Genomic DNA, 71,746 nt, shown 5'->3' on the forward strand with positions numbered 1-71,746 from the left:
CCTGGTATCCAGGTTCCATCAACACCAGATTCCACTGATAAACAGCAACAATAACAACAAAGCTTCCTGGGGTTTTTCAATTTATTAAAGACTCTCTGGGGTGGGGGTGGGGGGTATATTTCTATTGCAGGATGATATTCCAGAATCATATTTCCAAGAAGGAAAGAGATCTCTTGGATACGGTCAGACTTATAGGGGGCAATTCCCTCCTATTGTATATGAAGATCCTTATCAAGTTGCACTACGATACATGGAGAAACACCACATTCTGCAAATATTTCAGGTAAATCTCTCAATCCCTTTCTTTAAGAGTGAGTTTTATAGTAATTACAAGGTAACAAACAAACTTGGACCTGGCTTTTAGAGGTACAGGAATGGGCCTTTGTTATAAAGGGGATATAATCTCATTGAGAAGTCAATAAATGCACTAAGATGTATTTAACCAAAAGTAGTAAATGATAAACACCAAAGAATGTTATTTACCATAATGCGAAGCCCTTCAGAGGGATTAGAGATCAGGCAGGTTAGTTGATATGGAAAAATATGGCCAAGGGTTAGAGTTTGACTCAGACTGGGAAGGAAGGACAAAATATTGGCAATTGAGAGAAAAAAGCTTTTTCAGTCAGGTGTGTAATACTTTCAAAAGATAACCAACCTGTGACCATCTAAAACTCTGCATTGTTTAGGGGGGAAAAGAAGTAGTGAAAAGTTGTTTTTAATTCTTGAAATTACAAATCTTATTTTTTTATTGTTTTTAATGTTTTCATTTATTTCTGAGAGAGAGACAGCATGAGCAGGGGAGGGTCAGAGAGAGAGGGAGACACAGAATCTGAAGCAGGCTCCAGGCTCTGAGCTAGCTGTCAGCACAGAGCCCGATGCGGGGCTTGAACCCATGAACCGTGAGATCATGTCCTGAGCCAAAGTCTGACGCTCAACCGACTGAACCACCCAGACGCCCCAAAATTATAAATCTTATTGACCTCCAGATATGGGGCTGGAGCCTCTTTTAAAGTATGAACTTTCCTTGGCCAATATAGAATTGTAAGAGATTATTACATTTATAACATATTTGGGTTTTGGTGGGCTGTTTTTGTTTTCATTTGCCTGACATGTTTATTTTTATGTTAATATCATTAACCAACAAGGCACATGTGTGTATATTCTAACAGTGTACATGTAGTAACTTTGTGGTTAGAAACGTGGAAAGTAAGAATGACCCACCTCAGGTGAAAACATTTAAACTAGGAAAAAAATCCATTTTAACTGGAAAAGCTTAAGTTTAAAGAAATAGGATGTAGGGGCGCCTGGGTGGCTTAGTCGGTTAAGCGTCCGACTTTCGCTTAGGTCATGATCTCGCGGTTCGTGGGTTCGAGCCCCGCATCGGGCTCTGTGCTGACTGCCAACTCAGAGCCTGGAGCCTGTTTCAGAGTCTGTGACTCCCTCTCTCTGACCCTCCCCTGCTCATGCTGTCTCGATCTCTCTCTCTCTCTCTCCTAGAAATAAATTTAAAAAAATTAAAAAAAATTTTTAATAAAAAAACGATAAAAAAATAAAAAAGAAATAGGATGTAGAAGCAAGAGCACAAATTATGCAATCTGTTAGCCCAAAGCTCCACCTAACTCTGCCATCTTTGTGATTTGAAGAAAATTAATAAACAGCAAATCTCCATTTCCTCATATAAAACAGAGAGGAGTGATTTTACTTCATTAACCCTGCTCTATGCCTTTTCTTTCTTAAAATGTCTTTCTGTGGGGGAGTGCTAATGGCTGGGTTTTCTGGCTTTAATCAAAGAACTACTCATTATTAAACTGAAGGATGAAAGCTATTGAAGAGAGTACGATTCAAATCATTCTATAATTTTCTTCATATGTCAAGGAAAAATAATACTTGTGAATGTAATGTTATTGTAAGAAAAATTAGTTATCAAATATGTGATCAATAGAAACATATGAAATACATCATTGGCATGGTACATTTAATGGATGTTAAATATTTTATACCTGAAACTTGCCCCATTGTTATTCCCTGCAAATGAGAATTCTGCTTACTTTATTTTAATGTTTTGGTTTATTAAACAACAACAAAGTATGGAAGTGAATTTCTAAAGTTTTGTCTATGTTTTCTCATTTATCGTTTCAAACACTAAATATGTTTTTCACCTTTTAGAATCAGAGGACTCACAGGGAACATGCTATGTAAAGATATATAGTGTTTTTAATTTATTCAAAAGGCTTTTCTTTTGAATAAAGATAAGGGATTAATTCACTAATTTCTCAGTCTAGCAAAATCGGAATTCTCAAAACAAAAACTTTCTCCAAAACTGTCTCAGTACCTGTTTGATCTTGGAAGCTAGAAAAGTATCCATTGCTGTTATTACTAAATTATTATTCCTCTAAATTTTACCATCAGGCAAATGCCTGATTTTATCAGTAGTAAGAAAGTAATTTGTCACTTTATAGAGATACATGAAGGCTATGGTGCATACTAGGTCAGTGCATGAGATTGCTTCACATACAACGTGACCACATTACTTTAGTTCACAACCATAATGCCACACCTCATGTTCTCTCTCAGCAGATCACTGAAAACTTAGTCTATGAAAAGCCAGAGGACCCCCTGAGTTTTATGCTGTACAAGGTATGGAATAGGAGAAAAAGAAAACCTTTTAACTCTATTGTAAAATGTAGCACACGTACACATGTATAAAACAAAACACGTACAACTAACTGGATTATCATAAAGGGACCACTTTAATTTTTTTAATATTTATTTTTGAGGGAGAGAGAGAGAGCTCATGCACAAGTGAGGAAGGGGCAGAAAGAGGGAGACACAGAATCTCAAACAGGCTCCAGGAGGCTCCGAGCTGTCAGCACAGAGCCTGATGCAGGCTTTAATCTTGAACCTTGAGATCATGTCCTGAGTCAAAGTTGGATGCTTAACTGACTGAGCCACCCAGGGGCCCCAACGGAGCACTTTTATTTTTTTACTTTATTTTATTTTTTTCTTAAATAGTTCATTGTCCCAACGGAGCACTTTTAAAGCGTTGAATGCTAATGTCTTTTTAGCATTCGCTATTCTGATGGATTAATAGTAATCACTGCAACTTCAAGCTTCTTTTTCCTGATTACTAAGGCAGTTGCATACCTTTTCATTTGTCTATTGGCCATTTTGAAATATTTCTTTTTCTATGGTATTTTTTGTCTTTTTCTTACTCATTTATAACAGGCTCTCATTCCTTCTGACTTCCAACTGGGTTAACCCGACGGGAAAACCTAGAGGAAGATTGGAAGGAGGAAAGAAGGTGAGATCAAGTTTATTTCCCTGGGCTTTTCCTTTATGATCTGTCTTGAGCTGTCTGGAGGTCATTGCTCCTCTCAAGGCATCTTTTTACATGACTCTTCGCTTCTGAATTCCAGTAATGTCCTCTCCTCTTGACCTTCGAGGTTAAGAGGTTAGCTCCACTTTTACTGGCTTTGGATTATTGCGTTATCTCCTGTGACTCCCCTATACCTAATTCTTTTAAATGCCAGTGTATTTTTCACTGCGTACATTATAATTTTTGTAGTTTCATCCCTAGGAGTTTAGCTGGTGTCTTTTCTAGAATGTTGATGTCTCTACTTTACTTTTTTTTTTTTTAATGTTTGTTTATTTTGAGAGAGAGAGAACAGGGGAAAGGGCAGAGAGAGAGAGGGAGACACAGAATCCGAAGCAGGATCCATGCTCTGAGCCATCAACACAGAGCCCGATGTGGGGCTTGAACTCACAAGCCATAAGATCATGACCTAAGCCAAAGTCAGACGCTCAACCCATTGAGCCACCCAGGTGCTCCTCTACTTTACTTTTTAAACAGAGAATGCAGTTATAATAACTTTTAATTTTCCTGCTTCTTTGTATGCCTAGTAATTTTTTATTGAGATATAACTGACACAGGATATTATATTAGTTGTAGGTATATGCCTGGTAATTTTTGATTGATGTAAGATAATTATGAGTTTTGCCTTGGTGGGTGCTAGATTTTGTTGTTGTTGTTGTTGTCTTGTAAATGTTCTGGGACTTTATTTTGGGGCCTAGCTAATTTACTTGGAAATAGCTTGATCTTTTCAGATTTTGCTTTTAGGATTTTTTTTAGAGTGAAGCAGATCAATTTTCAGTCTAGGGCTAATTATTCCCCACTACTGAGGCAAGATTCTTTTGAGTATTCTACCCAATGCCCCACGAATCATGAGGTTTTCCAGTTCAACTGGTGGTAATAGGCACTATTCCTGGTTTGGTTCTTTCCATGGCGTCTGGTAGTTTTCTCATATATGTGCAAGGGATTACTTGAAGGGGACCTTCTACAGATTTATGGAGTTCTTTCTGTACCATTCTCTCCTCTCTGGCACTCTTCCCTGTGAACCATAACTGTCTTAATTTCCCTAGGATCTCAGCTCCATCGTCTCAACTCAAGGGTCTGCAGGGCTCCTGTTGGGTTCTCTTTTCCTACACACTAAGGCCAGGAAATTTTCTGAAAACAGTAAGGTACATGCACATTTATAATTATTATATCTTTCTGATTAATTAACTCTTTTATCATTATGAAATGTCCATCTTTCTCCTTGGTTATATTCTTTGCCTTGAGGTTTATTTATTGAAGTTTATTCTCCCTCATATTAATATAGCCAGTCCAGCCTTACAATTTACTTGGTATATATTTTTTTACCCATTTATTTGCAACCTATCAATGTTTTATATTGAAATTGTGTCTCTTGTAAGTACCACATAGTTGGGTCTTTCTTATCTTATATGATAATCTCTGCTTTTTAACTGAACTATTTAGAACAAGGGTAGGCAAACTATGGGCCAACTGTTTTTAAATGGCCCAAAAGCTAAGAGAGAATTTACCCTTTTAAAGTGGTTGAATTCGGGTGCTGGGGGGCTCAGTCTGTTAAGCGTCCAACTTTGGCTCAGGTCATGGTTTCAGGATTCTGAGTTTGAGCCTCGTGTTGGGCTCTGTGCTAACGGCTCAGAGCCTGGAGGCTGCATCAGATTCTGTCTGTCTGTCTGTCTATCTCTCTCTCTCTCTCTGCTCTTCCCCACTCATGTTCTGTCTCTCTGCGTCTCTCAAAACTGAATAAATGTTAAAAAAAAAAAAAAGACAAAATAAAGTGGTTGAAGGAGGAGGAGGGGGAGGAGGAGAAAAAAAAAAGAGAAGGCAAAGGAAGAAAGAGAAGAAAGTAAGTGAAAGAAGGGGAAAGGGGAGGGGAATTCAGCAGCAGCAACAGATAGTTTGTGTCCTGCAATGCCTAAAATGTGTATTATTCAGCTCTTTTCAGAAAGTTTGCCAACTCCTGGTTTAAACCATTAGTGTTTAACCTAATTATCAGTATGGTTGAATTTAGAGCTCTCATTTTATTATTTTTCTTTTTATCTCTTATTCTTCTGTTCTTCTTTTATTGCCTTCTCTTGGATTATTTGAATAGTTTTAGTATTCTACTTTAATTTAGGTATTGACTTTTAGCTTATACCTATTATTTTTTACTGATCACTCTAGGAGTTACATCTATATCCCTAACTTTTCACAGTTCATTTATTTATTTTGTTTGTTTGTTTGTTTTAAGGAACTTAAGAGGAAAATGTAATCTTTTACATTTATCCAGATAATTGCTATTTCTATTGTTCTTCCTTCATTTGTGAATTTCCATGTTTCTCTCTGAAATTATTTCATTTCAGCCTGAAAAACTTCTTTCAGCCCTTTTTGTATTGCTGCTGGCAGAGAACAGTCTTGGTTTTACTTTATCTGAAAATCTATTACACATTCTTGTAGAAAATTTTTGCTGGATATAGAATTCTGAATTGACTTGTCCAGCTCTTAAAAATGTAGTTTCCTTACTTCCTGGCCTTCATAGTTTTGGAGGAGAAATCCACAATCATCCAAATTGTGATCCCCTGTAGATAGTGTCCCATTTTTTACTGGCTTCCTTCACAATCTTGTCATTATCTTTAGTTTCCAGAAGTTTTATCATGGTATTCATTGGAATTCATGATTTTGGGGGTTAGCGGAGCTGCTTGAATCTTTATTTTAAGGATTTTAAATTTTATTTATTTATTCATCTATTTAGAGAGCGCACAAGCTGGGGAGAGGCAGAGAGAGAAGGAAACAAATGGGTGGCTCAGTTGGTTAAGTGTCCAACTCTTGATTTCATCTGAGGTTATGACTTCATCGTTTGTTAGAGTGAGCCCCACATTGGGCTCTGCCCTGACAGTGCTGAGCCTGCTTGGGATTCTCTCTCTCTCCCACTCTCTATCCCTCCCTGACTCACTCACATGTGATCTCTCAAAAAACACACTTAGAAAACCTAGAATGTACAACCCATTTCAAGTGGAAAAGATTATTTTCCTTCTTCCTTTTTGATTTGGTTGCCTTTTATTTCTTTGCCTTGCCTAATTGCTCAGGCTAGGACTTCCAGTACTATGTTCAAGTGGCAACAATGGGTATTTTTGCCTTGTTCCTGATCTTAGAGGAAAAGCTTTTAGGTTTTCACCACTGAGTATGGTGTTGGCTGTGGGTCTTTCATAGATGGCCTTTATTTTGTTGAGGTAACTTCCTTCTATTCCTATTTTGTTGAGAGTTATTCTCACGAGAGGATGCTAAATTTTGTCAAATGCCTTTTCTGGATCTATTAAGACAATCATGTGATTTTTATCCTTTATTTTGTGAATGTGGTATATCACATTAATTGATTTTAAATCATAGTACATAGCTGTTATTGGCAGGATTCGTTTTTTTAAGTTTATTTTTTTTTAAATGTTTTATTTATTTCTAGGAGAGAGAGAGAGCGAGACAGCGTGAACAGGGGAGGGTCAGAGAGAGAGGGAGTCACAGACTGAAACAGGCTCCAGGATCTGAGCTGGCAGTCAGCACAGAGCCTGACGCGGGGCTCGAACCCACAAACCGCGAGATCATGACCTAAGCGAAAGTCGGACGCTTAACCGACTAAGCCACCCAGGCGCCCCTTAAGTTTATTTATTTTGAGAGAGAGACAGAAAGTATAAGTGGGGGAGGAGCAGAGAGCAGGAGAGAGAGAATCCCAAGCAGGCTCCATGCTGTCGGCTCAGAGCCTGACACAGGGCTCGATCTCATGAAGTGTGAGACCATGAACTGAGCTGAAATCAAGAGTTAGGTGCTTAACTGACTGAGCCACTAGTTACCCCTGCAGGATTTGTTTTTTTAAGTGCTTACTCTTGCGTATGGAAGGCAGATCTTACTTTTTTGTATAAAACATATACATTTAAGGTTTTATCACAGAAGTTTAACTATGTGGTATTTTCACTTATTTAGTTCAAAATAGTTTCTAATTTTCATCATTTTCTTCTTCAACTCATGGGTTTAGAGACATTATTTATATAGATTATTAAATACTGGATTTTCTAATTTCCCATTGGTTAATGATTTCTAAGCCAATTGTGCTTCATTCATATAACAAGATTTCAAATATTTGAAATGTGGTTTTTTTTTTTTTTTGCTTTATGATGCAACATATGGTTAATTGTTAATGAATTATTTGGAATTGAAAAAAACTTATTCTGAAGTTATTAGGAAGTATTTAAAATATATCTATAAGATCAAGTTTGCTAAATATGCTGTTTATGTCTTCCAATATGATTGTCAATTTGCCTGTCTCCTATAGTTCTGTTAAGTTATGCTGTGTGTATGTAGTTAAGGTTATGTTATTAGGTACATATGAATTGGAATTCTTATATCTTTCTTTTAAATTGACCTATTTATCACTAAGAGATATAACATGAACTTTAACTACTTTTCTCAATATTGTTAAAGCTATACCAGATTTATTTCAGTCAATGTTTAAATGATATATATTTTTCCGTCCTTATTACTTTTAACTTGACTGTTGTTAAGTTTTAGATGCCTTATAAATTTTTATCATTATTTAAATCTGACAAACTTTTAATTTAGCTCATATATATTTGTTGTTATTAGAGATATGTGTGAATTTACATCTATTGTCCAACCATATGCTATTTATTGGTTCTACCTGTTCTATTTCTTTTCCTCTACTTTTTGCCTTCCTTTTTTAATTTTTCTATTAGTTTAGAAGTTATACACTCTTAATTTTTTTTGATGTCCCATTAGGATGATTTCAAAATGTAATAGACTTTATATTCTTAGAGTAGTTTTGGGGTTTGCATAAAAATTGAGCAGAAAGCCCAGTGAGTTCCATTCACTCCCTTCTCTTTTCCCAATTTTCTACCTCTAGTTTCCCCTATATTGACACCTTGAATTAGTGTGCTACAGTTCTTACAGTGATGAGCCAATATTGATACATTATTATTTGCTGGAGTCCATGTTTTATGTTAGGATTCTCTCTTTGTGTCATGAATTCTATAGGTTTTGGCAAATGTGTATGATATGTATCTAAAATTACAGTGTCAAACAGAAGAGAGTCACTGTCATAATAATTCTTTTCAATATTTTTAATAGTTCCCCTAGAAATTACAACAGGTATTCTTGACTTATCAAAGTCTAAGTTATTTGTACTTGGTCAGTAGAAGGACTTTTGTATTTTAAATTTCTATATATTTTAATACCACAAGATACAGTAATTCTAAGTTGTCCAAAATTGCAAGTGGAAAAAAATTCTTTTTCATTCTCCTCAGGTACAGGAAATGATAGAAAACAGAGACAAATGTGAAACCTACAAAGAATAAATTTCTCCTCAACATTCTCCTCAGTATCAACACTATGTTCTGTTTCTTGCTCTGAAAAATGATTTTTGAATCGTCATTGGAAGTGAATCTGCCTAAATATGTTCTTAATTTTTAAGTAAAAGTCTATAAGCTATCCACTTCAAAAATTCATGTAATAGTTAGAGATACCTCAGGCTAATCATGCAAAATATATACGTGTAATACTTATCCATGCCTTGATATTTCGATACTCATTCCTCCAAAGCACTGCACGATAACAAGTTCACAAATCCCAAAGAGGACCAAGAAAAGAATATTAGCAATTTACATGTAGTTCTCATAAAGCATACAACTCTATCATGTCTCTGAGCTGTGGATAAAATTTTCAAGCAAAAAATATGTGGAAAATAATTTTTAACAGCACTTTTTTCCTCTCTTAATGAAAGGTGATTGTTGTCATCTCTTTTTTCCTTGTTTCTTAATACCTCCAACATATTTTTACTATTTTCCTCTTTGACCTCATCTGTTATATTCTGCCATTAGTGGATGTGATTTAATCTAATCCTAGAGATACCTCTCTTCTGATTTTTAACCTACAGCAAAATTCAAACATGTTATACTACTATGTACACACCTGTGAGAGGGCAGAATCCCACTTCCTCAATACCTTTATCCTTTGAAGAGTATCCACACTGTATGGAATGTGTAGCCAGTAAAACTGGTATTTAAATGCAAAAAGCCTTTACATAGTCTGTCTGGTATGAGAAGATCTGCCTAGCATTCATAACTGAGATGACCATCTACTACTATTTTTTAAAGCTGAACCTGTTGTTTAATTTCTCTTTTAACATTAAAGCAGAATTGATTCTTTATACTGTTTAACTGCTGACTTGATATAATTATGTGGTTGCATTGCAATGAATTAAATTTCCGTTTGAACAATCAAGTACAAATCCTACTTTTTTTATACCTGCATGTCATTTCTAATAATTATACTAAAAAAATCTCCTAATAACTTCAGAATTTTATTAAACTCCTTTAGTTGCCCACAAAATGTGCATGTGCTTAGACTCCATTAATGTTCTCCCCTCAGATAAGGAAACTGTCTGTTGATTGCGGGCTAGCAAAACCAGGTGAATGTGGATAACCTATGGGGAAAGTTTGAGTGATGTGACTGAGGTTGTAATTCATCAGCTGGTGGAACAAAATAACCCAAAGATTGAAGGGCCAACACTATTACTGGTGATTGAAAAGTTGGATATTATCATTAACTTCTGAAATTAAGTATTAAATTTAGTTCACTGGTTTTCAGCCCAAATACCAGAGAGCTTTGATATATTTCCCAAAGCAGAACACTTCAGACCAGACCATCCCAGTCATCCAGCACTTCTTATTAGCTTTCTCTGTGATATGTTTCACAAGTGTCATTTTGACCTTTTGCGGTGAGGCAGTAGACCAGAGGGGATGAGCTTGGTATGGTCCCTTGGTCCTGTCTAAAAACATTTGATTGAAAGGAGAAAGAAGAAAATGGGAGATTAAGCCTCACTTTCAGTGACTCAGGCTCCCTACTAAAAGAGCTACCTACAGTCGGTCAAGTGTCCGACTTAAGCTCAGGTCATGATCTCACGGTTCGTGAGTTTGAGCCCCACGTCGGGCTCTGTGCTGACAGCTAGCTCAGAGCCTGGAGACTGCTTCAGATTCTGTGTCTCCCTCTCTCTGACCCTCCCCTGCTCAGGCTGTCTCTCTCTCTCAGAAATAAATTTTTAAAAATACATTAAAATTTTTTAAATAAAAAAATAAATAAAAGAGCTACCTAGTGTAGGAAATCAATCAACTAAAAGTATATTCAGTTTTTAGTCCCTAAGTGGTAAGAAGTAATCCCAGGCCCAGAGTAAACACCAAAGGTGAGAATCTGGGTGGAAAGACCTGCAAGCTAGGAAGGGAAGTGGAGTCTTAGAAAAGGCCTTTCCAAGAGTAAAACTAACAGAGGACATGGCTGGCCATGTGGAAGAAAAATGTTAATGGGGAATAAAAGTTTCAGTGTCAAAACAAAAAGATATGATATCCCTTGAAGGAATCCTCCAAGGATGCTTCTGAAGAAGGAGTTACTCCTATAGATATGAGGTGTAAGTGTTCCAAGCTCTAAATGAGATAATATGTAAAAGCACTTAGAACAGTGCCTGGCACTGTTAGCTCTTATTTTAGTGGTATTATTATCAACAGTATTAATATTCCATTTTACCTGAGCAATCCTAATGACTCTTCCTCACTGTATTCCCTACCACCCTGATCTCACAGTAACAGAAAGTAAAGCTACTAGACCAGTTTTCCTAGCCCTATCCCCTCCCCTCTTCGATTTAAAGAATAAATGTGACATCATCCATCATTAGGAAAATGGAAATCGAAACCAAGATGAGATACCACTTCACACTCACTGGGATGGCTGTAATCAAAAAGACAAACAAACAGCAAGTGTTGAGAAAGATGTGGAGAAATTAGAACACTCATACGCAGTTGGGAGAAATGTAAAATGGTGTAGCCACTTTGAAAACAGTCTGGCAATTCTTCAGAAAGTTAAATGTTGTATTATCATGTGACTCAGCAATTCCACACCTAGGTATATACCTAAGACAACTGAAAGTATGCAGCCTATTTTTACACAAATTTGTACATGAGTGTTCCTAACAGCATTCATAATAACCAAAAGGTAGAAGCAAAGCAAAATGTCCAGCAAGTGATCAATGGATTTTAAAAATGTGATAATTGGGCACCTGAGTGGCTCACTTGTTAAGCATCTGACTTAGGCTCAGGTCATGATCTCTCATTTTGTGAGTTCGAGCCCCACATCAGATGAGCTCAAGCCCCGCTTCAGATGAACACGAACTGCTTCAAGTGAGCCCCACTCCCCTCCACCCTCTCTCTCTCACTCCCCCTTCTCTCCACCCCTTATGGGATTCTGTCTCTTTCTCTCTCTCTCTGCCCCTTGCTCACTTGCGCCCTCTATGTCTCTCTCAAAAAATTAAAAATAAAAATGATAAGCAACAGATGAATGGATAAATAAAATATGGTATATTTTACATACATAGTAAATACAATAGAATATTATTCAGCCTTATAAAGAAGGAAATTGTGACATGCTACAATATGGATGAACCTTAAGGACATTATGCTAAGTGACATAAGCAAGTCAAAAAAAGGCAAATATTTTATGATTCCACTTACATAAGTTATCTAAAGTAGTTCACATTTATAGAAAGTAAAATGATGGTTATCAGGGGGGAGGAGAAACTAGGCATAGAGTTGTTTACTAGGCATAGAGTTAACAGTTCTGCAAGATGGAAAAGGTCTGGAGGTCTGTTGCACAACAATGTGAATGAATGTACTTAATACCACTGAACTGTAAATTTAAAAATGGTTATGGTAGTCAACAATATGTTACATGTTTTTACAATTTTAAAAAATGAAAAATGAAAAAAGTGACATGTGCATACAATGGAACATTACTTAGTTATAAAAAGGAATGAAGTACAGATACATGACTATGACTTAGCTGAACCTTGAAAACATTCTGCTAAGTGAAAGAAGCCAGACATAAAAGACCATACATTATATGATCCCATACATGTGTAATATCAAGCATAGGCAAATCCATAGAGATGGAAAGTAGATTAGTGGATGTCAGAGGCAGAGGAGAGAAGGTAATGGGGAGTGAATGCAATGAGTAGGAGGTTTCTTTTGGGGGTGATGAAAATGTTCTGGAATTAGATAGTAGTAATGGTACACACCTCTGTTCTAAAAAGCACCGAATTATACACTTCAAAGGGTGAATTTTGTGGTATGTGAATTATACATCAATAAAACTGTTCTAAGAAGTATCCCCCCTGACTTAGTTAAGTGTCTGGTCTTTGGTTCTTGATTTTGGCTCAGGTCATGATCTCATGGTTTGTGGGTTCGAGCGCCTGGTTGGCTCCATGCTGACAGCACCAGAGCCTACTTGGAATTCTCTCTCCTTCTCTTTCTGCCCCTCCCCCACTCGTGCACACACTCTTTCTCTCTCAAAATAAATAAGTACTCAAAAAACAAAAATCAACTTTCAAAAAAATAATGCTGTTCTAAAAAAAGAATAAATGTGGACATTAATATTTTTAAGTCCACTTTATGACAGAAGTGAGTGAAAAAGAATAGCTATGAAACTCAGAAACATTATAAACAGGAATACCCGAGTCTTCAGGAGAATTAGCCTATTTCTTCCATTCTCTACAAATTCCTTTGTTTTACTGTTTGGTATTTTGCAAATGCTTTATTTTTTTTTTTTAAATTAGCTTCCTATTATTTTGCACACGAGCATATATGTGTGTCTAGCTTTATTGAGACAATTGATGTATAACATTGTGTTAGGCGTACAATGTAATGATTATAGATATATGTGTATACTGTGAAATGATTTCCACAATAAACCCTCCTATCATTTCTTATTCTCTAACTAACTTATTCTCAGTTTTACTCTCTCACTCTCTTCTACCTACCTTCTTTTTCTCTTATGTAATCAATGTGTATATATATGTGTGTGTGTGTGTGCATGTGGGGGGGTGTACACACACACAATTAGGTCTGCTGATGTTTTTGTGATCATGTGTCTAGATATATTTTTGAGTACAGAGGTGTGGACAAGAATGGTTCCAAATATCTGTGTATCTATGCTTGAATCTTCACATCAGTTGTTTGGTTGGGAACATCATAAGGCTAAAACTCAGAGGGAATTGTGTTTTTTATGAGTGCCAAGCAGTACTGGTATGCCAGTGCCTTATCATGCTCTCAAAAGGTTAGTTTTTTTCTTGTACCATTGGCAGAATTTGCAACACACTAACATCAGAGAGCGGTAGTGTGGCCTGTTGTTATGAACACATAGGATTCCAACAGGCAGAGCTAAGTTGTCTGCGTAATTCTGTGTTTTTTTTTTTTTAAAGAAAAAGCATTTCTTCTCAAACTCCATTAAGATTATAGTAAACATTTACAGAAAGAAGCAAATCCATCTTGATACTCAAAGCAGGAGGGAGAGAAACCAGAGATTTTTGTGATTTCTGAAAACAGAAAGCAAATAGGGCAGATAAATCAGAACAGAAGTTCCACCTCAAAACCCACAAAGATGGCTCAGTGGAGGGACAAGATATTTTTCCAGGCAGAGCCTCAGAGATTCTAAATGCAGTATGGGCAGATACGAGGAAAGGGCGTGAGCTGGGAGTAAAAAAGAACTCCTCCCTGATGACCTTTACAGTCTGTTTCAGTCACCTACTACCAGAGCCACACCTGTCATTACCAAAACTGCTCCACAGTGAAATCACTCATATAGTCAAATTACACTTCTTGAAATGACACTGAACCTGGAGAATTCTATGAAGAAGATTTGTGTCTGGGCAGCCGGGTGGCTTAGTTGGTAAAGTGTCCAACCCTTGATCTGGGCTCAGGTCTTGATCTCAGGTTTGTGAGTTCAAGCCTTGCATTGGGCTTCATGCTTGGCATAGAGACTACTTAAAAAAAGAAAAGATTTGTGTCAAAAATTTATATTGAGAAGAAAGTGAGGAGAATTTTCAACCTCAAAAATGTCCAACCACAGATTGATTACAACATATCTATACAATTAATGTTGCTGTAATTTCTGTTTGATTATCTGGATAAGTATAGTTGGATCTATCCCAAATCATATAATACACATATACATACATAACTATATGCATATACATATAAAGAGTTAAGTAGAGAAAGAAACAGACTGACAGAAGTAAAAGAATAGGAAAATATAAAATCTTGAGTCAGAAAGCCTTTTTAAAGCATAATGCCAAAGTGAAAATCATTAATGAAAATATATAATTGACATGAAATATTTTAAATGTATGAAAAAATGGCAGAGCAATATCCTAAGTATATAACAACTTCCCTCAAATCAACTTTTTAACAACTTTTTAAAATTTACTTATTTATTTTTTAATTTCTATCCAAGTTAGTTAGCACGTAGTGCTATAATGATTTCAAGAGTAGATTCCAGCGATTCATCCCCTATGTATCCCAAGTGTCATCACTAATGCCCTTTACTCATTTAACCCATCCCCCCACCTACAATCCCTCCAGCAACCCTCAGTTTGTTCTCTGTATTTGAGTCTCTTATGTTGTGTCCCCCTCCTTGTTTTTATATTATTTTTGTTTTGCTTCCTTATGTTCATCTGTTTTGTATCTTAAATTCCTCATATGAGTGAAATCATATGATACCCACAAATCAATTTTTAAAACCATAAATACTCCCAGTCAAAGAAAAAGGCCAAGAACATGAGTGGGAAATTTATTGAAGAAAACATGTAAATAACCAAAGAAACATAAATTAAAACAAAAATTAGATACCACTTAAATATTTTCTATAGACAAAAAAAATTTTTTTAAATGCTTATTTGAGAGAGAGAGAACAAGTGGGGGAGAGGAAGAAAGATAGGGAGAGAATCTTAAGCAGGCTTCTTGCTGCCATCAGAGAACTGCTTATGGGGTTCAATCCCAGGAACTGCAAAATCATGACCAGAGCCGAAACAAGAGTTGTATGCTTAACGAATAGCTACCCAGATGCCCCTAGGAAAAGAAAAAATTTAAAGATGGCACACCTAACCTGTCTAAAAGTACAGATAAATGGGCTCTTTCTTACACTGTTTGGGGATTATACATTTTACCACCTCTCTGGAATGCAACTGAATCACACTAATTTAAATGATTGATTGATTATATATTTATCAAGAGAGGGAGTGTGCACATGCAAATGCGGGTGAATGAACAGAAAGAGGGAGAGAATCTTCAGCAGTCTCCACACCCACTGTGGAGCGCAACAAGGGGATAGATCTTAGGATAGTGAGATTATGACCTGAGTAGAAATCAAGTCTACTGAGCCACCCAGGCACCCTAAATCCAAACACTTTAAAACAAATATGCCCTTCAGTCAGAAATTGTAATTCTAGGAATTTACACTAAGGAAATAATGAAACATGTTTAAAAATTGATACATAAGAATATTCTCCATGGGACACCTGGGTGGCTCAGTTAAGTGTCTGACTCTTGATTTTGGCTCAGGTCATGATCTCACAGTTTTGGAGTTTGAACTTCATATTGAGCTATATGCTGATAGCACAGAATCTGCTTGGGATTCTCTCTCTCTGCCCATCCCCTGCTCACTCTCTCTCTCTCTCTCTCTCTCAAAGTGAATAAATAAACTAAGAAAAAAGAAGAAGAAGAAGATTATCCATCCACAACATTATTTATAATATTGAAAAATTAAAAATTTGAATGTTCAACCTTTGGGATTCAGTTAAATACATAATAGCATATTCATATGCAAGATATAATACATCCACCAAAATTATGTTATAGAATAATCCCATAGGGAAATGTCTACACGATATTATAAATGAAAATAACTGGTTTAGAAGATTGTAAATAAGTTATGATCCCAATTACATGGAGGAAAATTTAAAGATCAGAAGTACCTTAAGGGGAGGAATTTTGTCTGCTTAATGCCTGCTATAACAGTACCTGATAAATAATAGTACCTCAAATAGTTCCTGAATGAATGATTCTACACCAAAATGCTTACTGTATTTATTACTAGATAAGGAGGTATAGTTATTTTTATTTTCTACAATGGACATGCATTCATTTTGTTACCCAAATAAAATAATGATTTTTATTTTTAGAGCAGAGAATAATTTAGGACAACGTAAAGAAATGCAGATACTTTCATAGAACTGGCACTTTGGCTACACACTTTTGTCTCTTCTCAAGCTCTATTTAATGCAATGGGTTCCCCCCCGCCACCCGCCCCAAGACAAATAGATCTAATTCACCTAAACCTCCCAAATCAGAAACTCATTCATTCATTTTAAACTATTCTAGTTTCAGTGAAGCAGCAAAGGCAGAGGAAGAAAAAAACAACCAATAAATAAACAAGGAAATACCAGCCTGATTATTTTTATGATGGAAACAAAATGTGTTTATATGAGAGGAAGTAACAGGAATGGAGAGGGCAGGCTACGCTAGGAAGAGACATCAGGAAAGGCTTCTCAGAGGAATCAGGAGCAGAGCTGCACATGAAGAATGACAAAGAGGAACCAGTAGGGGACACGGATTTCCACCACAGGGACTGGAAAGCCAATGTGGTTGGAGCACACATAGGATGAAATTAGTACCTAAGAAGTTGGAGAATACATGAGCAACTTATAAGCCATGGTGAGGAGCTTGGATCCTACTCTTGAACACAAAGGGAAGCCACTGAACCATTTTAAGGAGGGGGAACAACAAAGTCTGGTTTACCGTCTTAAACATTCTCAGGACACTTGGGTTTAACAGGGTAGCTTTAAATCGCATCACAGAATTTTCTGAGCCTAATGTCTAGTAAGACAAAACTAAAAAATCAGAAGTATATTTACTTACTAAATATCAAATTGAGAGAGGCTACAATTCACTGTTCTTCAAGAGCTTGGTGGCCAAGGAATGAAAGAGTAGGTTCTAGAAGAAAAGCAGAGAAACAAAGATGTCCTTGTAAGAAAACAAACACCTGGAATTGTTATTATTTTCCTTAAGTCCAGACAATGTTGCTTTATCTTGTAGAACTTCTAACCAGGAAGTAGTGGGAATGAGTGACAGGTAAGGAGAGAAGGGCTGATTCTCCCGATGGATACAGGTTTGGAGCCAGATTCAGAGTTCAGAGCTGGATCTAGCTCTTAAGTTTCCTAACACAGTTGGTTAGGCCCAAGAGGAGAGGGGACTGAGAAGGAACAGCCAGAAAACTAGGGGAAACATGACAAGAATATGGCATAAAGTATTATGGAAACCAGAAGAGAATGGACTTGTCAGCTGTATCAGTAGCTGCTGAGTGACCAAATAAAATGAAGACTAAGTGTCTGCAGGATATGGCAAAACAGAGGTTGTTTGTGACTTGACAAGCAATCTCAATGGAAGAATGGAGGGAAGACAGAATTTGATTAAACGTTTGCAGTTTTTAACAGTTTTAAACAAACCAGTTGATTAGGAAAAAATATAATCTTTCCAGATACGAGAGCAAAGGGAGTGTTTTGCCTTGGGACCTCTTAGACCCATCATGGATGATTGCATCCTCAACAATATCTCTGCAGTAAACACAACAAGTTTCCCAGACTTGCCCCTTAATACTGGATATCAGAAATATTATAGAGACTTTCACTGAAAAATTGGGCTAACTGCTTATTTTATTGGTATATGGTTATTCCATATAACAATTCCATATAATAACCATAACTGGTTATTATACCATACCTGGACTAAAGTCCCCTACAATACAAGAGTCCACAATAACAGCATGTCCCTTTCCTGGGAGAGGGCTACGTTTACTTTAAGAAGTCATCTTTTGATGGTCATATTCTAAAATGTGAACCGAATTAAGCATTTATCATCTACAGGAGCCAAGAATATGAGAATGTCCTAATGTTGAGGAAGAGGACAACTGAGTAAGAGAGAGGACCCATTCAAGTCCAAAAAGCCCGAACCTGTGCTTTTCAGTACAATTTGTAAAGAGAGTCAACACCTTCTGGAGAAAAAGCAGTTTTCAGAGGCACTGGAGAATTGGCAGACATGGGCACTTCGGTCTGTGGGTTTGGCTCAGTTATTTCTAATACAGAAGCTGAGCTCTGAGTAGTGACCTCTTCCATTCCACAAGGAGCCTAGGTGCTCTGGGAGACTTACTTGTGAGCCAGTTTTGCAGACAATGCCTTCTTATGTATCCCATGAACACTGTTCTACTCTCTATTCACCTCATTAGTTAGTAGGAAAAAATCACATTAAGATTTTAATATCGTTTTCAAAGTTACACCAGTTGTTTAAGTACACTCGCATAGTACAGTATAGTAGTTAAGAGTGCAGGTTGATGGGAGTGTTCACCCCTAGATAGCACTGGGAATTATGAGCAAGTTAACCTTCTCAACCCCTGTTTCCCTCATCTATTAAATAGGGGGCCGTAGTAGTATACAGTTCACAGGACCACTGTCAAGGCTAAGTTTTACAGTGCATGGGGCTTTTAGAAGAACTGAAAATATGGCAGACAAATCAGGTTGAGCAATCTTTCTTCCTGAAACTGGTGAGTAGAGCAAAAGCCATTGAGTAACTCACATGCCTAACAAAGAACTTCCAGATATGGGGCCAGTTGCTTTTCCATCCAGTTGACACTGCAGCTCCCTCCCTCCCCCATAACAAAGTGGATTTGAAGTGAGGGGTCTGTTTAGCGAGTGCGCTGATTATGAAGAGAAACATTCCAATCCTTCTTTGTCACAAAGATGAAAGAGAGAAGCCCCGTGAAGGTTGGAAAGCTTGAGAGAGTGGGTAGGACTGACATCCTGCAGCTCAGTGAGACATGGCATTAGTTACCAGGGTCGTTAACTTGCCCTGGCACAACCACGGAAAAGAAAAAACACAGGGCGATGGTACAGTGGGATGGCCAGGCTGAGAGGGGCATGCGTACTCTTCTCTATTTCCAGATCCAGGACATGTACAGAGGATGGAGGAGTTGCAATTATTGTTGGAAGATTAATCTTCTTTTTCCTAGCTGGCCTTTTGTTTCTTGTTATGAGCTTTTGGGTTCACATTATCTATTTTGAAAACAATTCATGTTTATTTTCTCCCCACATAATCCTAGTGATAGAACCTACAATGCCCAGGATATGAATGGAAACATATGTTCTTGTTCGCTTCCTTGCTGCTTTATCACAAAGATTTCCAAAAGAGCATGTTTTTAATAATGTACATGCTTTTCTTTCTGTAATTGCAATAGAGATCCTTTGCAGATAGAGGAACTACCATAAAAAGAAGAAAATAAAAGCCATCCATATCACATCATCCAGATAGAACCCTGTTGATATTTAGTTTACATTCGTCATGTGTATACATATTAATTCACATATGTATCTCCTGGTCTTTTTACTTTTAGCACTTAGAAGAGTGCCTGCCACATCTTCTCACATATTTGAGAGCAAAAGTTCTCAATAAATATTTGTTGAATAAATAAGTGAACATATTTCCACATTATTAAATTTTTTTCTATGACATCATTTTTTTACAATTTCATAGAATTCCATTGTGTGAGTTATCATGCTGTGTGTAACCAGGCCTTGGAGGGCTGAGGAAGAATAAGGCGTGTGATGGACACACAGATGCCCTGTGCAGGCCCCCTCAATGAGGGGGAGTGTGCTGCCTGGCTGCTGGGAGCGCTGGCACTCCCCGCCTCTGCTGCCAGCCCCCTTCAGGGATTGCCTCAGTTACTGAAAGCTGCCTTCCCGGGGCGACCTGTAGCTAAGGACAGGTCACAGAGGGGCCCAGTGCAGAACAGCTGTGACAGACTATCTTCTTCTGGAACTTCCCGTCTAGGGAGATGGGGTTGCCTGAAGCAGTCCCACCTGCATGGCAGCTCATGTTCTCTCTCTACCAATCCCATTTCTTCTCTCTCCCTACCAAGGTTGTTAATCTCAAGGGCATTCCCTAATAAATATACTGCACACTAAAATTGTACCAGAGTCTGCTCCCTGAAGAACCTAACCTGTTACAGAGATGATCCAGCCCCATGAGAACTCCTGAGTCTATTGATTAAAGCACTCAATAAATGCTAACATTACTGCCATTACCCATCCCCAACTACAGGCTAAATAAACTACTGTACACATATACCATGATACGTTAGCAGACGTTCAAAGAAGTGTTGTTGCTGCTATTTATGACACATGGTGGCTCCAAAGGAACAGAAGGGAAGAGGAGGGGAGGGGAAGGGAAGGGAAGGGAAAGGAGGAATTGGATATCATCAGATAATTCCTTGAGCCCTCTCTTTATGCCTGAACTTCTCTAGTCTTGTTTGTTTCCGGATCTCTTGCCCCTTATTAGCCTTTGGACCACCTAGAGTGTGTTACTTGGGCAATCACTCTCCCCCTAAATGTAGCATATGCAAGTTATAGAAACTGAAACTAGTCTTGACCCTGGACAGAGCTACATGTACCAGCATGACCATGAGCAGTCAGGAAAATAGATGGGCCTTAAAAGGCACAAAAGCAGAATTAAGGATTGAATAGAAAAAACAAACCAAATCTAAACAAAAACAAAAGCCCCGAGTAGTGTGCGTCCCAGGAAAGCCCAGACCTAGGAGAAATCCAGAGGAGAGATGAGCTGACTCCTGTCAAGGTGTTTCCATTTGTCAGAATCACACATTCCAAAGTAGCAGAAATCTACTGGCCGAAAACTTCCTGTTACTTCCGGCCTCAGCAAGGCAAGTTCAGGCAGCATCAGGCTCTGCCCATATGAGATGCTTCCTCCCAATCACAGACCACCCTTCCCTGGTGGAGGTTCAGAGAATTGGTGCTGGGTAGAAAAGCACTTCAGGCCAGAGCAGCTTTGCAGAGTGGGCCGGCTCAGCACAAGAAGGAGGAGAAGGAGGAGGAGGAGCAGCGGGCACCGTGGTGAGTAGACTGATCTCACTGTGCAGGGAAGCCAGAGACACCCTCAATGGTTGGGGTGCTTTCCTGGGAGGTGAGCTGGGGTCCCAAAGAGAGCAGAGAAGATAATGTCCTCATGACTAGATCTGTCATTTTTGGTCATTTAGTATTTTGTGGCGATTTTGTTCTCTTTTCCTTTAAATGGTAAAAATTGCTTTCTTAAACCATTTGATATTGTCCAGTTCTCAGAACAGAGGTTAAAATTCTTCTGGGAGTGTTATTCACCCACCTGGATCCCAACCTCAAATTTCCCAATAGGAAGACCAAGAAAAATCCAAGAATCCTGGGAAAACCTGTATCTCCTGATTAAAATTTCAGACTGACCCCAGTTTGGGGACCCCAATTTCTTTGTGAAATCTGAGAAGCAAAAAAAAAAAAAATTACGAAGCGGGTCATGTTCTTTCTTAACAATGTAGCAGAGAGAAAGTTCCCTGGTTCTCTCATCAGAAATCATTTGGTCCTGCCTACTCATAATGGGATATTTGAGACAATTTTCTCATGTTTCTTCTCTGCAAACAGTTCTATTTAATAAATGTGTCCATTGAAATAAGTCAACAAATTAGCTTTATCTACACAATGTTATTTTTATATAATTTATTTTTACTCTTCACCAATTAGTTGATCTACAGGATCCACAGACCCTAATGATATTTTTCATTCTAACAACATTTCTACACATAAAATGAATTAAGTTTCAAATAAGGTTAGTATTATTTTGTTTATAAGTTTAAAACCCCACTTACAACTAGTTTCAAAGACTTTTAATACATTTTGAATATCATTAATTTTAATGTCTTCTTAAAATTAAAGACAATGTTGGGGTGCTGGGTGGCTTAGTCAGTTGAGCGTCCGGCTTCGGCTTAGGTCATGATCTCACGGTTTCTTGGGTTAGAGCCCCACATCGGGTTCTGTGCCGACAGCTAGCTCAGAGCCTGGGGCTTGCTTCAGATTCTGTATCATCTCCCCCTCTCTCTGACCCTCCCCTGTTCACGTGCTCTCTCTCTCTCTCTCTCTTTCTCTCAGAAATAAATTTAAAATACATTAAAAAAATTAAATACAATGTTGATTGTTTCTTGCCTGAACAGAGTTGCTTAGCACAAAAAGAACGTATATATAAAATATACATACATATTTTGGTTTTATATATATTTATATAGTTTTAAAACCTTGTAAAGAAATAGTTTCCCTTTTGATTAGCCCTTCTTGATGAGGAGAAAATTTTCTTATTTTGCTTTCTGCTACAATAGGCTTAAAAATCAACTCACCCATTTTTTTAAAACTACCTGGAAAGAATCATAGACTTGTAAATACCTAGGGGAATTTATACACTATTTAGTCAAGAAAGACAAATGAAATCTCAGAACTTCTTTTTGACCTCTCCTGCCTACATTCTTACTCAGAACAAACACTGATCAGCCCATGCAGGCTGAACACACCCCTGGTGTTCCCTAACTAGGGCAAAGACCAAATTCATGAAGAGGTGCCCTAACCTCACCTCCCCCAAGGAGTCTTCATAGCATTCCTGCCTTGGGGCTGGGCATCCTGCTGGCCTTACCCACACCTGAGGTCCTCATGTGGCTGAGAATGGCTGAGCCATTGCTTCTATCTTATATCTGACTTCAGGTGGGTCGAGGGCTGTGAAGTTATCACGGCAAGCATCAGGAGTCTAGAACAGTGCTGCGCAATAGAATCCTCTGCGATGATGGAAATGTTCTATACAATAGCCACTAACTTCATGTGGTTACTGAACACTTAAAATGTGGCTAGTGCATCCAAATAATTGACTTTTTATTTAATTGACTGAGTTTGAATGAAAACAGCTGCATGCAACTACTAGTTGCCATATTAGAGCAGGTTTAGAGCTTTAAAGCAAGAAAAACCAATGGATGCTGTGAGCCATGGGTGTCACAGCCGAGGGCACAAGTGCCACTTTTCATCATTTCCAGGGACTCATCCTACCCTAAAATTAAGCAGACTAGCAATTGTCCTGTTCTGATCTAAAATCCACACACCCACCTTTATTCTCCCCTGTAAGTCATACAACTGTCTACTCTTGTTCTGGGTTTCAAGGTCAGGACTAAGGTAATAGCACGGTGTTTTCCTTATTTCTTCCTCTCCCATTTCTCTGGGTTTTTCCTTTTTTTTTCTTTTGTTAATCCAAATTTCTCTAGCATGAGCTAGAGTTTGAGGTGTGGTTTGCATGTTCTCTGGTCCAACAAACTTGGGTGAGGAAAAGAGGTAATGAACTTGAAAAAATGATCTCATGCGTGGTGGGAGAGTCTTATTTCTTTTTCTTCTGCTTTGAAAGTGGTTTGTTTAGTGAGCAATGGTTTTTAGACCTATTCAATGTGTCTGGAAACATCAACACTATAGATATGAGTAATTTTTATAAGAAAACATTGTGAATGAGAGCACAAGAAAAATAAAGAAAACTCCAGCCTATTAAAACGTTTGCACTCCTCCAGAGCAAAGAAGCTCCTGGGATGTTGAGCAATTTGTGTAAATCATCATGGTGCCAGGCCACTGGGCAGTTTTCCACAGGGTGGGGCTCACAGAGGCTATTCTTGAACGTGGAAAACACTTTGAGGTGAGCTGCATACTTTCAGTCAGGGGTGATAGTATTTCTAAAGTGGACAGTCACAGGGGGCCTAGGTGGTTCAATTGGTTAAGCATTCGACTTGGGCTCAGGTCATGATCTTGCAGTATGTGAGTTTTAGCCCCGTACTGGGCTCTGTGCTGACAGCTCAGAGCCTGGAGCCTGCTTCAGATTCTGTGTCTCTCTCTCTCTGTCTGTCCCTCCTCCACTTGTGCTTTGTCTCTCTCTGTCTCACAAATAAATAAATGTTAAAAACAATTTAAAAATAGGGGCATTTGGGTGGCTCAGTCAGTTAAATGTCTGACTTCAGCTCGGGTCATGATCTCATGGTAGGGGAGTTTGAGCCCCACACTGGGTCTGTGCAGACAGCTCAGAGCCTGAAGCCTGCTTTGTATTCTGTGTCTCCCTCTCTCTCTGCCCTCCCCTGCTCATGCTCCGTTTCTCTCTCTCTCAGAAATAAATAAACATTGTTTAAAAGTTTAAAAAAATAAAGTGGACTGTCACTACTCAGCTCTCTGCCCTCTACCAATCCCACATTTTAAAACTCAGCTCACCTCATTTGCTTCTTTTCTATCCCTGCTAGGTTAAAAAACAAAGCTATTACCTATGAGGAAAGAGCTGCTGTGGAATAACACAAGAAAGTTTCTATAGACCCCATCCTTGAAATAGCTGATACATACATACTGGGGGCTAAAAAGGGTCCATAGGAGGGGAAGACACATCATAGTGTCAGGACTCAGTCTCTATCCACAGAAGACAGACCCAAGCCCCAAGATCATTAATTACATTAGTCTATTGAGGTCCTACTCTCCTTGCATTTCTCTCTCTCTCTCTCTCTCTCTCTCATCTTCCCTCTCTGTTTGAAAATGAAAGGGTCTGATGAAATGATTTACAATGAGACATTGACATGGACAACTTATGAGACTCAGTGTGCCTCTTTTTTACATGGATGTGCATTCTAGTCTGGAGCAAAGGAATTATTCTCTTGTGGGATTGTGGAAATTAGGATAATTAGTGAGAAGAGTTGAACGGAAGGCAAAGGTAGAAGGCTTTCTTGCTGCTGGCTTTGTTTATATGCCTCCCTTTATGGCTTAACCTGTAAGGGAAAAGAGAAGGGCATTGAAGATTTCTCTCAACTTGAAAGAAACAAAGGGAGGTAGTATCCACCTACCTTAAAAAGAAGAATGATTAGTGACAGACTCAATAAAAGGCTATTAAGAGTCAGGAGATGTGGACTTGAATCTTGACTCTGCAAACAACATATCCATGATCTAGAGCAAGTCACTTGCCCTCCCAGGGCCTCGGGTTGCTCATTTCCACAATGAGAGGACTCTCTACAAAGCCTCTACATCTTCAGCCACATAAGAAATATTTGTTTTAAGGAAATGGCTCACATGTTGTAGGCGCTAGCAAGCCTGAAATCTGTACAGCAGCAGAAAATTCAGGAAAATAGTTGATGTTACCGTCTTGAGTCTGAAATATGCAGACAAGGCTTTTATTTTGCAGTTTTGAGGCAGAATTCCTTCTTCCTCAGGAAACCAGTTTTGCCCTTAAGGACCTTAACCGATTGAAAGAGGCCCATCCATGTTGAGAATAATCTGCTTTATTCAAAGTCTATTGATTTACATGTTAATCAGGTCTGTAAAAATATCTTCACAGCAGTATCCAGACTGGTATATGACCAAACAACTGGGCACCATATCCTAATCAAGTGGACACATAAAATTAACCATAAAAAGTATTTATCATAATACTTTTTTAATCAGGCAGGCAGAAACAAAACTCAAGAAGTTATTAACCTGAGACACACCTTCCACCAGGCCCTAGAGAACACCACAGTTTATGTTCTTTATGCAGAGAGGTGCCTATCTGTCCCACCCTTTTCTTTTCTCTCTATACCTGTCCTCTCTGGAAAGGGCAATAAATTCACTATATATATATATATAAAACTATATATATATATAAAACTATATATATATATAAAACTATATATATATATAAAACTATATATATATGTATGTATATATAAAACTATATATATATATATATATATATATATAACAGGAGGAAACAATCCGCAAGGGGAGCAGACAGAATCCCCCCTAAGTAAATTCTTTATCAGGGGAAATGCAGCCTGGGCAGGGAGGAGAATCTTAAGCATCAGCTCTGGATCACCTCAGTCTGGAGCAGAGGCCCTGGAGCTAGCCAAAGCCAGGGCAATGTAGCCTAGTGTCCGGTGTTAACTGTTCAGGAATGCTGATGGAATACAGAGAGGGTCCCTCCCATGTGGATGTGCTACTTGGTTTCTGACTCTGGCCACACCACAAGCACAACAGTATTTGCCAACCACTTCTGCACCTTTTATCTCAATGATCACAACCCCGTGAAACACACTGTGTTTTACCCATCTTATAAATGAGGAAGTAGACACTGAGTGGCATTGCCCAGGGATACACAGTAAGGATGGGCAAGACTGGGGGTTTGAACCTCAGTATTCTGACCCGAGTCCATTGTGCTCACAGCTAGACCACAGCCACTAGGCTATACTGTGAGGCACCAGAAGCCTACACTTGGTTCCCTGAGTGCCATCTCTCTTGACATTTGTGGCTGCTTGACAGATACAACAACGTTTTATGTTCTAGACACCAACCTAGTCTACAATACAAATGACCAAGGAGAGGCTATGAAATGTTGGCTGTCATATTAACCTGCACATTTGCACCTTTACCTTCCACGAATTTTGGTCCCGAGGGGTGGGTGAGAGAACTGCACGTTTGGGGTACTTCCAAACAAATTTTCTGGAAAAACATGTGGGTGCAGCACTGGGCTTGGGGAAAATGTACAAATATTAGTGTAATGTCAAGGAGCTAAGGAGACAAGAACCTGGAAACGTGAGCGAAGAGAGGCCCACTGATTCTGACCTTTGCAAAGACAGGCTCATCAGAGCAGGAAAATGGACCTGTTCTCTCTGCTTGAGGCTTGACAAGGTAGCGAGTCAGGGGTTGCTTTTTATACTGAAAGTAGCAGCTATGTGACAGGACTTTATAAACTACACAGTGTTATATAAATGATCTGAAGCCAAGCATACCTGTGTTTGGATCTGAACATTTGCATTTTCTAAGCAATGTGGTGTTGGGCAAAGTAAGTTATCTCTCAGGCCTCCCTTTTTTCATCAGCAACATAGCAAGAAAACAGATTCTCACCCTGGATCCTCTAGGAGGAAGGCTCTACTGACACCTTGATTATAAGCCAGTGAGACTCATTTCACACTTTTTTAAGTTTATTTCTTTTATTTTTGAGAGAGAGAGAGAGAGAGAGAAAGAGAGAGAGAATCCCAAACAGGCTCCATGCTCAGCACAGAGCCCCACTGGGCGTGGGTGGGAGTGCCTTAAATCCACAAACTGTGAGATCATGACCTGAGCCAAAACCAAGAGTTGATGGCTCAACCCACTGAGCCACCATTTTCATACTTCTGACCTCCACATCAGATATTACATTTGTGTTGTTTTAAGCCATGAAATTTGTGATAACTTGTTACAGCAGCCATGGGAAACTAGAACAGACTTTGGTTAAAAAAAAATAAAAACCCATCTCTTGGTGTGCCTGGGTTTCTCAGTCACTTAAGCATCCAAATCTTGATATTGGCTCAGGCTATGATCTCACAATATTGAGATCGAGCTCTGCATCAGACTCGAGCATGGAGCTTATTTAGGATTCTCTCTCTCCCTCTCTCTGTGCCCCTCCCTCCTTCCTGCTCTATCTCTCTAAAAAATAAATAAACTTAAAAAAAATACCCATCTCTTGGATGTGTTGAGAGGATAAAGTCCCTAACATGTTCTGAGAACATTGGAAGTCCTCATTAAATAGCAGCTTTCATCATCATTTTGTTATTTTGGAAGACAAGAGCGACTTTCTAAGTTACGGATCACTGATCCCAGAGGCTTGAAGGAGGAGAGAATTCACAGGGGAAATGGAGAAAAATCTAGTGGTCAGCAACTTCAGAATGTCTTACCATCACTATATCCCTGCCTTCCATAAATATAGTTAGGCCGCCTCTCTGTCATTGCCCACGCCTGTCTAGATTTCTTCAGTTAATTCTTCTTTTTACTCAGACTAACCCCTGGTCTGCCTCCTCGTCTTCTCCCACTCTTGTCTGCACGTTTCCACCCTGAATCTGATGGACAATTCTCCCACAGGTGATTCATTCGTCCCTTCCCCCTTTATAAAACTCGGTGTGGCAGGGCCTCTTTGAAAAAGGCTGTCATGGGGTTTCATGAGTCACCGGGGCCAAATACCTTCTTCAGAGTTTCTTCAGTTCCTTTCTGCACCAAGAAAGCCTCTCTTTGGTGGCCTGCCTACTCTCTTCCTTTTAGGCATAGTCCTATTTCCTCCTTTATTTGACTGCATACAGTCATTTTTGCTTTGAACCCATGTTGCTGTAATCACACTTTAAATTCCTTGAAAGAACAAATCACTGCTAATCAACTAAGCAGGCTGATGCTACCCAGCAAATGGATGTATAATCTGTACTGGTTGAAATGGTGCTGCCCTTGGCCTCCAGACTTTTGCCCTTTACTTTCTATACTTGGGTTGTTTGAACTTCTGCCTTTCACTGTCTATTTATTTGTGTCTCTAGATGGTAACTTAACTTGTCAGGAGCAATGTCTGTGCATACCAGTATGCATTTTACAATGTGACTGGTCTGATTACATGAGTAAAGATCTCCTTGGCAGACGGTGCATTAACTCCTTCAGGGAACTCAGGCTCCACTCAGTCTAACGTTTAACAATTACTGGAACAATTGCAGGAAAGAATGAATGCCATTTCTAATAAGCAGAAACTACACATGAAGATCTTATAACAATGGCCCAGTTCTATTCATTCAGCAAACATTGATAGAGTACCCACTATGCACCCAATTCTGAGCCAGAAACACTCATGAATTTTATTTTTTTAATGTTTTTATTTATTTTTGAGAGAGAGAGAGAGCGCACGAGCGCGAACAGGAGAGGGTCAGAGAGAGGGAGACACAGAATCTGAAGACAGGCTCCAGGCTCTGAGCTAGCTGTCAGCACAGAGCCCGACGCAGGGCTAGAACCCACCAACCCTGAGATCATGACCTGAGCTGAAGTTGGACACTTAACCGACTGAGCAACCCAGGCGCCCCGAAACACTCATGAATTTTAATTTCAATTAAAGGAAGGGAAAATGGAGAAGTTGAGATTATTTGGAAGGTTGTTAATACTTACATTAGAGAGTAGTAACAAATGAAGTTAAATTTTAGCAGGGTCTGAGAAGGCTTGCCTCCCACTGATCTCCTATACAAACTGGGACTTCAGCCAAAGTGACTCACTTGCTACCTCATGGCCACCTTGCTTTTCTAGGTTTCTGCTCCCTGACATTTCCTTTCCCTGGAATGTCAGCCATACTGCCCTAATCTCTAATCTACTTACCAAAACCACATATACTCTGCAAGGCTTATGTCTTCCCTACTCAAAACGCCCGTACTCTTAGGGACTTCCTAGATGTATTAAAATTATTTAGGAACATGTCTTAGCTTCCCGACGAGAGTATAAAATCCTAGAAAACAACAATCTCCCTAATATATCTCTTATACCTCAAAACTCAAGGCATATTATTTAATACATTTTGACTTAGAGTATGAATACAGGAAGTGATTAGTTAATTTAATTAACAACATGATAAGAGATCTGAATGGCTTTTCTGAAGGTATTTTAACCACAAAAGCTAAAGTAATTGACCCAAACACTTACCCTCATGTTCCTTCCAGAGAATCCTCAGGGAGGGAGAGGCCCACTTATCTTTAGTGCCATACAAAGCACTAAATCTTGTAAATAGTTTCTGGGAGCCAGTGTGGGCTGAGGGGATGAACTTGGGCTCCAGAGTCACACAGACCAAGCTCTCCGGCCTAGCTCTTCCATTTACTGATTGCATGGCCCCAGGGAACTTAATTACCTAAATTAAAGCTTTAGTTTCCTCATCTGTGAAATGAGCCTCCTCATCTTTTTTCTTTTCTACCTAATTGGGCTATGAGAATTAGATGTGTGTATGTGAAGCACCTGGTAGAGTGGCACACAGCAGGAACTATATGTCAGCCCCTCCTCTCCCCCGGCCCCGCCTCGTGCAACAGGGAACTCTTCATTATGTCTTCAAGATTTTTTTAAATGGTTTTTTCTTTATTTTAAGAGAGAGCACACAAGCAGAGGAGGAGGACAGTGAGGGAGAGAGAGAATCCCACGCAGGTTCCTCCCCACTGTCAGTGCAGATCCCAATGCAGGGCTCAAAATCACAAACAGTGAGATCATGACCTGAGCTGAGATCAAGAGTCAGTTGCTTAACCAACTGAGCCACCCAGACACCCCCAGGGAACTTTTTAAATTGCCAACTATTTTTGAAGGTAACAAAATATTCTCTTTTTTCTTAAGTTTTTTTTTTTTTTTTTTTTTTTCTGAGAGAGAGAGAGAGGTAGCGTGAGCAGGGGAGGGTCAGAGAGAGAGGGAGTTACAGAATCTGAAGCAGCCTCCAGGCTCTGAGCTGGCTTTCAGCACAGAGCCTGATGCAGGGCTCGAACCCACAATCCATGAGATCATGACCTGAGCCGAAGTCGGACGCTTAACCGCCTGATCCACCCATGTGCCCCCAAAATATTCTGATAATAATGATTTTTAACAGCTGCCCATAGTCCATATGTGCACCAGCTACCAACTTTGGCCATGGGTTCCCCTTTGGAGTTTCAGTTTGCCATGACCAAGGGCAGGAAGAGCCATGCCAGGGCACCTGGGAGTGCTTCAGCCCTGCCCAGTCCTCAGCACCCCATGTCTGCCCTTGCTCACATGCAGGACCTCAGCTCATCACTCAGAAGTGTGCAGTCTGTATATGTACACCTTAAAGAACAACTAAAAGTTACTTTCTTTATAAAATTAGAGTTAAAAAAATATATATATAGAGAGAGAGAGAGAGAGAGATTCCTGGGCTTAGTAACCAAATTCCCTCCTGTGCTAAACGAATGCCTGACTTTGGTCTGGATGCTTTGGAACACATGAAGGTGATGCGTGATAGAGTGATGTAGTCATTTTATGAAACTTGGAGCAGCATTTGTCACCGGGTCCTACTCAGCTGGAATGTTCTCCACTGTGTCTTCAGCTTGGGGAAAATCCTGACAATGGCCAAAGAGGACTCCACTGTTCGTTGCTTCCAGGGCCTGCTGATTTTTGGAAATGTGATTGTTGGTGTAAGTAATGAGTATTTTTCAGGAAATTCTGTCTTTTCAGTAATCACAATTTTTGGATTAATCAAAAGTGAGAGTTTAAAGGAAAGCAATCATGTAATTACTGGCTTCCTATCTCTTTTCATTTTAGGAAATGTGTTAGCAAAATACACTAGCTAGAATTTAATTATATAATCATATGTAACTATGTGATATGCCAAAAAAAGAGAATATTTCCCTCCCAACTTTATTTTTTTATTTTTATTTTATGTTTAAATTTAAATCCAAGTTAGTTAGCATATAGTACAACAATGATTTCAAGATAGATTCCTTAATGCCCCTTACCCATTTAGCCCACAACCCCTCCCTCTCAACTTTAAAACACAAGAATCTGAAAGAAACCATGTCAACCACGGTCAGTGTGCAAACATTCCCACCACTCACACACTTTGGTGTTTCTTTCCTATTTCACCTTGATTTGATTTGAGTGGAACAGTGCTATTAAGGCTGTTGGGGACAGATGTTTGCATTTACTTGTCCTTATCACACAGAGACCGGTACCAGGATGGGAGCGTGACTCCGAGGTCAAGCTGTGTGGGCTCAGTGTGCTGAGAGAGCACTTGAGAGTCATCTCCGGCTGTTGCTCCCACCTTGCCTCTAACTCCATGACTCTGGACAAGTCATCAGCTTTCAAGGACAACACCCCTCGTCCATAAAATGCAGGGGGTGGGAAAGAAAACCACCAAGGTCACTTCCAGCCCTAATGCTCAGTGGTTCTCTGACACTGATGACCAAATCCCAGACAAAGATTAGTCTAAATATTATAATACAGAAATTGGGGCAGAGGACAGTGGGAGCAGGGCTGGGAGGTTATATCCATACAAGATGTTGTTTGAGTGGCTTCTGTCCCACGGACTTTAGATGGTCTGAAATTGCCTGAGTCTTTTCCTAAATAGCAGTAAGACAGAGTGACATGTGGGAGGAGGCGCACAACCTACAAATAGGTTGGAAGGAGCTATTTGATTTCCTGGAGATGAGTTTCAGTTAATTGCTTTGAACCTACGCAGAGAGAGAGTTAGCCTCTCTTAGAATCCCCTTCCATACTTTTGCATCCCTTTTCCAACGCTGTTCCACTACCAGCCTGACAGAATGTCCTCTGCCCCCAGATGTGCGGTATTGCCCTGACTGCAGAGTGCATCTTCTTTGTGTCCGACCAACACAGCCTCTACCCACTGCTTGAAGCCACTGACAATGATGACATCTATGGGGCAGCCTGGATTGGCATGTTTGTCGGCATCTGTCTCTTCTGTCTGTCTGTTCTTGGCATAGTAGGCATCATGAAGTCCAACAGGAAAATTCTTCTGGCGGTGAGAACTTAAAGCTCTCTTCAGTTGTCTCCTGGGCCAATTTTGATGGATTGTTTCTTCTTCCCTGAGCATAGTGATTTGGCTTTTAGTGGGGTAAGTGGGAGCAGAGAGAACCAGATGAAGGGAGAGTGGAGGAAACACTTTTCCCGCAGTGAAGCTTGACCATTTTGGGAGCAAGGATGCCCTTCACTGTTGCAAGTCCAGAAGATTCTAGTACAGAGAACCCAAAGGAGAGAAACCTGATGGTCACCCTGTTGAGTATTTCCGGATCAGTGCTTCTCCAACTGGTGTCTGCAGCCAGTGGGTTCAGCCAGGAGCTACGTAGGCCAAAGAGACAGAGTGAGAATTTGATGATTAGAGTTGTTCTCTTGACAATAAGTAGTTTAAAATATTATTTCAGTATTATTCAGTCAGTGATATTTTAGGGTATAAAATACAAAATATGCATGAATTTTTAAGAGAAAGCATGCACTTTTTCATTTTTGAGCCCAGGCTGATGTTTGTATATAATGACCTGCATTTCCTATATTATACATTCACTCGCTTTTCAGGGTCCCTAGGAAACCTTAATGCACAGCACTGTAGAGTGCAGCTTCAGCTCCATCTGCCTGTGGAGGCTCTAACACTGTGCACCCACAGAGAAACTTTGCTCCAAGCCATAGACAGCAAGGTCACTCCCTGCCTTTGTAGATGGAAGCAGATTTGTAGCCAGCAGAGCTAAGAACCCTGGGTATTGGGTCTAGACCTCTATTCTCTGAGCCCGTTCTCAGGACAATGGTTTCTCACACTGTGATGGGGCCCGACCCCCACTCCCCGCCCTGAAATAACTCTCCTACCCAAATGCTGTAGGACCTGAGTTACATCTTTATGGAACAAGCCCAGCAACTTAAAGTGCTTGTTGGTTTACTTTTCCTGTGATCTAAACATTGTCCTGGCACCCGGGGAATGCAGAACTTTTACATTCTCTGATTCCTTTAGCGTGAGTTAGTTACAGGGCAAAAGCACCCACTTTTTCAGGTGGGGAAAAGAATTCAGGGAAAGGGAGAGGAGGGGCAGGTGTCCCCAGAGACAAGCTTCACCTGCACCCTGGTCTCACTTTGGGCCAGCCATGTATGCCTGACACAGCCAGCAGGGAACATTCTTTACCGTGCCCTGCAGAGCAAAGGAGCAGTGTCCCTCCCTTCCAAGGGGCTGGCAGAGAAAACAGCTGAGCCCTGTGCCTCCTTTCTTGATAGTTTCTAAGAGGTTTCTGAGCCTCTCTAAGAAGAACCATCAAAGTTCATTTTTTCTTTTAAAGATTTTATTCTTAAGTAATTTCTATACTTAGCATGGGGCTTGAACTCACAATCCCAAGATCAAGAATCACGTGCTCTGTGGACTGAGCCAGCCAGGTGCCCATAACCAATAAAGCTGTGACAAAGAACAGCAAATGTTATGAGGCCTCTGAAGGTGCTCCTGCTGTTAACTCCCCAGCCTTTATCCAAGCTGAGTGGTTAGGGCCACAGAGAATCCTGCTCAGAGAGCCGCCTCTGCCCAGGGGGAGAGGATGGTTTTCCTTGCCCTCCCCCATGGACTACAGCACCCCTTCCGAAGCCAGAGACCACTAGTGAATGTGCAATGCTGAAGAAAGCAAAGACAGACCCTCACAAATAGTTCCCATCCCTGATTCAGAGGCAACTTGATGTTCAGATATTTTCTGGTAACACATAGGGGCAGTGTGGTGGGGAGGCATCACGTGAATGCGTGTGTGCACATGTGCGAGTGTGGACACATACACACGACAGCAATACCACACGGCGAGGTCTGTTCCACTCATGTGGCCCATACTTGGAAGGGTGGGTGTTGAGAGAAGAATGCCAGTGAAGGGCTGTGTGCCTGGAGGCCACCTGCTCCTCTCTGGAGAGGCTGGGCCCTTGTCAGGAGGGACAGTGGATGGATATTAAACATGACCTGGTCATCTTTTTCTGAACTCTGTAATTCCAAATTTCCAATAAACCATAAAGAAAATTTCTCTTAATGAGGGGGATTTTTGAAGCTCTATATAGTTTCTGATCCACCGAGATTCTCTAGCCAGCCATTGAACATACACATACATGCACACACACACACACACACACACACACACACACACACCAGTTCATTCTCTTGTATTTGTTTTTCTCAGTTAAAGTAGAAATATAGGATATACTGGACTGAGAAAGCTCTGTATTCAATAGCCATTTGTTGTCTGGGAATAAGGAGAGAATTGAGTTGATAAGCACGTAGCACCCAGTCTTGGCCAAGCAGCTGATCAACGAAGGTTTGTTGAATAATTTCATTATTGACTAGATGGCTATCCTTTGATGACTATGCTGAAAGTATAACAATTATTATTTTTTTAATTCTCTCCTTGGAGATACATGTAATTCCTTTTTTTATTTGTTTCCCTTCCAGTATTTCATTCTGATGTTTATAGTATATGGCTTTGAAGTGGCATCTTGTATCACAGCAGCAACACAACGAGACTTTGTGAGTACAGTCACAAAAAGCACAGAGCAAAAATGACCACATGAATCACCATTATCATCGTAACAATATAAGAACTGACATGTATTAAGCCCTTGAACTGTACCAGACACTCCAATATGTGCATTAATTTTAAATATGTAATTATTCAGGGCTCCTGGGTGGCTCAGTCAGTTAAACATCTGACTTTGGCTCGGGTCATGATCTCACGGTTTGTGAGTTCGAGCCCCACATCAGGCTCTGGGCTGGGCTGACAGCTCGGAGCCTGGAGCCTGCTTTGGATTCTGTGTCTCCCTCTCTCTCTGTCTCTCTCTCTGCCCCTCCCCTGCTCTCACTCTGTCTCTCTGTCTCAAAAATAAATGAGGGGCGCCTGGGTGGCTTAGTCGGTTAAGCGTCCGACTTTCGCTTAGGTCATGATCTCGCGGTTCATGGGTTCGAGCCCCACGTCGGGCTCTGTGCTGACTGCCGGCTCGGAGCCTGGAGCCTGTTTCAATCTGTGATTCCCTCTCTCTCTGACCCTCCCCTGCTCACGCTGTCTCTCTCTCTCTCCTAGAAATAAATTAAAAAAAAAACGTTAAAAAAAAAAAAGGGGGAGATTTGATAATGTGAACCAAGACAGTGGAAGAAAAATGTTCTCTTNTCTCTCTCTCTCTCTCCTAGAAATAAATAAAACATTTAAAAATAATAATAATAAATAAATGAATATTTTAAAAAATTAAATATATAACTACTTAATCCTCATAAGAACTCTATGAAATAGGTATTATCAACCGTGGTCATTTTATAGATTAAAAAAGTGAGACTTAAAAAGGCGAAGTAACCTGTCCAAGTCACGTAGCTGGCAAGTGAAAGAGAAGAATCTTGAGTCCAGGCAGAGAGACTCCAGGCCCCAAGCGTGTACTGTTGGGCTCCTCCCCACTCTGCAGTAGCCACTGGTCCTCCAGCTGGATGAACAATAATCCACCGCATCAAAGATGCCCTCTCAATTCAGTATCCCGCTTTCTCTCCTTTTCTCCATTTCCCAGTTTAAGCCCCCCTACGATGCCTGTCCACCCTGGTCTTGCTGGGATTTCTTTGAAGATGGGAGGCTTCAAAGTCCCCTGCATAAGGACCTCAGACATACAGAGCAGCCTCCCACCCACACCACCCTTCTTGGTTCCTCTGAGCACAGTTTTGCCCCAGAAGATAACATTCAGTGCCCCCAGTAACAGGCAGAGCAAATCATTTTGCTTCCTTGGGCATGAGTGTGCTAACTCTTCTTCTTGTGTTGCCTCCTGCTACTGTAGTTCACGCCTAACCTCTTCCTGAAGCAGATGCTGGAGAGGTACCAAAACAATAGCCCTCCAAACAATGATGACCAATGGAAAAACAATGGAGTTACCAAGACCTGGGACAGACTTATGCTCCAGGTAATGCCTGCGGTCTTGGAGAGATTCCAGTATCCAGGAGTGAAGATGTGGTTGGAAGTGAAGTCAAAGTGTGGGGACCACAGTCTGTAGGGCGGTTTCCTTCAGAAAGAGACTGGACGTAGGCAAATTCATTTATTCCTCTTATCTAGGCCTCTTGTGTGCACATCACTCAGTGGGACCTCAAGATCTCTTTATTTTTAATCCATAATGTTAATTAACTTCCAATTAGGGATAACGACATTATTACAAAATCTAGAGGCACAGGCTGCCTCTTAGAACTCAGGCATCACTTACATTAAAAGAAAAAGTTTTCCTCTTCCAGACCACAGTGAACTCAAGAGGCAATCATTCCCTATTTTGCTTATTTAGTACCTATTGGCTAGTCCTCCTAAGGACCATGGGGTATGAATTGACTTGAATGCCCACTTTTCTCTAACTGGTCATCATGCCTTATATGCAAGTTTACCTTAAATATCATCAAAAATCCAAGTCTTTCAGAATATCCACAATCACCCCTTTTGCCTTTATAAATTTTTATCCCTACATAAACCCTAATCTGACCCAACTCTCCCACTACCCCGTCTCTCCCTTCCCCTCTACCTGCTCACAGTACATCATCAGCAAACTCCCTTATAGCCTCTGTACCCTCTTTGAGCCCTCTTTACTCTCTATCTTCTATCATTTCCTTCATTTATCTGATTATACCTATTCCAATAAGTCTCTTTACCCCATTAAGACATCCAATTCATTGGCCACTTTTTTACTTTCTATCACTCTTCTGACCATAGGTCACATACATTTCCACTCTTTTAACAAGAGCTAAGCTCTTTGAATGGAAATGGGAATGCCTACATATTTTGAAAAATCTTACCAACTTTTAAAAACCCAGTCTAAAAGAAGCCTGGCTACAACTTAAGCATTCTTCCCCAAAAGTCTCAAGTCAAACACTCTCCCTTGGTGAGAGATTTTCCATAATCCAGTAGCAAAATAAGACATGCTTTAAAGACAGCAGATTTATCATCAAGTTTGTTGGGAAATATTTATTCTAAAAGTTCGGAGAGGCCTGCAGTTTTAATTTCCTCCCTTGAAACATTTTAGCAGAATTTATAAAAAGGAAGGAAAGTGATGGGAGGTATGTTTTATCCCCCATGGTCCTCAGGGTTTCTGTGAGGATTAGTTAATGTGCCTAACCTGTTTAGTCCAGTGCCTGGTCCATAGTAAACCCTTAATAAATGTTAATTTTTATTACTATGAATATCTTGATTCAGCAATATCAGAGAGGTACAAATATCCTTAAGACATATGAGCAAATTGAGAATCAGAAAATTAAAAATTTTAGTGGTGAAGAAATTAGAAATAATTCTTGTTTTACATTTCCATATTTTTAACATTTTCTAGAATAAATATGTATTACTTTAATAATGAGAGAAAAAAATAACCCAAACCTGATGGCACATGGCTGTCTCTACAGAGGAAATGAAGATCAATGAACACATAGCTAATGTCCTCCCACTCCAGATAGAGCTGAGGTTAGGGGATAAAACTCATCAAAGGCCACGAGCTCATTAATAGCTAGTAAAGTAACAAATGTTGAAGTATTTTCCAACCTCTAAAATGTAAGTTATTGATACCCTCAGCTCTTGTTTGGGGAATTTTAGTAAACGCATACTATGGTACACTTTCCATATCTTCTTTCTCCATAAAATCTCATTGACGGCTCTAGCAAGGACCATGAAAGAGAATTTTGTATTTCTCCTCTGCTGACAGGACAATTGCTGTGGTGTAAATGGTCCATCAGACTGGCAGAAATATACATCTGCCTTCCGGACCCAGAATAATGATGCCGACTATCCCTGGCCTCGTCAGTGCTGTGTGATGGACAATCTTAAAGAACCTCTCAACCTGGAGGCCTGCAAGCTAGGAGTGCCTGGATACTACCACAAGCAGGTGAGTCCTCTCTGCCCCAGACCTGTTCTTCAGGTTTCCTGTTCTTCATTAAGGAAATATTGGTTAGCTGTAGGTTTTAGTCTCTCATCAAAAATTCTGCATCCTTTTCCCTAAACCTCGTGTCAGCTATTTCCTTCTCTGGTAGTAAAATACGGATGTTAATCTAAGAATGATCTGGAAAAATCTACATATAAAAAAAATCAACAGAACATGAGAATTGCAATAGCAAAGTTCAACTTTTTAAAATGCAAACTATTTGCACAATGTATGAAATTGGTGTTTCAAGGTTTTTTATGTTTATTTTTGAGAGAGAGTGAGAGAGAACATGAGCAGGGGAGGGACAGAGAGAGGGGGAGACACAGAATCTGAAGCAGAATCCAAGCTTAGCACAGAGCCCAAGGCAGGGCTTGAACCCACAAACCATGCAATCATGAATGAGCCAAAGTCAGACACTTAACTGACTGAGCCACCTAGGCACCCCTAGGATTGGTATTTCAAAAACTATTTACATTAAACAAATATTTGCTCTGTTTTTGTGAAATGTAAATTGGAAGGGGTGTATACAAAAAGAATGTTTTACTAGTTTTGAAAGCAATGTCAATTGCTGATAATAAATGCAATAATTATATAACCACATTCCTTATTCAGTGGTAATATAGGATAGTCCTTTTCTTCATGTTTATTTTTTTATTTTGAGAGAAAGTGAGAGTGCTAGCGTGTGAGTGGGGGAGGGCAGAGAGAGAGGGAGAGAGAGAATCCCAAGCAGGCTCCATGCTGTCAGCTTGAAGCCCAACATGGAATTCGATCTCATGAACCATGAGATCATGACCTGAGCCGAAATCAAGAGTCGATAGCTTAACCAAATGAGCCACCTAGGCATCCTTAGGATAGTCTTAATAAACTGTTAGATTGATGATTTGGTTACAGATGATTTTTGAGTAAGTGTTTCCAGACTGATGAAAATGATATAATGATCATGAAAACTAACATTTATTGACTACTTACTAAAGCCAGAGTTAATACGTCTTTTAACTCATTTAAAGATCAAAGGTAAGTGTGATTATGATCCTTATTTTGTGAATGAGGAAGGAAGACATAGAGATATAAGAAGTGCCTTGCCCAAGGCACTAGTTAGTGATTGAATCAGAATTCAGACCCCAACAGTCTGATTCCAGAGCTCAGACTGTAAGCCAAGAAAGAATTTGGAAATATTCCTGAAAAGCCCAATGAGAATCCTCATATTGTTGTAGCCAGCCTGTGAAAGGTTTATCCTACTTTACGAGCTACCATTTTGAGGAAAGGTGGTTGTGTTCCAGTTTATTAAATAATTTGAGAAATGTCATACTCCTTAGTCTGGGAGTAAAGAATACAAAGTGCACATTCAGAATGAAGGACACTGTATGGCTGATCATCATCCCACGTGTGGAAAGGTAATCCGGGAAAGGATGTGGGAGTGATGAGGATTATTTTGTAGAGTTCTTCAAAATGACCGTTATTTAGCTTTTCAGCAACGTTGTTTTACTGTCATTTTAATCAGTTATATTCAGGCTACTCTAAGAATTAAATGTATTCTTTATAATCACAATACGCAATATCATTATCACTCTCAGAAGTAATAAAATGCTTTTCATATTTCAACCTTCGCACTGACCCTCACAAACATATCTTGTTTGGACTGTAGTTACACAGAAACTATATCATCTCTCTGAAAGGGACAGAAAGGGCTATTTGCCCTCAGATAATCATGTTACCTCCCTAGTACATGTAATGTTCTAGCAGGGAGGGACATTCACTTGAGTTTTTACAACCTTCTCACATTTTCCCTCGATTCCTTGGTCTCACCTGTCCTTAACATTTCCATCTCCTCTACCCACCCACCAGCTACACCACAGCTGCAAACTCATCATCACACAACCCTACTTTCCTGCCAAATTCCTGAACCTGAAATTCTTCTCTCTGTCCCTAACTCCATACTTTCTCAACCTCACTTGTTCTTCACTCTCAACGTAGTTCTTATCTACTAACCCTTCCCACTTCTCCCTCTCCTGGTCCTCCAGATTCCCACACACCACAATTCTTTTTGAGCTATAAGTCCTGCTAATTCTCGTAGAGGAATCCCTTTCTAGATAGCAAAATATGCCACCCAGTACTTCATACACTGTATTTCTATTATTGATTATTGCAGTTGATAACTTGAGCCATATCATAAGTATTTGTTCACAAGGCTATTTTTTTCTGAGTCTCCTTGAGGACCATGCATTACTCCATTCTGTATCCTCAGTACTTCACATACTGCCTGGCACAAAGCAGGCACTGAGAAATGTTTGGTGGGTGGGTGATTGAAGAGATGAATGACTCTTTTTCACATCCATATTGTAGCTTTTCAAAATCTACATTGCAGGGGCAGGAAAAACAATTAAAAATATGCATACAAAATTAGGTACAGCACCTTGAAATGGTCTTGTAAGTAAGCAGCCCTGAAGGCTAAGCTCATTAGCTTTACAGGGAAACAGCCTCTGGTAGAGGAAGCTGGGGTCATGGAGATGGAGCGGCATCAGACAGTATCCCGCAGGCCATTGTGAGGACTCAGAATTTCATTTTAAGGGTGGTGGCGCAGGGATTTGAAGTGATCTGATTTATGTATTATAAACATCCATCTGGCAGCATATAAAGGTAAGCAGGATGCCAACAGTGGAGCAGCCTTGGGAGACCAGTTAAGAGGCCATTGTCCTGGGGCGCCTGGGTGGCTTAGTCGGTTGAGCGTCCGACTTTCGCTTGGGTCATGATCTCGCGGTTCTTGGGTTCGAGCCCCGCGTCGGGCCCTGTGCTGACTGCCGGCTCGGAGCCTGGAGCCTGTTTCAGTCTGTGACTCCCTCTCTCTCTGACCCTCCCCTGCTCACGCTGTCTCTCACTCTCTCCTAGAAATAAATAAAACATTAAAAAAAAAAAAAATTAAAAAAAAAAAAAAAAGAGGCCATTGTCGTAATTCTGGTGTGAGACCATAGTGGACCAAAGTGATAGGAATTAATAAGTGTTTGAATCTGAGATGTATTTTTAAAGTTTATTTATTATTTATTTTGAGGGGGGAAGCCAGAGAGGGGGTGGTCAGAGAGAGAGAAAGAATCCCAACCAGGCTCTGTGTTGCCAGGGCAGAACCCAACACGGGGCTCACACCCACGAATCGGGAGATCATGACCTAAGCCAAGGAGTCAGACACTTAACAGACTGAGCCACCCAGGTGCCCCTGAGATAAATTTTTAAAGCAGACCCAGGGACACCTGGCTGGCTCAGTCGGTGGAGTGTGCAACTCTTGATCTCAGGGTTTTGGTTTGAGCCCCATGTTGGGTGTAGAGATTACTTAAAAACAAAATCTTAAAAAAATAAAATAGGGGCGCCTGGGTGGCCCAGTCAGTTAAGCGTCCGACTTTGGCTCAGGTCATGATCTCAAAGTTCGTGAGTTTGAGCCCGCGTCGAGCTCTGTGCTGACAGCTCAGAGCCTGGAGCCTGCTTCCGATTCTGTGTCTCCTTCTCTCTCTGACTCTCCTCTGCTCACGCTGTCTCTCTCTCTCTCTCTCAGAAATAAATAAAACATTAAAATAAATAAATAAATAAATAAATAAAAATAAAATAAAGTAGACCCCAAAGGTTTTGCTTAAGTGTTTGATGTTGGATAAGAGAAGAACAGTTAAAGATAATTCAAACATTTTTCACTTGAGCATGTAGCTGAACAGAGATGTCTGTAACATAGAGAAGAGTAAGTGGGGAAGAAATAGAGGCTTAGCAAAGGCAGGGGGTATAAATGCGTTAACAAGGGACTGGAGCAGGCTCCAAAAAGATGGAGCCACAAGCAGTCACCTATAGCCAGGGCCTAAACTTCAAGGTCAGCCTTTGGAGGACATTTCCCTCTGGACCTGAGAGTCCATGGAACTCCCTGGCTATTCCATTTCCTAGACTTCTCCCAGGGCTTTAGCACAGGTCACTCAGAGGGCAGCCCGAGCCCCCACGTGTGCATTATTCCTGCACTTTGCATGGTGACTGGAACAGAATGTCCCACATATAAAAACTTTCTGGATCATGGCATGCATGAATGAATGATTTGGTTAATAAAAAATAAATCATTTGCACCCACACATGGCTTTTCAAGCTCTCAATAGAATCCAATAAAGATATGTTGAAATGAGAATTTAGAAAGCATGAAACAGGGCTTCTTTTAATGGTTAAAAATAAACCCTGATTTTCATAGATTAGAAGCACTTTTAATGAAGAATAAACAAATTAGGGCGCCTGGGTGGCTCAGTCGGTTAAGCATCCGACTTCGGCTCAGGACATCATCTCACGGCTCGTGGGTTCGAGCCCCGTGTCGGGCTCTGTGCTGACAGCCAGCTCAGAGCCTGGAGCCTGTTTCAGATTCTGTGTCTCCCTCTCTCTCTGACCCTCCGCTGCTTATGCTGTCTGTCGGTCTCTCTCTCTCTCTCAGAAATAAATAAAACATTTAAAAAAAAAAAAGAATAAACAAATTAGGGGCACCCGGGTGGCTTAGTCAGTTGGGCATCTGACTTTTGGTTTTGGCCCTGGGTTTGTGAGTTTGAGCCCTGTGTCAGGCTCTGCACTGGCAGCACAGAACCTGCTTAGGATTCTCTCTCTCTCTCTCTCTCTTTCTCTCTCTCTGTTTCAGCCCCTTCTCCACTTGCAGTCTCTCTCTCTCAAAAGAAAAGAATAAAACTTTTTTATAAAAAGAATAAACAGGGGCGCCTGGGTGGCTTAGTCGGTTAAGCGTCCGACTTTCGCTTAGGTCATGATCTCGCGGTTCGTGGGTTCGGGCCCCGCGACGGGCTCTGTGCTGACTGCCAGCTCGGAGCCTGGAGCCTGTTTCAGTCTGTGACTCCCTCTCTCTCTGACCCTCCCCTGCTCATGCTGTCTCTCTCTCTCTCCTAGAAATAAATAAAACATTAAAAAAAAAAAAAGAATAAACAAATCAAAAAGTAACTCTACCCTCAAAAAAACTCACCAATAAAATATTTTAGGAAAGAAAAATACTCAAATTTTATTAAGTATACCTTATCTTGTACTTTATACTACAATAAAAAAGAATACTTGACACTGTCCACATATTCAATATGAAAAAATGTCAGCCTAAAATAGCAGCACCTTCATTAGACTAAGTGATAAAGACACAAAATAATGTGATGTAGAGTAGCTGTTGAACAGGATTATTTCAATCCCCTCAGCGGAGCCCTGTTAATACCTGGATGTCCACAGGAACATGGAAATAACCTGGTTATGTTAAACTAAATCTGGAAGAGTACTGATATAAATAGACATCTTCTTTTCCCCCATCTCTTACATCTTTCTCTCTGGTTCCTCTCACACCCATGTGGGATCACCTGCCCCTCCAGGGCTGCTATGAACTCATCTCTGGACCGATGAACCGACATGCCTGGGGGGTTGCCTGGTTTGGATTTGCCATTCTCTGCTGGACTGTGAGTATTTCCCTGCACAAGATAAGGAGAGGACTTGAGATTGCCCCTGGATAATCCAGCCACACTACACAGTCTGGAAACAAAACCTTGGACCCAAGGGCTAGTCAGGAAGCTGCTGGCACCAGACCAAGGACAGTGGATTCCCCTGGCAAGTAGAGTGTTTATATCCCCTACTGGGGAAGAGATGTGCCCTACTAGCCAGATCCTTCTGGCTGATGGAGAAGCACTTGCCTGCCCTTCCAGCTCTCCAGATCTCATTAATTCATTATAGTTAGATACCAAACACTGTCTGCTCCCTAGATGGTTCCTGCCCCGCCCTGATCTGCGTTGCTCCTTCCAAAGAGCTGCCTCCTCCACTCTCACCTCACCTACTTTATCTGATGTTCATGCAATGGAAGAGTAGGGCAGTGCTTCTCAGCCCTGGCTGCACATGAAAACTTCCTGGGAGAGCTCGGGGAAAAAGAAAATATGCACGAGGCCCAACCTCTGAGATTTTGATCCAGTGGATCTGGGGCCAAGACCCAGGCATTTAAAAATTTTCTTTTTTTCCCAGATGATTCTAATTTGCTATCAGGATTAAGAGCCATTCATTGCCTTTGGGAAGCAGTTCTAAAGCTAGTTTCAGAACCCCTTCACACTCTCAAAAATTACTAAGCACTCCAACAAGCTTTTATTTACGGGGGCTGTCTCTATATTTAGCCTATTGGAAATTAGCACTTTATTAATTCATTTAAAGGAACAATAATAAACTGATTACATGTTACCAGTAACAATATATTTTTGTGAGGGGCATCTGGGTGGCCCAGTCAGTTAAGCGGCTGACTTCGGCCCAGGTCATGATCTCCCAGTTTATGGGTTCGAGCCCTCCATTGGGCTCTGTGCTGACAGCTAGCTCAGAGCCTGGAGACTGTTTCAGATTCTATACCTCCGTCTCTCTCTGATCCTCCCTTGCTCACACCCTCTCTCTCTCAGAAATAAGTAAAACATTAAAAAATATATATATTTCTGTGAAAAAAGTGCCTATTTTCCAAAACAAAAACGGTGAGAAAAGTAGCATTGTTTTACATTTTGAAAAGTATCTTCAGTATCTGGTTTTAATAGAAGACAGCTAGGTTCTCATATTTGATCCTTCACTTCCTGTTATAATATGTTGCTTAGGTTGAAGGATTTGAAGAAAACCCATCCTCATGCTGATAGGCAGTTGAAAAAAACCAGGAGTGTTTTGATAGCCTTATCTAAACGTAATTGTGAATATTCTTCTTTGATATTACACAAAGTTTGACAACTAGTAGTTTCTTAAAGGTTAGTTGCAATATAGATTCTAAAACTATGTCAAAAAACTTTTCAGACTCTGTTATAGTAAAATACATCAATTTGTCTTGAAATTTGCATAAATCTTTTACCCATTCATGATTCCATTAACATCATGCATCGTTTATTTGGGAAAATATTGGTTCACTGTGTTATGCTGATCTTCCAAATGTGGGCTGAATTCTTTATGCAATACCAAGAAATCACATTCATTGCTATTGCCATATTGGAAAGGATTTCAAGAATGGGGATGCTATGGGCCCATCATGACAGAAACAAGTTTCCTGATTTTTGCTTCAGTGCCCAAATTTATCACTGACAAGTATTATCAGTTGTTTTCCTCGAAGTGACAGACTCGCTTCATAATTTTTTGAGAAAGTGTCTGCCAAACATCCAATCTGAATAACTGTAGCTTGTATATTAGTCATTTTTTTAAAGTAAAAGTCATGTTACATGAAAAAATGGCTGATACGGTATACAACTCAAAAAATCACACAAGTGCTTTTCCTTTAGGCAACTATCAGATTTCAGTATGCAACAAATTGCTTTATGCTTACTTTCTTTCTGTTCCAAGAGCATTAAAAAGATGTATATTTAAAGGTGAACACCTAGTAAAATTAGTAATTCTTACTGCTTCATCAAAAACAATCTTAAAATTCTAAAACTCTTTTTTAAAATTTTTTAAATGTTTATTTTTGAGACAGAGAGACAGATCATTAGCAGGGGAGGGGTAGAGAGAAAGGAAGACACAGAATTCAAAGCAGGCTTTCAGGCTCCAAGCAGGCAGCAAAGAGTCTGACACGGGCTCAAACTCACAAACCCTGAGATCTTGACCTGAGCTAAAGTCGGATGCATAACCGTTTGAGCCACTCAGGCTCCCTTAAAGCTCTAAATCTTTTTGTTTGTTTGTTTATTGCAAGTACACAGCAGTGAAGAATGCACTGACTACTAACACAGTTTAGTGCCTCTACCTTGAATCTTGCTAAGATGCCAGCAGTTTTACTGTCCCTGGCTTTGCATCATCAGTGCAAATGTGAAAACAGTAAAAAGGGCAAAAAAATTCTTAATATTATTATGTAGTCTTGACCTCATAGACATCCACAAGGGTCCCTTGGGTGTTTATGCACCACACTTTTGGAAATGCTGGGTTTGGGGTGAAAAGCTGAGTGAGACAGGTAGGAAGGGAAAATCATGTCCTTTGAGAAGTCCTCTGTGGTCCCTCACCCACCCTCAGGAACTCCCACAACACTCTGTATGCACCTCTGTCATGTCACAGTCACTCTACTACAATGTATCTGTCTCTGGCAAAAGCCTGGGAACCAGCTGCCTTCTGTATCCCTAGTGTCTAGCAGAGCACATAGCATGTGACTGATCATTTGCTGAATGAATGAAAAATGGTAACAATGAAGTTCCTATTCATGCCATGCTAGCAGGAACTGTGGGATAATGTTTAAAGGCTCTCAAGGATCTTAAAACTCCAGACCAGGGGTGCCTGGGTGGATCAGTCATTTAAGCATCCGACTTCAGCTCAGGTCACAATCTCACAGTTTGTGAGTTTGAGGCCCACGTCGGGCTCTGTGCTGACAGCTCAGAGCCTGGAGCCTGCTTTAGATTCTGCATCTCCCTCTCTCTCTCTCTCCCTGCTCCTCCCCACTTATGCGCTCTCTTTCAGAAATGAATAAACATTAAAAAAAAATTTTATAAACCCACTCCAGACCAGTTAGAACCCTTGACATTTCCACAAGTGTCAAATGGACTCTGAATCTAGGAAGGCCCCCTGAATGAAACTCAAAAGAGGGAAGGGAAGGAAACCAAGTGTACTGAGGGTCTGCTATGGACAAGGTGTCAAGATCCAATGCTGTTAGCATTAAATCCCTAGAAAAGCAGCTGGATAGGTAGCCAGTCTCCTTGGTTAAGCTCCTTACCTTCTTGATCTCTTCATTGGGTTCTGGAAGCACTCAGTGGAGTTATATATGTAGCACTCAGGACAGTGCCTGATGTATAGTAAGTAGTCAATAAACATCAGACATGATGCTTTATTTTTTATTATTACTACTATGAGTAATAATAGTATTTCATGATCTCATTCCATCTTCTAACAAGGAGGTAGGTGAATAAGATGGTATTATCTTTACTTTCCAGATGTAGGGAGTGAGTAGGAGAGCTGTAATAGGAGCCAGATATTCCAACCCTTGCCTTGAGTTCTGTGGCATTCTGCAGGGGCAGCCATTGCAGGGCACAAGCATTTTTGGGGAAAGAGGGAGTCCTGTGGGAGAAGAGGTTCAATAGCAGAAAGTAAGAAAATTGTACCTTCAAATGGTACATATGAGAAATTGGAAACAACTGGAGGGTCATTAGCCCTCATAGGAAGAAGCAAGGATTTCCCCAGGGGGCTAATTTAGCACAGAGGTGAGAGGAGCAATCCCAGAAGATGGGCAAGTCTGGGTGTAGTCTGGGGCAGGGAGGTGGGGAATGGGGAAGCTGTCTCTCAGTAGCAGGATAGTTACCTCTGCCCCATGAGGTGTTGTGTTTTTTATTTACTTACTTAGAGAGAGAATGCAAGCAAGGAAAGGCAGAGAATTCTATGCAGGCTCTGTGCTGCCAGTGCAGAGCTCCACACAGGGCTCAATCTCACAAACCATGAGATTGTGACCTGAACCAAAATAAAGAGTCATTGCTTAGCAGACCGAGCCATCAGGCACCCCTGCCCCATTAGGTTTCTTAAGGTGAGATTACTCTTAAAATTTCAGCATCATCTAAGCCTGAGTGAGCCTAATATCCTTTTTTCCCAAGTATGAGATGTTTCTAAAATAATCCCTTGGGGCGCCTGGGTGGTCCAGTTGGTTAAGCATCTGACTTCGGCTCAGGTCATGATCTCACGGTTCATGGGTTCAAGCCCTATGCCAGGCTCTGTGCTGACAGCTAGCTCAGAGCCTGGAGCCTGCTTCAGATTCTGTATCTCCCTCTCTCTCTGACCCTCCCCTGCTCACGCTGTCTCTCTCTCCCAGAAATAAGTAAAACATTAAAAAAATTGTTTTTAATTCCTTATTTATTTTTTCCCTTTCTATTCTAGTTTTGGGTTCTCCTGGGTACCATGTTCTACTGGAGCAGAATAGAATATTAAGAACCAAGTGTCACCACTATACCACCTTCCTCCTGTGACTCCAGACCTCGGACTGCAAGCTCGATCTCCTAGTATATATCCCACATCTGAGCCCCAGGGGGATGTGTGCATTCTTACTCAAATTACCAAGTCAGTTGGTATGGTGTTCCTCTGAGCTCTCAGTCTCTCAAAATTCTCACTAAGTGTTTTCAGCTTGGTCTAGGGTTCTGTGACATTTTTATAGAAGATAGGAAAAGGAGACTTACTACTTCCACCCGTTTATTTTTAGTTCAGGGGCATAAAGACATCCACAGGAACCTGTGCTACCACAGCAAGCCCAGGTCTGTATTTGGACAGCACATTTGCATGTATTTCTCACAGCTTTCTAAAAGAGGCTTCCAAAGGCTTTCATTCATCTCAATATTGCCCAGGTGGGAGAACTAAGGAAAAGGTTGCTGAGAGAGATCTTTGGCCTTTGTCCTATGGTGGCTCCCATCTGCACAGACTCATGTGATTCCCTTAATGTCAACCTACGATGCTTTTATTCTCCAGGACAATGTCCGACCTTGAGTTAATAATGGCTGAAACTTCCTCTCAAGAGAGGGCTGAGTGATATGTTGTGCATTAAGCTCAATTCTCCCATGGAAAGAATGTGACTTTTGGGGACAAAGAAGGGGCTTGTCGCATATTTACCAATCTCAACTTTTGAAACACCTTTCAAACAAAAGAGAAGCAAGCCAGCTATTAGATACATGATTTATGATGATTTTTGTTACTGTCAAAATATTTCTCTTCTGAACTGTTTCCATTCATGGTCCTGAAAGAAAGTCTTATAATTCAATATTTGTTTGCCTAGTCTTATAAATAAAGAGGGCTTCTGAATATGTTTGCTTTGTTTTCTTTTGACTGGTGGCGTAATTGGACACATACAAATCTAACAAAATGAGTGTTTCCACAGAAGAGCCTTTTAGGCTCATGGGAATGAAAGTTTAGGAGATGGAAAATGCAATAGGGTGAGGTTTCCTGCTGGATACCCCGTAACCCAGCTGTACAGTTAAATGGTTGGAATTTCTAAATTTACTTTTGCTTTTCAGTCCTGCTACATTTAGCCCAATAGTGGTGATGGAGCTCCAGCTCTTCAATCCTTTTCTTCCTGCAAAAGAAGCATCTCAAACTTCAACTGCTAAACTGTGTCCCCTATGAAGGAAATGTATGTTTCCTTCATGATCATACTCACGGGTGACTCACAGAGTGCCCTGATCTCATGCCCTGGCCAGGTTCTGGTGAGTTCAGCTGAGCCCTAGGATAGGGAGGGACAAGACAGGAGCGCCTCCACTGTGCACCTGTTGGTAAAACTGAGACAGCAGCTTGATCCTTAATTCCCAGGATAGGGGGGCAAATGTCCATGTCCTGATGCCCGACCAGCTTGCCCTCCCTTGCCTCACCTTATGTCTCCAGGACAGTGCTTGGGATGTCATGATAAATGACATCTGCACTTGGCTAAGCTTCTCTCCATGGTCTTTTAGATGAAAGAGAGGGAAAGAGCTCACTCTGGGCAAAGCTTTGAAATGCCTCTCTATGTGTTCTGATGCCTTTTTCTTCCACTGCTAACCAGACTTTCCAGTGTCCTCATACTCTCTGCTGACTGAGCAAATTCTGCCCCAAACCCACTCCTGACTTCCCCTCTACGGCTTCATGCTCCAAAAATCTATCTACTTCCATTCTCTTTATGATTTGATCTCAGCTAGGTTAAGGGAAAGCTTTGTACAGACTAATTCATACTAAAGGGTAAGTGATAACTAGTTCCCACTCCCTTAATCTTCCCTGTGGATTTTTCATTGAGAACTGAAAAGGAATTTTTGCTGGTAAAAGTCCAAGGCAGCAGTGGGAACAGGAAAGAGCTATTGTGGGGCAAGATGGCCCAGCTGCTGCTCTCTAAATCTTACCTCCTGCCTTCTCTACCAAGAATTAACTAGAAAGAGAACAGGCCTTCAGTTAGTAAGTGCCCCTCATTGCCTCTCCAGCTAGCCTTCTACCAGGAGCCTCAGCCTCATCTTCAGAAAAGGTGCAAATTCCACTGTAAATGTGGACAGATTTGTTCCTCCAGAAACCAAATAAGGCCCGGAACTCAGGTGCCACTATGTCCAGGCCACCAACACTCGGGTAGGACATACCCTTCAGGTGAGACAAACCCAGGCCCAGTGACTTCTCTGCAGAGTCCAGCCACTCAGGACTGTGCTTTGTGGACTGGGGGTCTTCAGTTTAACCTCAGGGCAATTTCCACTTGGCCTGGTTCAGGCCTCCACCCTTCCCCACCCAGCCCAGCTTTCCTCTCTTCCTTCTGGCTTCTGGGACTGTTAGGGGGGTTTCTGGGACTGTTACGGGTACTCACAGAGGGACTTAAACCACCATTCAGGGTGAGGCCCAGGCCCAGCCTCACCAAAGCCACCTCCAGCCCCACAAGACCAGGGAGGGGTAGGAGAGCAGGAGCACCCGGATTCGGAGAACTACCAGGTTGCCGGGCTCAAGACCCCTCCAGGCAAAACCATCTTGAGAAATTCCCACTTCTCCAACAGTCCATGGGCCTGTTATCAGATACACAAAGAACAATTACTACCTAACTCCAAAAATGGGTCAAGCTAACTCTGGGGTAGGTTTTACTTGGTTACAATGCCGGATAGGTCATCACTCTCTCTCGGTTGGCCCATACCTTCCAGGTTGTCACCCAGGCTCCTGGCGTGCTGTGTACACGGAATGTTGGAAAGCCCACGGCTCAGGTTTGTTAGCCCTGTAACTATTTTTCCTACATGAGCTGGAATACACAGAAACTGCTCCAATTCTAAGCAGCAGATCAGGTACTTCCTGGTTACCCACAAAGAGAAAGAATAGAGGTCACGTGAGTTTCAGAAATCCAAACTCCTCTCAGAGGTCCACCGTACCCCCACCCATCCCGCTGATGAGCAGGGTTGTGGCTGAGGAACTGGAAACTAAGCTGGTTTCTGATCTCTACTAAATGACCAATTGTCTTTCTCCTTCTGTATCGAATATTTTCTTCCTTTTGTCTTTTCTGCTTCACCACACCCAGATCCTTATCACCTTGTACACATGAGACTGAATCAAAAAAGAAACCCAGAAAAAAAAAAAAAAAAAGCAGAGAAGGCTAGTTGTAAGCTACTGAATTTGCTTTCATGTGTGACATTTTTAACCTAAAACTTGAGTGACCCCATCTGATGAGGAGACCCACAAACATCTTGGAAAAAGGCAGCATTGCTGAGAAATGCATAGTTCCCAGACCCTTCTCNTCTACTAAATGACCAATTGTCTTTCTCCTTCTGTATCGAATATTTTCTTCCTTTTGTCTTTTCTGCTTCACCACACCCAGATCCTTATCACCTTGAAAAAAAAAAAAAAAAAAAAAAAAAAAACCAGAAAAAAAAAAAAAAAAGGCAGAGAAGGCTAGTTGTAAGCTACTGAGTTTGCTTTCATGTGTGACATTTTTATCCTAAAACTTGAGTGACCCCATCTGATGAGGAGACCCACAAACATCTTGGAAAAAGGCAGCATTGCTGAGAAATGCATAGTTCCCAGACCCTTCTCCAAGCAACCCTCCCGGCAACCCCCAACCAATGCCCAACACACATACACACACACACACACACACACACACACACACCTACCCTACCTTTGACAGAAACAAATAACCAAATCCTGGGGTTAGAGAAAGCGTGCCATCATGCCCTACTTTCTAGTGGCCTCTACGCTGGGTTCCTGCTGAGAAAGAAAATAAGAGCAGCCCCTGACAGTCAGAAACTCGCCTGCACTTGCACCTATAAACAATCCTATCAGATGCAAACAGTCTCACAGAACACCGACTTCAGATGAGGTCACATAAAATGAGGCAAAGCAAGTCCACTTCATCTTATCCAAGCACAAATACAAGGTCACTGGGCCACCTGCAAAATACCAAACACACCCAATGTGGCTAAAATAAGTGACTGCTATGAGTTTACCAATTATAGCTCTGTTCTCCTGCTAGTCTCTATGAATAAAATGTAGACACACTTACAGAATTGCCTCCACTTTCTGATAATGTCCAAATATCCAAACTCTGCTTGCTTAGGCCCTCCCCAAATGACCCAACCAAAACCCAAATGCCATAATAGGTTCAAACCCCCTTTTCCTAAGACACCTCCTGGTTCCCTATTGTGTGCTCTCCCTCACTGGAAGTCTTAATCCCAATTTATTTAACTGCAAATGTGTTCCTTGGCTTTGAAGGGCATAGCCACTCCAACTGCCCATCCCTATTTCCTTTCATGGCATATCTGTTGGTTTGTTACCATGAAGTAGTTAAGAACACAAGCCCTGGAATCAAATATCTGGCTCTAAATCCCAGCTCTGCATGACTTTGGCAATTTACTCAACCTCTTGGAACCTGTTTCAGGAAAACAAGTCTCTCCCCAAAGGAGACTGAGAGGACTAAGTAAGATATGTCAAGTGCATTAGAATGGTAACAGGCTATAAGAGATGCCAATAGGAAGTTATACCATAAATCTGGTCTATAGAACTCTGCTTGGCCCATAATCCCTGGATACATGCCAACTAATGTCATGTTGCTTCAATTTATTACAATAAGCTTGATAACCAAATATACAGCCCAAATTTACTGGCCCTGAAACAACAGCCATGAGTAATAGCTTTTTAGCAAAACTCCTACTCCATGGTGGAAGAATGTACTAGGGCTGTCAAGATAAAGCATTTTAATGGATACATCTCATGTTCTGTATATTATTTCTAGAATCTTAGCTACAGATGAGATCTATGTCCTTCCTGCCCTCACAGAGAAATCTCAATCTCCTGACAAAGTGATATTCAGGGTAGGGGAACATAAGACATTGGAGTCAAGAAAGACTTGGGTTCAAGTGACTTATCTTGTCCTCTTACCAACTTGGTAAGTTACATAACTTGAATCTGTTTTTTTCTTTGCAGTACATACATACCTACAGGGCTACTGGCAAGATAAAATCAAAACACACACACACGCACACACGGAACTTGGCCAATATAGAGCAAGCATTCAATTATTATTATGACCCACCCTTCACCAACCTCTCTTCCAAGGCCCAAAATTACACACACACACACACACACACACACACACACATGGTTTGATTTTGAGTTTTCAACTTCAACAGTCATCAACAGAAGAATGGAGTCTTTGTTGGTACAGTCAAGCCCCTGAGAGTGAGACCCTCTCAGCTAGTCCTTTGTGAATACCTTTCAGACCTATGAGGGCCTCTCGGCAGGTAGAAGATGATCTTTAGTGTACTTAAAACCAGTGATGGTGGCAATAGCTTAAATATCTAAGGTACTCAGGATTAGTTTTAAAATTTGGAATGTGATTGGCAAAAAAGTACTTATGAAATATACCTAAATATGTTCCATCTTATAGAACATGTTAATGGCTTTTGAGAAGAACTGTGTATGTACAAAAATTGGAGAAAGTGGAGGTTTTGAGTCTAGCAGAAAGTATCTTTCATCTCTCTCAAGAGTCCATCCACAGAGCATTTGGGGCCCCTCAGGAAACCTGTCCAATAGGGGTTTGAGTGGAAGTGAGGGGGCTAAGGGCAGAAAAACCAGGGAGGGAGTCAGGAAAAAAGTTTAGAGACCAGAGAATAAAACATACTCACTCATACTCACTTTTTAGATAGTACCAAACTTCTCTGGGAAATAGGACAGGGATATAGATACAGGAAAACTACCTTTGAAAATGAGATAAGCTGTGTGCCAGAGTGGCTTAGTGGTTAAGCATCTGACTTCGGCTCAGGTCCTCATGTTACAGTTCGGGAGTTCGGTTCCTGCATTGGGTGAGCCTGAGCCCTGCTTCAGGTGAGCCCCACTTGTCTCTCTCTCTGCCCTCACTCATCTGTTCCAGGAAGAAAGGGAGGGAGGGAGGGAGGGAGGAAGGAAGTAAGAAAAATGAGAGAAGCCGAGATGCAGGCAATGTGGTCTTGAAGTCAGGAGACCTGAGTGTGTGTCCGGACTCTACCATTTACTAGCTGTGAGATTTCTGGCAAGTTCCCCACCCGTTCAGAATCTACTTCCTCATTTACCCTACTTATCTCAAGGGTCAACAGGATCAATAAAGTGTGTATACAAACATCACAAAGCATAAAGCATTATAAAACTGAGTGGCAGTGTGAGAAAAAATCAGCAAAAAGTTTTGAAGTAGCCCGCTCTTCCAAGTATTTGTGATGTCCAAATAGACTGCACTCCTATAATCCTTAGCAATGACAGTAGGCAGATTTACAGAGCTCAGAAAGCTTGGCCTCTTTGTTGAAGTTGACAATGAAAACATACAGGGTAGGAATTGGGAAAACTTGGTTCCTCTAAGGCCAAGCTCCTCTGCCCAGCTGTGAAGGGAAGCAGGTGGACGGCAGCCATGAGCAGGCAGGTGTTGCACCCCAGTGCAGGTAAAGTGGCATGGTAGGGAAATAGAGGGTTTTTTTTTTTTATGTTTATTTTTGAGAGAGAGAGAGAGAGAGGAAGGAGCAGAGAGAGAGAGACAGAGACAGAGACAGAGAGGAAGGAGCAAAGAGAGAGGGAGATGGAGAATCTGAAGCAGGCTCTGCATTGTCAGGGCAGTCAGTGCAGAGCCCAACACAGGGCTCAGACTCACAAACTGTGAGATCGTGACCTGAGCCAGGGTCCAACACTTAACTGACTGAGCCACCCAGGCACCCTGAGGTCTTAAAAAATTCTATTCCACTTTGAGAAGTTTCACAATGAGTCACTTAAACGGACTGGTGCATTATCTTGCTTGCAAGATTGATCTGAATAGTAATAGGCATAGGTCAGTGGTTTCCAACGTTTAAAAAAATGCAGATGCCTATTAGTCACTGAAAACACACAGTATTTCCACATGGTAGCAGCTGTATTCTGTTGCCATTTGGTAAAAAACTGAATTCTCAAATATGGATCCTCAAATTCCTTGCACATATTGTTCTCTTCCTTTACCCTCCCAACCATGACCAGGGACCCACAGCCTCCAAAGTGGGGATCTTGGCATGAGCTCTTGACAATTACAACAGTGCAGTCTGCATATGATTATAATTAAGAGAATAGGGGGCAGGATGCTAAAGAGTCTGAAGAAAAGAGAGAGAATAGGAACATGAAGACCATCATTATTCTCTTTCTAAATGAAGAAAAAACACAGCTTTTACTTGTCCCTACTAAGTTAAATGTAAACCAGGCCAGCCCTAGTTAAACCTGTCCTATCTATAAAATGCATTTTCCTTTCAAATTCTCGTTCCCCACTTGCGAGGTGACTGCTCCCTTTCTTGGGAGCCCCAAACCCTCCTATTCCCTCCCTCTCCCTGTTTGGGAAGAACATTATTTACACTTATTGGCTAGCACTCATTCATGTTAAAGTTTAACAATTAAAGTGTCATATAATAATGATGGATGGAGAGACCCTGGAGCACACTTGCATAATGCTTGCTTAAAAACATCCACATCTACATTATTTATGTGTCCATTCACTCACACAAACAAAATACTATTTCTGTTCTGACCCAGAATCCATCTCCTATTACCTTCCTCAGATAATCCTCTCACATTGCGGCCCCCAACCCCAGGAAGCTCAGCAGTACTGGTGGCTTCCCCCGCAAATCACTGCCACTGCCCAAGTCAGTGCCACAGCCCCATCTTCCTTCCAAATCAAAGGCTTCCCAAGCCCAGGCCTCCACCCCTCCTATCCTATAACCAACCAGGTGTGGGCCTGTGGCTGCACCCAGTATTGATGGAGGGCAAGGAGCAGGCACAAGATAATGAAGAGAACAAAAGCATGATGTGGCCCAGGAGGTGAGACACAGGCACCGGCCATAGGCCTGGAGCCAGGAACAGAAGGATAAAAAAAGAGAGTGAGTAAGGGGACCCCATCTCATTTGCCTTTAAACTGCTGAGGATTATGGATACGGAAATGAACACATCTACAGGCCTCAAACAACAGTAAAACACCAAAACTGGGCACCAAAAGCTTTTCCATATTTTACTACAGAGGTACTTTCGATCTTTTATTAGTTAATATGTAATCTGTAAATGGCTAATTCAGATCCTACATGTACAAAATCATTTTTACAAAAATATTTTAAAAACTAGTAGATGATGTGTTCCCTGCTGGGCTATTCCTGGAAGGCGTGTCTGGACAGGTGACCCCAGAACAGGGTAGCAGCAGCGGTGACCAGCACAGCCGTGGCTGCTTCTCCATCACTGTCCTCCTCCCAACATTTCATCCCCGAGTTTACCGCATCTGGATTCTTCCCCTCTCCTCTCTTCTGCAGCCTTCTTCCCACCTGGGACCCAGCTCTTCACAGACGACCATGCAGGATAAATGAATAACAAACAGACTTCTTCGTACCTTTCTACCACAGATGAGAACAATTCTGGTTCTCTGAGACATTCAGCAATCTTATTTCCTATGGGCTTTCTTAGCCCGTAATGTATTACTTCAAACTTAAAGTTCTCAGGGAGCTAGGCTTCATGGTATTCTTTGAATCGTCCTTTTATACTCAGTCCTTCAAGTATCTGTATTACAAGATTTAACACTAAAGGAAAAAAACAGCCAAGAAAGCTATCTTCTTTCAATTGTTTTACGTTCCATATTACTAGGAGCTCTGCTAAGAAAATACAAAAAGGAAAAATTCAGCTCAATAACTAGCTGCAACAAGTTCTTAATGTGTGCTACTAGAGAAAGTCTCTAGTCCAAAATTATTGCAATAAAATATTCAGTTATTCCAAATGTCACCAAGATCCAAGGTCATGCACCAGTCCAGAAATCCACTGTGATGTTGGTATATAAAGGTTTATAATCCACAGAGAGTAATTTATAAATACAACTAGTCAATCCATCTGTTCTCCAGACTCGTGACACCTGATGTAAGAGCTTCATCCTAAGGATAAAAAGAACAACATAAATGGTAATGCAAGAATTTAACATACATTTCCATTACTTTTTGCCCAGCCCCCAAATTTGGCAAAAGCATCTTTGTAAATTATCGTACCTGCTGGGTTTCCTATTGCAAAAAGTTAATTTTCCCCATCTAAAGTAACAGGACACCAATGATAGCCATGTATTCACGTGTCAGACCTCATGTTAAGACCCTAGGGACCCATGATGAGAAGAGTCAATGCAACCTGTCTACAGGACGGAAGGATGCACAAGTAACACGGACACAATGCTATACACGCCCTCCACTGCTAACAGGTCTTTGGCTAAGCTTCAGGGGATCTATGAATCCTCCCATTAGTACTGTCTGTAGGCAGGAGGGTATACAACTCTCCTAAGAGTCTCAAGAAAAACCAGAATATACGTAGAAGAGGATGAATGAAGCAGAACCTGACATCATGAGGGAGTCTGGGGAGGGGGCGCAGAGAAAGTAGACATGACTGAGGCTTAGAAGAGAAGAAAGGTGCAGGAAAAGACAACCAGGCAGGGCCATCACCCTGTGCAAGAGGCAGAGACTTGCAAAGCAGCAGGATGCACTTCAAGCAGCAGCAACAACTGCATGGCTGGAGCCTGGGGATGTGGGGAGTGGAGGAGGTGGTGAACTGAATTGGTCTCTAGGAACTTGGAGTGAAAAGCAATACGTTTCAGTGACAGGATCAATGTGGAGAGAGACCAGAAACACCATGAGCTAAGTAAGGTCGGAGAAAAATAATACAGTAAGATTTCACTTGTATGAAACTGAAAAACAAAAAACTAAATGTTTTTTTTACAGGGATATATACCTCTGGGAAAACAACAATAACAACAACAACAAAAAATTTAACAGCAGAAATAATGATCATTATCACAAGTAATTATCACAAAAATTCAGGAAAGCGTGACCTCTTGGGGTGGGGGAAGGAAATGGGTCTGGAGGCATTACACGGGTAACAAATATAAATTGGGTGGTGGGCACTACCACTGTTCATGGTATCAAAGAATCTTCACACTTTTCAGACAATTTACAAGTATTATTTTGCATCTATTCCATAATTATTTTTTTGATTTAAAGAGCAAAATGCATCCCTAATAGACAAAGACTAGAAAGACACATGGAAAACAGAAATAGCTGTTTTATTAAAGTCGCAGATTCTAATAAATGGGCTAAAAGCCTTTTTTTATTTTTATTGTTTTAAATTTAAATCCAAGTTAGTTGGATACACTATAACATAGAGTAATTATGATTTCAGGAGAATTAAGTGATTTATCAGTGCTCATCCCAACAAGTGCCCCCCTTAACACCTTAATGCCCATCACCCATTTAGCCCATTTCTCCGCAACCCAACACCCCACCAGTAATCTTCAGTTTGTTCTCTGTATTTAAGAGTCTCTTATGGTTTGTCTCCCTCTCTGTTTTTATATTATTTTTGCTTCCCTTATGTTCCTCTGTTTTGTATCTTAAATTCCACAGTGAATGAAATCATGATATTTGTCTTTCTCTGACTGACTGATTTCACTTACAATAAACTCTAGTTCCATTAAAAGACTTCTAATATTGTTTTAAAGTATAAACTCTAACAAAGCCCTATAATATTTTAATAGTTTTTTAAATGTCTTTTATTATTTATTTCTGAGAGAGACACAGAGTGCGAGTGAGGGAGGGACAGAGAGAGAAGTAGACACAGAATCCAAAGCAGGCTCCAGGCACTGAGCTGTCAGCACAGAGCACAACATGGGGCTTGAACCCACAAACTGTGAGATCATGATCCGAGCTGAAGTCAGACACTTAACTGATTAAGCCACCCAGTCACCCCTAATATTGTTTTCAAAAGGTAGACTCTAACAAAGGGACTAAAAGCACATTAATATGGTTTTAAGATGTAGAAGAAAAAATCAGAACAAAGAACTGTAGGTTCTTCAACTACAGTCACATAAAGAACTAACTGGCTTATCTGTCGGGTTCTTGAGTGAATGGGCCAATTTTTGGGGCAAAAGAAGTATATGGTAAGCCTAGAACAGCTCATCACACAGGAGCACAGGGATTGGAGCTCTCAAAACTAGTGTTAGTTATGTCAAAGGACTCGGGAGTCAGCTTGAAAAAGATCTCACTTCCCAACGATGAGACAAACTGAGCACTGAAAAGAATATTAACTACATCCTGAAGGATGCTGGGGAACATCAAGTGATCATTTTGAAAAATGAAAACTCAGTACTGACTCTTTCTCTTTATCTGCCTTTTCTATAAGAACCATACCTTGGCATACTCAAACAGAAGAGGGCAAGGCCTTCTTTGCAGAAAAATCTATCTAATAAATGCAGAAGGCCTGATAGAATATCAGAATTTTGTCATTCCTAATTGAATAATAAACTTATTCAATGAGCACCAATGGTTGCTAAAACCATCAGGTGAAAGACTGATGGGGAACCTGGATAGGACTGATAATATCTAAACACACACATCAATCTTAATATCACAAAGACCCAACCAGCCATCACGTCTTCCTGTTGTGACATAAGAAGAGAGATGTGACATCACTATGAAGTGTTCTAACCCCCAGATACTACTGCAGGCTGTTCAAGCCTCCAGATCTAACTCCCAGCTTACAAGGAAACATAGAGGTCAGAAGCATTTATGAAGGTATACCAGCGGGATGCAAGTCACAAAATCCACAAGGTATGAAATTACAGGAGGCAAATGACCTGATTTGTTCAACAAATAAAATGCAGTGGGTAAAAGGTAGAAGAGAGATAATCTACAGATTGGGAGATTTTTCAGAGAGATCATCCAAATGCAATGCGTGGACTTTGTCTAGATTCTGATTCGAATAACCAACTGGTAAGGAAAAAAAATTATGAGATGATCAGGGAAATCCAAACACTCACTGGATATTTGATGATATTAAGGAAGTACTGTTAATTTCACTTTAAGTACAATAATGGTATAGTGGTTCTTTCTTTAAGACTTCTTATATGGAAGGATACATACTGAAGTATTTTACACAGGAAATGCTATGGTATCTAACTTGCTTCTAAATAATCTAGTGGGTGAAGAGGAAAAAGCAGGAGGAGGAAGAGAGGAAGAGGACATGAGTTGGTAACTGTTGAAGCTAGGTATGGGGTACATGAGGGTTCAGTATACCACTCACTCTACTTTTGTGTCTGTTTGAAAATTGCCTTAATAAAAAGCTTTGAACAAAAGAAACTGGCTCATCTGACTGAATTTGGCAGAGTCCTCACTGACAGAAGAAATTAAGCAGGTAGCCTCCCAGGTATATGAATCCAGGACTTACCGTTCTATATTCACCTCATTGCCCCTATCTCTAGTGTGGAAGATCATTGTATATTTACCCACGTCAGGCATTGGCCGGATTATTTTCATTCTATGAAGCTCAACCCTAGAAGAATAAGAGAAGTATGTTTTTAAAAAGTCTATCCCACTTAATCTACCACTAGGTACATAAAAAACATCACTTATAAAACTTTACATACGTGTTCACACACGTGTACAGTCACACAGAGCTTCATTATTAGGAATATTAGAATATTAAAATTAGGATAAAAAAAGAATTTTTTAACATCGGGCCTCAGGCACCAAGTCTATAAAAGAATCACAGTTTTTAAAAAAAGAAAAATAAATAAAAGAATCACATTTAACATTTATTATTGGGGTACAAAGGGGAGGTGTCAATTTATAGTTTGTCATTTTCTAAAACACCTGAAAAAGTACTTATTATAATTGTTTTAAAACACCATGACAGGGGCACCTGGGTAGCTCAGTCAGTTAAGCATCCGACTTCGGCACAGGTCATGATCTCGCGGTCCATGGGTTCGAGCCCCGCATCGGGCTCTGTGCTGACAGCTAGCTCAGAGCCTGGAGCCTGCTTCACATTCTGTATCTCCCTCTCTCTCTGTCCCTCCCCAGCTCGTGCTCTCCGTGCTCTCTCTCTCTCTGTCTCAAAATTAAATAAACGTTTAAAAAAAATTTTTTTTTAAACCATACCATGACAAATAGGAAAATCAAGTCTCTTAAAATACCTAATTTATTTAGTGTTTCCTTTTTGTAAACAAAGAAAGTAATGACCACTTAAGGTCCCAAGCTTTAAGGCCTACAATCCCAGGTACAAATTTAGGCTTTGTTATTTATAACATTGGTAAGTCAGTTCCTTACTCCAGGTCATGGATTCTTCATTGCAAAATGGCCGTGGTGGTATAGATATGACAGGCCCAAATCAGACAGTCTGCACGGAGCCTGCTTTGCAAACTTGTAATTTTTTTTTGTAATTTCTTTGCACATAAAAGTGCAAAGAATGGTGGTGCCTACTGCCCAGGTGAATAAATAAATCTCAGGCAACTTTTACGTTCAAATCATTGGTTTATTCATAGCTACTTGTCAAGAACCACTCTGGAGGCCATGATGGTTTTCTCAGATGAAAGAAAAACTGGGGTCTCCCCTCTGTCTTCAAGCTGAGGAGGATCGAGGAGATAGTAAAGTCACATAATACATGCAAGACTCTATTAGTCATCCCATCTGGACAGTGAAATGATTTGGGGAACCTTAGGAATACTCTTTATCTCTAGTCCTTGCTACCCTTGCCCAGAAATCTATCAGGTACCCTCTGTCTACTTCATAAGCCAGAGCCACACAGGCTGCTGATGGAACAGGCCATAAAGTGCTGATGCCCATCACTCTGACCACGCATATGGAGCCTATGCTGAGGGAAATCCATTCTCTCCTGCCAGAAACATTCCAGAGGCTCTCAGCCTAGACATGGGAACAAGACCAACATGGAGCCCTGGCTTCTTCACACTAAAGCACTGGAACATTTCTGGCAGTGACACATCTATTACTTCAGAACCCCAGCTAAGAAATGTCCTTTCTAAGAGGCAACAGTACAAGGAAAGAGGGTCTCCCAATAGCCCCCAAAGCCTTGTTATTAGAAGTCTGAAGATACTAGCCTCAGGCTATTGAATACTTATTCTTGGGAGCTAGGAATAAGACTGGGTCACAAAACGCAAGTTTGGGAGGAAGGGGCAGAGCTGAGAGAGGAGGCTCCCTTTGAGCCCCCAGAGCAGAAAGTAGTGCAAGAGAATCAGAGGGTAATGCCAGCAGCCCCGAATTTGTCCACAGTGTCAGGCCAGCAGCTGCTCCCAGTGTGGGGGGCTAGTTAATGCATAAGGGTAAAAGGGCATCCCGGCTGATCCTGGGTGTGCCACTTCTTACAGGCTGTTGGCACTCTCTGCTCTGGAAACTGAGAACTGTGCCAGGATCCCCTGGCGTCGGATCAAAAGCGCAGGCTTACAGGGGCGCCTGAGTGGCTCAGTTGGTTAAGCATCTGACTTCAGCCTAAGTCATGATCTCACAGTTCCCAAGTTCCAGCCCCGCATCAGGCTCTGAGCTGACAGCTGTTTCAGACTGTGTGTCTCTCTCTCTACCCCTCCCCCAATCAGACTCTGTCTCTCTCTCTCAAAAATAAATATTAAAAAAAAAAAAAAAAAAAAGTGGGGCGCCTGGGTGGCTTAGTCGGTTAAGTGTCCGACTTTCGCTTAGGTCATGATCTCGCGGTTCGTGGGTTCGAGCCCCGGGTCGGGCTCTGTGCTGACTACCAGCTCAGAGCCTGGAGCCTGTTTCAGTCTGTGGCTCCCTCTCTCTCTGACCCTCCCCTGCTCACGCTGTTTCTCTCTCTCTCTCCTAGAAATAAATAACACATTTAAAAAAAACAAAAAACAAAAACAAACAAACAAAAAAACAACAGGCTCTCTGACCACTTTCCTCAAATTGCAGTTTTGCAGAGTTCTGGACCCTGCCCGTAAGTAATACCCACCAAGTCTGCAGAGACACCCCCCACCCCCCCTCCATCAACACATCTGGTCCCTAAACACCTGCAAACCAGAAACAAATGATGCTCCACCATTCCTGAACTACCAACGGCAAACAGCAATTTGGGCCATCCTTCCCTCCCCCTGCCCCCTGCCCCCCTTTAAGCCTGACTCCACGGTCTCATGACCTGCTGGACTGGCATCTAGGGGAACTATCCACAAACGCGGGTTTCCAGAGCCACCACTGACAGATAGCAGAGCCCCATGAAGGGGACCTATCCCTGTTGTTCACCTGAGTCTGAGGTCATCGTCTTCGCCTCCCCATCCCCAGTAGTTGTTAGAGAATCCATTCACCTTGAAAAACTGCTCTCTGCTAAGGGCAGTAACACCCCCAAAATATCCATTGTAACGTAACCTGCAGCAAAAGAGAGGAGAGAAAAGGTAACATTAGCACGAGGCCATCTGTTCTCCACACACTGCAGAAGTCTCTAGTTTCAGGGCTGGCATTCTAGGCACACTCTGAGGACCATGCACTTTCTTCCATCCACTCCTACTTGACATCCACCTCCCACCGTTCCTGGCCTTCCCTGTCTGCTCTTCTTTCCTTAAGTGCTCACATCTGCTCACTAGGCAAAGTGTTATGTGAATGTTTGTGTGCGGAGGTCTACAGAGGTACCTGTAAATGTGCAGCATAACGTCAGCGCTGAACGACAGATTTCACCTCATGTGCCAATCCGGTGAATAGTAACGCTGCCAAGGGCACTGGGTTAAGGAGGATTCTGAGGCAGCCTCCAGGTTCAACATGATAGAATACCATAGTGAATATACTGGTTTTTTTTACTTTTACTTTTTTTAATGTTTTGTTTATTTTTGAGAGAGAGAGAGAGAGAGAGAGAGAGAGACAGCAGGAGCAGGGGAGGGTCAGAGAGAGAGGGAGATACAGAATCTGAAGCAGCATCCAGGTTCTGAGCTGGCTGTCAGCACAGAGCCCGATGCAGGGCTCGAACCCACGAACCGTGAGATCATGACCTGAGCCTAGGTCGGCCGCTTAATCGACTGAGCCACCCAGGCGCCCCTACTTTTACTTTTTTTTGGAGGGGTGGGGTGGAGAGGAGACAGGTCCTGTACACTTGATATGCAAACTCTAAGTCTGTGCATGCAAATCTCCATCTCATTGTCTGCATCATGGAGGAGCCAATGCACCTCAACAATCCTGAGGTTTCTGACTTGGGTAACAAGGTAGATGATACAGTCTTTTTAAAACAAACAAACAAAAAAACCCCACAGTACACAGAACAATAAGAGGAAGACAGTATATCATGTTTTGGATATGCTGAATTTGAGATACCCCTGGTGCTTTTGCTAATGGGCAAAAGGATATAGGGTTCAAGATCAAAAGAGAAGAGTGGCTACAGATATGGCTTTGGAACTAAGATGTCAAGAGGCAGTAGCTGAAGGGGCAGGAGAAGGAGACATTGCCTGAAGACAACACAGTCGGTGACAAGAGAAAAGAGCACAGAGTGGAGCTATGTGGATATTGATAAGAAAAAGAGAAGGGAGAAGAGGTAAAGAAGGGCCTTGAGAGGTCAGAGAACACCTCCCAGTCATATGGACTCATATGGATTATTGGCACACAAATTAGCAAATCTGAGAAATAAACATCACACTGTAACAATTCAGAAATGCAAATGAAGGCAGCTTAATAACTTAGATGTTACTGAATAAAAAGATATAAATATATGGAAGATTTCTAACTTTAATTAACTTCACTTTAATTAACTAACTTTAATTGGTATTCCAGGACCAATTAAATATTTCTGCTTTTCTAGATAAGAAAAACCAAAAGGAGGGGCACCTGGGTGGCTCAGTAGGTTAAGCAGCCGACCCTTGATTTCGGTTCAGCTCACGGTCTCACATTTGTAAGATGGAGCCCCATATCGGGCTCTGTGATATAAGGAGATGGCTTGGGATTCTCTCTCTCCCTCTCTCTCTATCTCCCTACCCCACTTGCACTCTCTCTCAAAATAAAAATAAACTTAAAAAAACAAAGGAAAGATCAATAAACACATAGACATTGCTATCTCACAGGTGGAGTCAGTCCCAAAAGCCAATTTGTAGTTATTTCTATGTTCTGAGTATAGACAGGCAAGTCCTATTTAACCTACAATGGAAATAGATTTACTTGTAACCCCTCAATCTGAAATTCTAGAAGATGGTATTACAACAACCTAAATAAACAAAAGGAATGTCAGGTTCAGAAAGCAGCTGTTACTGGCCAAGACACCTACTGCAGTGACTTGTAGCCATGACCACTGGACTCTGAAGGACCTGAGGCCAGCAGTTTCATCAGGACACTGTGCAGCACCACTGCCCAGGCACAACCTGCCAAGCACCAACAAGGGGTCACTGGGAGAGAACCAGCATTACTGATTTGGGAGTGATCTATTAAATAACCACTATCCACTATGGGCAAGACAGACCCCAGACGCTGTAACAGGTGGGCCCTGCTCTCAAAGAGCTTATAGTCTAACACAAGAGGTGAGCTTCATGAGCATCCTGAGGAAGGAGAGGCCAGGCATCGGGGGCAGGCTGGTGGGCCTGGGAGGATTCAGATAGGTAGGAAAATGGGGAAACTCTTGGTGGCCAGAATTCCATGAGGAAAAGTGGAGAGAGTCGCAAATGCGGGCTGTCTGGGAGCATCTGGAGAGCAGTGTAGCCGCAGTGAGAGGTGCAGAAGGACACAGCCAGAAAGAAAGGTTTAAGGAACTCTCAGTTTCTCAGCTGTTTCTTAGATGGCAAATGTCTACCTGTTGATCTTGGCTTTTGGTTTTTCTTATCAGGGAAAGCACAAATATTAAATTGGCCTTGGAACAGCTGGTTTTTTTTTTTTTTTTAAAGGGCTGTAAGGCCCAACGGTAGGGAAAATGTAGCCATAAAAGAACAGTAGAGTCCTTGAAGAAAGCAGTCAGTTACCAAAGGAATTCTTGGCAGTAAAATTTGCCACTGGCTGGTCCAAGTCTTCGAAGTCACTGATCCATAGTCAGGAAGATAAACAAGATTAATTTCTGGCCACATTAGAGTCTGAGACAGTTTCGGCAAGTTACTTCAAGTTCTTCCTTCTGGAGGGTGTGAACTTCTCCCGTGGTAACAATGATTAAAGCTAAAGCTGTGGGGTTTTAATCTCTGTGCCTCAGTGAAACATAGTTACCATCAGGGAGCAGACACCTAGCTGCTTTCAACCCCACCTGCTCTCCTGCAGGCAACTAGAGAGATTTTGCCCAAAGTAGCAAAGGTAACAAGTAGGGGAGGGAGGGTTAGAGCAATTCCTACATTACCTGTTATGACCTCTCTCTGGACACAGAAGATGAGGCAGTTTACATGATATATACAATGAAGTAGAAAAATGTAAAAAACAACAAGGACCAGAGGAAAACTTAAAACAGAATAGAAGATTAACATGGGAAATATATTAGAACTCTGATCTACAAATAAGATTCTTCTCAGCTCCTAAAAAAAGGCCATGGGTTTGACTCAGAACTTCTTACATCCAGATCAGAAGAGGAGACATATTCAATCACGTGATTCCTATTAAGAAAACCCCACCGGTTACTCAAAGAAGACAAAGGCTCTCTGTTATCTAGTTACAAAAGAAATGTCTGGCCAGTTACAAGAGCAAATCAAAACATCAAGATTCGGGGGCGCCCAGGTGGCTTAGTCGGTTAAGCGTCCGACTTTCGCTTAGGTCATGATCTTGCGGTTCGTGGGTTCGAGCCCCGCGTCAGGCTCTGTGCTGACTGCCAGTTCAGAGCCTGGAGCCTGTTTCAGTCTGTGATTCCCTCTCTCTCTGACCCTCCCCTGCTCACGCTGTCTTTCTCTCTCTCTCTCTCTCCTAGAAATAAATAAAACATTAAAAAAAAAATCAAGATTCATACAGGGGCTGTTTTTAGAGTAAGTAGCATCTGATAAGATCCATGATTATGGCACTGAAGCTTTGCTGAAAACTTCCCTGATTTCCAGCAGGGAAGCCCAAGAACTCAGTTTCTTGTGGTCCAGATAAATTAAAAAAAAAAGAAAAAAAATCTAGAATCCCAACAGAAAGCCTTTAAACAATCTGTGTATCTACAGTCTAAAACAAACAACAAAAACAACCTTGTTGTTTTCAACACAGATGTTCAGAAGGAATTGGATCCTATGAAAGCGTCAAAGTACAGGTATTCCGTTATAGACATGGTGATAGTTTATTAATTTTACACAGATGGCAGACATGCTTCTGCAAATGCCAAGGTATCCCAACATAATACGCTGTCTTCTTCCATGCAGAGCTGGCTCAAGGAGACCAGAAAACAAAACCTCCGGGTAAGGATATAATTCCCCAAAGGAAAAAAATCTGTGATTCTTTTCCAGACCCCTCCCCTGCCCTCTGGCCCCACTGCCTCTGCCTAATTTATCAGCAAGGCATCTCCTCTCCCAGCTTCTCCCCTCTGCCTTGCTCCACTCAATACACTAACGGCCAGCACTAAGCTTTCACCTGTCATTCTTCAGCTGTAACCATGTGTCAGAAGCCCCTGGGTCCCTTCCACAGGAAATCCAACTTCCTTAGCAGACTGAACGAGGTCTGCATAGTCTGGCTCCTGCCTATTCTCATCTCTTGCTTCTCCTCTCTCCACCATCCCAGACATTCATTCTCAAGCCCTAATGAACTGCATTTCTCCCCAAAACCAGGCCATGCTTTCTCTTGCTTCCATGTCTTAGAAGCTAGAAAGCTCCCACTGTTGCACAAGACAAAGGTGCCACGTTCCCTCGAGAAGAGCTTTAGACCCTTCCATAAGTGTTTCTTAAAGACCCTGTGTGCTCACCCATTGTGGCTTATTCTAGACATTTGTTTATATCCCAAGTTTACACAGGGCTTGGGTTCAAAGTCAGTACCTGAGGCAAAAATCACCTACAATATTACACATGGAAACATCTTAAGTAGTCCAAAGTGAGAGATCTACACAATTTGAGAAGCACAGAAATGGAGATTAAGTAAGGGCTTCATGGTTTCTGTCTCATGTTCACTTCCCCAAGCCGACAATGGTGGAATCCCCTGTGTGACTTTATAATGTTATAATTCTCTCTCCCTGCCTCCTCCTGTCTCCCCCTCATTACCAAGTGATTACAGTAGGATTTGCAGAAGTGCAAAATCAATGCAACTTCATTGTGGCTTCCCGTCTCCCCACACCAGCTATGCAATGGGGAGCTCTCTGAGGGTGGACACTAGCCTTACTCAAACTGGTCTCATGGCCCCTAGCCCAGCAAGCACCACAGACATGAGCACACAGCAACGCAGGGCCTGGGGGATGTGGACAGATAAACGTGCACATCCGAAAGCAAACATAGTTTCATTTATGGAGGATTTCTTTGGCCACTATTTCCCCTTGGTTTTGCTTGAATAGGGGCTGGTATGAAATAAGGCTCAACAGTAGCTATGCGTCTGCTGGGAGGCAGAGGGGGTGGAAATGAAGATAGAAATGATGGTGTTTAAGCAACTCTCACAGTGACTTTAAGAGTCAGGAACTTGTCCTGGGTGTCCTGGCCCCTGAACAGGCTACTCAGTGGATATGCCCTTCCCTGCTCTCCCTCAGACCCCTGAAAAGATGCCACAGTCTGAAAAGAAAAGTCACAGTCTGACAACAGAGGCCTAAATGTTGACCTATGGGGCACGCTCTCATTTCCTGCTACAAGATGAAGTCGGGGACACCTACTCAGTGTGGACTTGCTGGTAGAAGTTCCACTGTTGGCGTGCCATGGGTGGGGCTGGCCATCATTTGCAATGCTTGGATTGCTTTCCCACTCCTGTTCTTTCCCTTTTTCTTTCATCCTCTGCCAAGGTTCTTATAATTCCTGTTTTGAATTTTAAGTGATAGGTCATGGACCATTTCTCCTATTGTTTACTTTTCTATAATAGTCTGGACACTACACCCCTCACAGCTTTGATGACATCAGAGCGAGCTTCTCAGCCTAAGCAAGCCCTGGGGCAGAGCCGCCTTACTGCTTACCTGTACCCAGTGCTGTTCCGGCCAACCACCAGATGCTTGGGCTGATCCTCACACTTATAAATGTTCAAGTCGTTCTCGGGCACCAGGTCCACATCGTGGAATATAAAGCAGTCCCAATTTTCATCCTTGAGAGCTTCTAGATAGCCCACATTCAAGAGTTTGGCTCGATTAAACTTTTTACTTCCAGCCTATAGATACAGATACAGATGTATAAACAGATATAGATATATTTATAGATATAGATGTATATAGTATAGTATAGATATATTTATAGATATAGATGTATAAATAGATATAGATATAATTTCTGTATAAATAGATACAGAAATTAAAACTTGAAAAGCTCCAGAGATAAGGTTTCTTATCCGTGCTACTCCTCAGTTCAGAGGCAAGAGCAGGTATTATTCTTTCCAAAGCACAAGAATATACTTGTGACATGAAGATCTAACAGAGCAGATGCAATAACAATAAAAGACCACTTGTTTCCTTGTGTGTGTTTTGTGGGGTTTTTTTTTTCATATACACTTATATGCTAAAAGTTATACGCATGCCTTGAAATGGACACTGTTTAATGGGTATAGAGTTTCAGTTTGGCCAGGTGGGTAATTTCTAGAGACTAGTTCACAATACTGTGAATATACTTCACCGTACTGACCTGTATACTTAAAAATAGTTAAGATGCATTTTTAGTGACTGTGAACCTGGGGAGATTCTGGCAGGGCTCAGGGCATCAGATTTCTTTGTTCCAACCTTGCCCTGAAGCCCCTCAATATAATGGTTTGATCCAAAAAACAAACAAAGTTAAAATACTAAATTTTATGTATATTTCACAATTTTTAAAAAGGTCATAGTTTTAAAATACAAATAAAAATGACTCACAAAAATTTATTCCACATAAAACTACAAACCTTCTTACATGGTAGTCATGCCAACTAACATCACTGCTTTACTGTTTAACTTCCAACTGATCCCAATCTTACCCTATGTAACAAAATTTCACTAGCTTCTAACAGACATAGCTTGCCAGAAAAAAACAAGAAATCTGGACCTATAAACAGAAGTTTTGGAGCACGTGGGTGGCTCAGTCAGTTAAGTGTCCGACTTCAGCTCAGGTCATGATCTCACAGTTTGTGAGTTCAAGCCCCGCCATCGGGTTCTGTATGACAGCTCGGAGCCTGGAACCTGCCTCAGATTCTGTGTCTCCCTCTCTGCCCCTCCCCTCCTCATACTCTGTCTCTCTCTCTCTCTCAAAAATAAATAAACATTAATATTTAATGGCAGAAGGTAATAAACAGTTTATCGTAATGAAAAGTACAGGCAATTCTCAAGAGTTACCACAGTATTTTCCTGAAAAGAATAACACAAAGCACACATTTTTTCTAGTCACAAAATACTGTACATTGAGGGTGGCTGTCCTGAGTAAGGACGGAGAATGACTAATAATGTTAAAAAGAAAAATAATTATAAACCAATAGTAAAATTTTGTTCTAAATCCTAAAAAATGGCCCATGTTTATTATAAAGTATACACTGCAGAACTATATCCTCTGATTTGCGAAAAGTTTTCCTAAAGCAAATACTGTCAGTGATAAAACAGTATGAAGCATGTGGTTAATGACTTTGCATTCTTGGCATCTGTAAGGATTTGAAGGGGAATTATTTGGATGGTCTGGGACAATCTGGGGAAGCTAGATACGGATATTTAAGTGAATGTCTTTTTTTTTTTTTTTCTAATAAACATTAATACCAAATACAGGCATCTTTCATCAGCCACTCTACTTAGAGTTAAATTCTTCAAAAGCAGCCTACACTTATCACTTACTGAATACCTACTGATTTGTCCTCTGGAAAACCAATAAGTGAGTCAGAAAAGTGAAGACTAAACATAAAATGTCTTATATAATAAAAGTTATAGGCAGAAAGAAGGAGACAGTCCTAGAATTAACACAGTATCTATTAACACAGTAATCTGTAGGATCTCCTGCCTAGATCCCCACTGAATAGCCGTGCTCCATAATGAAACATTCCAGCATCTCATCATGTAGTATATAGCAGCTATGGGAGGAAATATAAGGTAAGTCTCAGGAGAAAATATGTGGGCAGTCACTGGCTAATACGGAAGGGCTCACAACACACAAAAATAAAACAAAACAAACCAGACTTCCTCCAGAGGTTCATGTCAGAGGCAATAAAATTCCCAGCACTTAGTCTTACTCTGAGACAAGAATTTCCTTTGCTCCTTTCATGGATAAATGAGGTATGAGACCTTTTCTCTGGTGACGGTTTGGTGCTCCTTTTACCCAAGATACCTAAAGGGCCAAGTCCCTCGGTCTCTCCTCAGAGACAAGGACTGGGAGAACAGAGCCCTGGTCTGCCACCCCCTCACCTGGTGGATGATATAGATGCCATAGTCCCGCTGCTGCCTCTGCAGGAAGGGATGGAGGTGTTCGAGCAGGTACAGCAGGTGTTTCTCTCGGTTCCGGTGTGGAATGAGGATGGCGACCCGCTGTGAAGCCTTACATTCCTCGGGCTGATACCGGCCTCTGTGCACTTTGGGATTTTTTGCCTCCACCTCTTCCAGAGTGAGATCTGGTTTGAAAACGAGCTTGTTCTGGCCCCCTACGATAAAAACAGGACACAGGAAAGAACAGTAGTTATCTCATCACGGGCTGACAGGATTATATGAGCACTTACATAAAGCACTTAGGACATTGCCCAGCACACAGTGAGGACTGTGAGTATCAG

At 41.1% G+C, this 71,746-nt stretch overlaps 3 protein-coding genes across 8 annotated transcripts in view; 2 read left to right on the plus strand and 1 right to left on the minus strand.

Moving 5' to 3' along the window:
- Positions 1-16,633, plus strand: part of TEX55 (testis expressed 55) — an 18,288-nt gene extending 1,655 nt beyond the window's left edge. The window contains exons 2-5 of one of the 4 annotated variants that reach the window (XM_039221156.1): positions 131-283; positions 2,575-2,637; positions 4,420-4,518; positions 8,656-8,782. In XM_039221156.1, the coding sequence (XP_039077087.1) occupies positions 131-283; positions 2,575-2,637; positions 4,420-4,518; positions 8,656-8,706 (366 nt within the window). In that variant the 3' untranslated portion in view covers positions 8,707-8,782. Of the gene's footprint in view, positions 1-130; positions 284-2,574; positions 2,638-4,419; positions 4,519-8,655; positions 8,783-16,608 lie in introns of those variants that run through there. The other 3 variants (XM_039221157.1, XM_039221159.1, XM_039221158.1) reach the window with 3 other exon arrangements.
- A 4,419-nt stretch (positions 16,634-21,052) lies between these two features.
- UPK1B (uroplakin 1B) lies at positions 21,053-49,048 on the plus strand. 2 transcript variants are annotated; one of them, XM_039221160.1, is made up of 8 exons: positions 21,056-21,182; positions 30,979-31,066; positions 32,209-32,409; positions 34,843-34,917; positions 36,201-36,323; positions 38,091-38,270; positions 43,667-43,750; positions 48,135-49,048. In XM_039221160.1, the coding sequence occupies exons 2-8, from the start codon at positions 30,998-31,000 to the stop codon at positions 48,183-48,185; spliced, it is 783 nt and encodes a 260-aa protein (XP_039077091.1). In that variant the 5' UTR covers positions 21,056-21,182; positions 30,979-30,997; the 3' UTR covers positions 48,186-49,048. The 2 variants fall into 2 exon arrangements, with proteins under 2 accessions (XP_039077092.1, XP_039077091.1); XM_039221161.1 differs by lacking the exon at positions 43,667-43,750 and having other exon boundaries at positions 21,053-21,182.
- A 7,148-nt stretch (positions 49,049-56,196) lies between these two features.
- B4GALT4 (beta-1,4-galactosyltransferase 4) overlaps positions 56,197-71,746 on the minus strand; it is a 19,140-nt gene continuing 3,590 nt past the window's right edge. Inside the window, exons 2-6 of one of the 2 annotated variants that reach the window (XM_039221165.1) lie at positions 71,388-71,620; positions 69,003-69,190; positions 63,257-63,379; positions 60,438-60,542; positions 56,197-57,112 (exon numbers count right to left, since the gene is read on the minus strand). In XM_039221165.1, the coding sequence (XP_039077096.1) occupies positions 56,980-57,112; positions 60,438-60,542; positions 63,257-63,379; positions 69,003-69,190; positions 71,388-71,620 (782 nt within the window). In that variant the 3' untranslated portion in view covers positions 56,197-56,979. The remainder of the gene's footprint in view (positions 57,113-60,437; positions 60,543-63,256; positions 63,380-69,002; positions 69,191-71,387; positions 71,621-71,746) is intronic. The other variant, XM_039221166.1, reaches the window with a different exon arrangement.

The sequence above is a fragment of the Hyaena hyaena genome, unplaced genomic scaffold, assembly GCF_003009895.1.
Source record: "Hyaena hyaena isolate Hyena2069 unplaced genomic scaffold, ASM300989v1 scaffold_961, whole genome shotgun sequence".
NCBI classification, from domain to species: Eukaryota; Metazoa; Chordata; class Mammalia; order Carnivora; family Hyaenidae; genus Hyaena; species Hyaena hyaena.

Bases quoted from the DNA above. Each gene is read 5' to 3' on its own strand.
- UPK1B (XM_039221160.1), top strand. From the start codon at position 30,998: ATGGCCAAAGAGGACTCCACTGTTCGTTGCTTCCAGGGCCTGCTGATT. The intron at 32,410-34,842 runs GTGAGAACTTAA...TTTCCCTTCCAG, and splicing joins ACAGGAAAATTCTTCTGGCG to TATTTCATTCTGATGTTTAT. The intron at 38,271-43,666 runs GTGAGTCCTCTC...CTGCCCCTCCAG, and splicing joins CTGGATACTACCACAAGCAG to GGCTGCTATGAACTCATCTC.